This window comes from Melozone crissalis, unplaced genomic scaffold (assembly GCF_028551555.1).
Source record: "Melozone crissalis strain CALT ecotype California unplaced genomic scaffold, PUWL_Pcris_2 ptg000139l_1, whole genome shotgun sequence".
NCBI classification, from domain to species: Eukaryota; Metazoa; Chordata; class Aves; order Passeriformes; family Passerellidae; genus Melozone; species Melozone crissalis.
Window position 1 is genome coordinate 817,526 of NW_026535912.1, and position 72,089 is coordinate 889,614.

Here is a 72,089-nt window from a genome sequence, read left to right on the forward strand (position 1 = left end):
AGGCACAGGGAAAGGAATCTGGGCACTGACTCATCTGACCCTCAGGGATCTCCCCCAGGAGGATCCAGGGCAGCCCCAAGCACCTCTGGCAGCGCTGGAACAAGGCAGGCACCTCTGAGCCCCCTCCATAGCCACACAGATACTGTGTGGGAGGGGGTCCGTGCAGGGAGCACCATCACCTGCCTCTGTGTCCCAGGCTGAGCAGCAGAGCCCAGCAGAGGCAGCCCAGGGCCCCGGGCAGCACAGCCGCCATGCTCTGCAGAGCAGCAGCCCCAGCTCAGGCTCTGGGGAGCAGGGCAGGGGCTGCAACAATGGCTGCTCAGGCCAGCACAGAAGTGTTCCCCTGGGAAAGGCTCTGGGGGCAGCTGGCATGGGCCAGGAGAAAAGCAGGAGCCCGTGGGTGTGCAGAGGAGATCTGGCAAGAGGATGCCCTGTCCCTGGGCCAGCAGGAGCTGCCTGAGGAGCCCCAGGGCCAACTCTGCTGCTGGGCTGGGCAGCGGGACTGGCCCTGGGGCTGCAGGAGCTGCCTGAGCTGAGCATCTGCTGAGCACTCCAGACACAGAGTGGATGTCCCTGACCTCCAGGGCCTCCAGTTCCTGCTGCAGGGCCAGACAGGGCTGGGCTGCTCTGCAGGGCTGGGGTAGGGCCAGGGAGAGCTGAACAGGGCAGTGCCAAGGCAAAGAAATCACTGGATATTTGGACATACAAGTCCCTGGAACTTTGGAATGCCCTGTGGAATTATTCCACGAGGCTCCACTATGTCAGAATTGCCCCTTGGTTCCATGTGGCCCCCATGGTGTCACAATGAACACTTGGTTTCATAGGGTCCCACAGTCTCACTCTCGTCCACTTGGTTTCATGAAGCTCTGCAGTACCACAATTCCCCCTTAGTTCCATGAAGCCTCACAGTGTCCAAATAATCTTCTCCATGAGATCCCAGTGTCACTAAGGTCCTGGTGGTTCCATGTGGCCCTGAAGTGTCACTAAGGTCCCGGTGGTTCCATGTGGCCCCACAGTGTCACTCTGGTCCCCTTGGTCACACCAGGCCCCACAGTGTCACTGCGGCCCCCTTGGTTCCATGTGGCCCCACAGTGTCACTATGCCCCCCTTGGTCATACCAGGCCCCAGAGTGTCACAAGGTACGTTTGGTTCTGTGGGCCCTCAGTCTTTGTTTTGCTGGTGGGCAGGGTCAGCACCAAAGACACAGACACCAAGTTCAGGAATTGTGTGATTTCTTATACTGCAAAACTGCAAAGAATCACAGAAGGAGCAGCTCAGCAATGCCCCCAATCATCACCACCAAAGATTGCCTGCAGTGATTAAGATCCAGCCCCAGTTACCCTCAACCTTTACGCTCCCCCAGATCCACACAGCAGCTGGGGAAGCTGTCACAGCCAAGGGCTGCAGAGCCACTCCTGGACACTGGGAATTCCTGCAGGTGCCTCCAGCCACAGGTGAGGCTCCAACCCCGCTGGGAGAGGGCCCAGCTCTGACAGTGCTGAATGAACAAACTGACAGCATTTCTAGTGCAGGAACATCTGGTTTCATTCTCCTCCTGGTTCTACCCAAAGCCTGGCCAGGGCTCAAGGAGGAACCAAGGGAGCTGACTTTGACCATACAGCCCCAAACAAGGCCCGATGTCAGATTTCATGGCCTTGTCTGGCTTCTAAACACAGAAAGGTCAATACATGTTTCACTAATGAGTGGATACATCTATCACAGCTCTAACGACCATCATATTTCATTAATGAGCAGTAACAAAGATAAGCTTTGCTTGGAAGGTACATCCAGAGGTCACCTTTGGCTCAGGGCCTGCTGTTCTGGCCTCACTCGCTGGTTTCCAGGCCTTGGCACTGCAGGGACGTGGTTTAGTGCTGGGCTTGACACTGCTGGGTGACCAGCTGGACTGGTTTAGCTTAGAGGTCTTTTCCAGCAGAAAGGATTCTATAATTCCATTATTCCATCTGCTAGATTCAGTCAGGTCCATGTTGGCAGCATTGCTTTGGTCGAAAAGTTTCCTCTTGCCCAGCTCCTATGGCCTGAGGCTTCAGCTCCTTCAGCTCCTGGTGCTGAGCTGCTCATGCTGAATGAGACAACTCAGAGACAAGAACACAGTCCATGCAATTCCTTCTGGGACACGGAGAGGGGAGGCTGTGCAAACAGGAGCATTGTTTGCTGTGGCCTCCTCTCTACCCTTCACGCCTTTCAGTGCTTTGAACCAGCCAAGAGCTTTCTCTAAGAGTGCAATGGAGCAGCTGCTCCTGCTCCCAGGTCTGGCTCTCTCCAGTCTCTGACCTTGCCTGGTTTTGTCCCTATTGCTGTGCCCTCTGTTCCCCCAGGGCTCGCTGGCTGCTGCCCAGGACTGTGGCACTGGCACAGATCCAGTGGTCGAGACCCTCCTTTCTGTGCCCTTGGAGCTGCCTGGGCACAGCCGCCTTTTCCATCTGGAAGCTCCCCATGGACAGGGAGTCCCCAGCTCTGTTCCTTGCACAACCTCCAGGAGCCCAGGGCTGTCATCTCAAGTCCCTGCTGGTACTGGGGGCTCCCAGGTGCCTCAGGCTGCTGTGACACCGCTGCACACAGGAGGGAAGAGGGGCAGGGGCTGTGCTCAAAGTCAGCTCCATGTGCTGCTGCTGCTGCTGTGGGGTCATTTGTGCAGCCCTGGCCCAGAGTCAGGAATCAGATCAAGGCCCTGCTGCTGCTCCCTTGGGATCAGCCTCAGTTTGGGTGTTCTGTCAGGGCCAGCAGAAGCAGTGGCTGGAGCAGCAGGTGCTGATAGTGCCACAAGCTCCGGGGCTGGAGGGGTCCCTGGGCTGGGACTGGGAGGGAGCTGCCCCTTGTTCTCCCTCTGCCTCACGCAGAGCTGGGCCAGGCACAATTGGGGCAGCACAGCCAACAGGAAGCCTGCCAGTCTCTTCCAGCCCTGGCTGCCCAGAGTTTGGGCCTTGGAGCCTCAGATGGGCAAAGGCAGCTGCTGCTGGTCTCTGTGTGTGCCCCCGTGTTCAGCCATGCTGCTCCATCAGTCTGTGCCCAGCCACGAGGAAAAGCCTCAGCCCTGCAGGAGCAAAGGACACTCCTTTTTTCAGAGGGGTTTTCTGTTAAAAAAAAAAAAGATAAAAAGAAATATAAAAACTGGCACCAAATGTGTAGTTTAAAATCATCTTTAACTTTGGATTAAGAAAGAGGCAACTGATCTTTTCAAAAAGAGAGCTCAGTTACTCTGTAAATGTGCTGGTGGCAAAGATCCATCAGCTGCCCTCTTTCACAGATTATGGGGTTGTTTTCCAATATTTAATTATTTTAAATTGTGGTTGAAGCAATAGGAAATTGAAAGATGGGTTGTGCATGACTGTGTCTTGAGGGTAAAAATTTTGAAAACTTTGAAACTTTGACCTCAAGTATTGAAAATGAAAGTCATAAATGCCAGTGGATTGTGTGACAGCAGCTTTTCCTACAGGATCTGCAGCATCACAAAGACTTCAGTGGGGTTGGAGGTGCTTGGAGCTTTGTACTGTCCCACTCTGGGATGTCAAGAAACAGAACTTCACCTGCCACCAGCCCAGGTCACCCTCTGCAGCCACAGCTCCTTGGACCTTGAGTCCCCAAGACATTAAGAGTTTCTGCTTCTCCCCCTTTGCACAAACCCACAGAGAGTTGGGATTTTTCCAAGTCTTGTGTCTCCATTGGGCCATATTCCTAAAGAACCAGCAGCCAATCCCGATGGATACCGATGGTGAGTTATGTGGATGATTTTCAGCTCCACTTCCTGCCTAAAAACCCTGAAACTGCTTCTGAATGCTGCTCCTTCAGCTCTTCAACACCTTCTCACACAGAGATGGGAAAAAATATCCCCTGGCCACTGGCTTACAAGGCAAAAGTTAGAGCTCTGTGGGAAACCTCTATCCATGCCTGTCCTTTTAATATATCCATACATGAGGCTGTGCATGGATGTGTCTTGCATACAAAGGAAGGAGTGTGCAAGCAACGTGACTGACACTTAGACTGTCTGTGTTCCTCCCCATACCCATGGATACAGAGACATCCCAGAGCCCCTGGCACACACAGACCCTTCTGTCCATGGATACAGAGACATCCCAGAGCCCCTGGCACGCACACAGACCCTTCTGTCCCTGAGGATGGAGCACAGCGGGTGGGGGTGGTTGGTGGGCAGTGAGTCCCGGGCAGCGGCCAGACCTGGCTCCAGCCCTTCCAGGCCCTGCCAAGGCTCAGCGCTGACTCCTCTGGAATGGGAAACCCCATCAGACTTGGCCTTGCCCAGAGGGGCAGTGCTGGCCTGGCAGCACAGCTTGTTTTCCCCTCAAGCTGCAGGAAATGAGAACACAACACATGCCAACACTGACTGCAAGGCACAGCTCCAGGTTCTCCCCAGGAACCTCAGCTCTGGGAGCACTGTCTGCCCCAAGCTCCAGGGGCTGCAGTGGGAGCCTGGCTGGGCTCTGCCCTGGGGCCATCCTTCAGGGACAGCTGGGAACAGGGAGCATTCCCTTGCCACAAACAGCCAAGCCAGGGCTGCAGAGCAGCTGCTCCAGCCCGGACTGCACTGTTGTGTGCTGTGCTCTGGGGCTGGGGCTCCCCGCACAGGGCACTGGACTGATGTGCCGCAGGAGACAGAGAAGCTTCAACTTCAACCTAACTGAGGTGGGTGCATGGGCTGGGAAGGGTGAGGAGGCTCAAGGGGATTCACAGAGCTCATCCTGCTGCAAGGACGAGGAAAAGGGAGTGGGATCTCAGCAGTGAGGAGAGCTGAGGGCTGGAGAGCAGCTCTGAATGACACTAAAATCCCACTGGACCTCTGAGACATTGCTGCTCCTCAGCCAGTGACAGGATGAGTCCCTAAGCCTGGGGCTCAGCCTTTCTTGGGGTGAGGGGCACCAAGGAAGGCAACAGTGTGATGGAGACTGCAATGAGCTGGGAACTCACTGGGGGAAGAGAGGGAGCAGTGTGGAAGTAAAAGGCAGGTGGGACGGGAGAGAACTGTTAAAGAAGGGCTGAGCTACCGCTTGAGCAAGCTGAAAAATGTCATTTGAGGTCATCCCAGATTGATTTCTGTTGGGACTGGCAGGAGAAATGCGGCACGCAATATGAGTGATCAGCAAATCTCAAACTTTATTGATAGGTACACATCTTTATATCGGTGTTAATGAATCTCATACATATTACAAAGGTGAGCTCACTATTGGTTAGTTACTTATCAGGCAACTACGCCAACTTCTGCATTCTTGTGGATATTTTATTGAAACTTTTCTTCGTATTTCTGCCAAAGATGCTCTCCCTTATCCTACTGTTGCAGCAAGGGCACAATGTCCTTGCCTGTTATTGGACACTGACTACTGACTTCTATGCTTGTCCCCTTCAAGCTTAACCAGCGGCATTATGTCGACGTGACGTTTCTCAGCTAACCAACTGTCCACAAAGCTCTCCACACTTCCCCCGTTTTTCTGTTGGACAAGTATAGTCTGATTAAATGCAGTGGATATCAGCCTTTGCACCATGTTCTGTAAGCAGATGCAAAAATATGGCAAAATTAACACTACTAACAGAGCTATAATGCCCACTATAATGCTAACTTCAACAACAGAATGTAACCATGATCCCAGGCCTAACGATGAGAGCCATCCATCAATACCGAAACCTCATTCTACCTGTAACTTTCCAGTCAACCTTCGCAATTCAGCGAGCTGGGCATGAATGGACTGCGAATGGTCAGAAAGATTCATGCAACACATGCCCTCAAATTTTTCACAGCCATGGCCTTGTGCAAGTAAAAGAAGGTCAATCGCAGCTCTATTTTGAAGCGTTGCATGACGAATAGAATCAATATCAAGCAAAAGGTTAGAAAGTGCCAAAGAGGTGGCATTGGTTTGCTTTGCAAGCCAGCATCCCAAATTATTTAGGGCACCATGGGCACCTGCAGCTGCCACCACTGGAGTCAGAAAGGATGCTGCAATTATGGCCCCTGGGGACCAAAATTTTACATCGTCTTTGCAGTCAGCAGTAAATGCATGGATCATTCTCTTATGTCGACGACGGTGGTGGCTCATGTTTAATATCATGGATGTATTGGGTGTAAGCAGAGACAGCCGTCCAATTGTACATGGCCTCCCACGCAGCATCGATGGGACATCAGGCCAAGCACGGTCCTCACAGATTAGGAAGTAACCTGCTGGCAGTTGAATAGGATCATTTGATGAGATTGACACTTTCCCTGTGGTATAATTGCACCAAGCTGTTGCATTATGATACACAGCCATGCTGGAAGTTACAATAGTGGAATGTTTTTTTGCTGAAAGCTGGCTTCTATGGTTAAAATTAATACATGCATCTGCCATCACTGAACGTAATAGCTCCAATTCTTGGGGTTCCTGTGGTGCTACGGGGAAGTGAGAAACCCATTGGTCCCAATTATCTACACTTGTCTTAGGATTGTCAGTTTTGCAGGTGGGTACACTTGAGGGACATGGCCAGGGATCTGCTGGCAGCCCAACCAAGCAAGTCGTAAATGGATTACCGGGAGAAGATAATGACAGGCAAATAGCCTCCTGGTTAGTTAAGTTTGCCAGGGCGACCCAAATGTTAGTCTTAGGCTGAGGTGGGGCCCATGCATGATGAGTTTTCATTTCTCCGGCAGCATCTGCACTGTCTGCTAAGAGGGTGAGGATTAGCAATGTAAAGCATAAATGTGCCACATCACCCTGGTCTCCCCAGGTGCTGCTTTTAACCATCCAGACATTTGGGAGATAAACATGTTTCCCACAAGTCGTTAAGAATGTCTCTTCTTTCCTTTCCTCTTCTTTCTCCTTGATCTGCCCAGATTTAACCTCTTTAGGTCTCTCAGACAATTGTCCCACGCTTGGTTGGGATCTTGATCTGCAGAAATTGGACCTATTATACTCGTTTGTGAAAGGGGAATACCCTTACCACACTTAGTCTGTAAAATATGCAACTTGGACTGTCCCAAAGCACGTTCAACTAAATGCTGAGTTTCCCACCTAAACCATGCAATAATTTTCTGTTCTGGTGACTCATACAACTGTAACCCTTGGTAGCCAGGTAATCCTGTAAAGGCCTGAAGTTCTGCTTCCCAGGAGCCCAACTGCCAATAAAATCCACAGATCCTGCACCACAAGTCAGGTAATTGAGTCTGATGTACCTACTTAGTTTGCTGACAACCCCCGCAAAAAAAACAATACCCATGCAGCTGTCCATTATGACAATCAATAAAAGCTAGGTTCCTAAGCCCTCTAAATTAAAATGTAGAAAGCGCTTGAAGCAGGCTTAGTATATAATCTAGGGATTTACAACGATCAATCGTGTGACATCCATTTGCCAGGTCTCATTTGTACTCAACCCTCTTGGGTTAACTCCCAGACCTAACCTGCAGCCCCCATTATGATGACTACATATGGGACAGGCTTTGACTATTGCCCGTGCCTCTTCCATAGATATCTGAAATTCTCTATGGAGGCCCTTTGCATTTTGGTGAAACATGGAATATGCCTCTCTGGCCATAGTCTGCCTGGGAATTGGAGTCACTTGTGTAATTGAGACTAACTTATCTGCTCATGCATTACCCTCTCCCAGACCAATATCCCATTTGTGACTTCTGATATGGATAACAAAAAAGGGATGTTTTCTCAGCTTAATTGCCCTCTGTAACTGAATAAACGGCTCATGTAACCTCCTGTTTTGAACCTCTTTTATAGAGGCATCCTCTATCCGCTCACACACTCCTGCAACATACAAAGAATCTGTCACTATGTTGAGGGGCCCCGAAAAATGCATCATGGCCCATACAACAGCCAATAGCTCCATCGTTTGTAAAGTATCCGACTCGGAAGCCTGGAGAATTTGATGGTGCCATTGTCCCTTTTCCTGCCAGGTCACTGCAGCAGTTCTTGATTTTCTTCCTGCATCCATGTAGGCTGTTATAGCATCCGACAGGGGCTTCTGTGATCTTTCTGGGCATTGAACCCAACCCCACTGCCCTACCCAGTTCAATGGTATATTGGGAACATTATCAGTGGCAATCATGCTTCCAGCTCCCAGCAGGGCCTCTTGTAATTCCATACTGTTTATCAGGTACCAGGTCAATGTATCTTTCTTCATTGGTATCCGTATCTGATCAGGCTCCTTTCCCGAAATCTGTAATGCCCGTTCACAACCCTTCTTTAGCAGGCCAGCCAAAATTTCAATTTTTTGAAGAAGGGTTTTATGCTGTTGAAGTGGCAGAGATATCCATTCTAAGGCCCACGCCTCCCCCGTTTTACTGTCTTGCTGAATAAGTGCACCCAGTAAAAATTTAGTTCCACATCAAACTGTCAGCTGTATGGGGAGGTTAAGATCTCGTCTCCGGACACTGTCCTGTGTCACACAGTCCAATATCTGCTGAAGTGCTTTAACCTGCTCAGAGGTTATATGGACAGGTTGTGCTGGGTCAGTCCCTTTTAGTAAAGGTCGAAGTTCATCTAACAACTCATTTGGGATGCCCACAATAGGGCGCAGCCATTGCAGATCACCAAGTAACTTTTGAGCATCATGCAGTGTATGTATTTTAATATTCAATTCCAATTTCTGGGGGGTAACAACCTGATCAGTAAGTGTCCATCCCAAATATTTCCAGGGTGCAGATAATTGATTTTTTTCAGGAGCTACAACTAAGCCATGTAGTTCCAGGGCCTTATGTATTTCTTGAATTTGTTGGCCTGTAAAAGGTTGCGGCTGCGCAAATAAAATATCGTCCATGTAATGATAAATGCTTGTTTTGGCCCAGGCCTGTCGCAAAGGTTGTAAAGCATTGTCAACATACAGCTGACACAAGCGGGCGCTGTTGCGCATGCCCTGTGGAAGAGTAAGCCATTCAAATCTCTTGTCTGGTTCTTCCCTGTTTAAAGTCGGTAAGGTAAATGCAAACCTCCGAGTGTCTCGAGGGTGAAGAACAATAGTAAAAAAGCAGTCCTTCAGATCCACAATTAACAGTGGCCAGTTCTTTGGCAACATGGCTGGGTTAGGCAAACTTGGTTGTAAGGCTCCCATAGGCTCCATTTGTTCATTTACAGCCCGTATATCTTGTAGCAAATGATACTTTCCCGACTTCTTTTTAATAACAAAAATAGGGGTATTCCATGGGCTTACTGACAACTGTAGATGACCCTAGTCATATTGTTCTTGTACTAGTACATGTGCTTGTTCCAGACTTTCCCTTTTTAATGGCCATTGCTTAACCCACACTGGTGTGTCCGTGGTCCAAATGAGTGGGATTGGGAAAGTCCACGCAATGGCCATTAGCCCAAAGGGTACTCATTTGTCAGCACAACCCCCATTTGAGCCAAAATGATCCAACCAATGAGGCACTGCACAGTAGGGGGCAAAGGCACAACTGAGAAAACACTCCGTAAAATTTTTCCATTGATAGTTGCTGATAACATGGGTGATTTCCTTGCAAGCGTTAAACCTCCAACCCCAGTAACTGCTACTGTGGTTGGCTGTAACGGCCAGTTGTGGGGCCAGCAATCCGGGCTGATAATGCTGGAGTCTGCACCAGTATCTAATAAACCTTCCAAGGTTTGCCTGTCACCCTGATACTCTATCAATACAGCACATTTTGGCCGATTGTTTAAGTTCATTGTTAACAGAGTAAGTCCTCCAGTGGAGCCAAAGCCCCGTTCCCCCCTGGACTGTGATTGATGAGGGGGTAATGTTTTAGTCATTTGTTCCAATGGAACTAATTGAGCTATTCTCTGTCCTTTCTCGATTTGTATCGGTGGAAAAGGAGTATGTACCATAACACGAATTTCCCCAGTAAAATCAGCGTCTATTACCCCAGTTAAAACAAATAATCTCATCATGGTAGCTGATGATCGCCCCAGAAGCAAAGCTCCCATAGGTTGTCCATCAATGATGATTGGTCCCTTTATTGCAGTCGGGACCTTTTCCGGATGGGTGGTCATCAATGTTACCACTACTGAGGCTGCCACGTCCAGCCCGAGGCTCCCGGCGGTGGCTGGTTGAAGGGGGGCTGGGCTGAGGTGTTGACAGCTGCTACTTGTGTCTGGGCACCGCGGCTGTTGGGCGTGCTGGGCCTCGCGTTTCCCGAGCGGCGTTGGCAGGCTCCAGTGTTGTAGGTATCCAAGCGACAACTGTGACACCAAACGCTAGCTGCTTGGCAGGCTCGTCGGGTATGTCCCATACCTCTGCACCGGTAACATTTAAATTGGCCAGTAGATGGAGATCGTGGACTATTTGTTGCTGCTGCCTGTAGGGGCGCAAGGGCAGCAAGGACTTGGCTCTGCGATGCTGCTGCCTGCTCCTTCAATCCTGTCCCTAGCTCTTTAATAGCTTCTACTAACATTGCCTGACTACCTACGGGCACATTTGCCATGCGTTCTAAAGCTTCTTCTATAGTCCAATTAGCTCCTAGGATATTTAACACATTTTTCATAGCCTGGTTGCTTATTTGAAGTGTGCACTGCTTGAGTAAGGCCCCTTTCATGAAATCTGCTACTCCAGCTCGCTCGATAGCATCGGCCGCCTTATCGATAAAAGATCCAAACAATTCATCCCTTCCTTGTTTTATACCCATGTATGAGGGAACCCTGACTGGTTCTTTTATCCTGTCTATAGCCAGTCCCACCAGTCGCATAGCCTCTCAACATTTATCAGGACCGATTAACGCTTGTGCTTCTGTTCGAGCAAAAACCTCTATACCCAATAATTCATCTAAGTTTACCCCATGTAAAGGGTCACCAGGTTGCCGAACCACTGCTACGCACTCCTGGCAGAGTGCTTGCCAGTGTGCATTAAACAGAAGCTGCTGATGTTGAGTAAAAATAAGCTTCACTATTCCTCTACAATCAGCTGGCAATAACACCTGGGTCCCCCAAATATAGTCAAGCATTTGCTTTGTGGGCTCACCGGTCACCCCAAATTGACTAACTGTGGACTGTAACTGCGACAACAGTTTCCAATCTAGAGCAGTAATTGCTGCCTGTAATCCACCCCTGTCCAGAGCAGTATACACCACCAGGCAAGCCACTTCCATAGCTGCTGCCATAGCCTCACAATCTCCCGAATCCATGATCTCTTTTGCTACCGCTGCCCATGCCTTCCTCCGCTCTTGTGCAATGGCCCCCGCTAGGTCACTCTCTGCCCCAGGGATCGGCTCATTGCTAGGAGGGGGAGAGGGAGGGTCTGGCCAGGGAACAGGTGGTGCGGATGGTGCTGTTATGGGGGGTGAGTTGCTGCTTGAAGCAGGAGCCGATGTTGGTGGCAAGATAACTGTGGATGTGGCAGGGGGTAATGGGCAATCTGACCAATCTCCATAACTTTTTATTCTTACTATGAGCAGCAGTAGCTTGCTCTGCAGCCTTCTTTTCTACCTGATATTGTTCTAGCTCATTATGCACCACTCGTCATAACTTTCCTAACTTCTTTGCAGTTTTATCATCATCTAAAACTGCCTCCCACAGCTTATCTCCAAACTTTCGCCACTCACTTAATTCATGGACTGTATGAGGATTTTGGAAGAACCCCTGTGCATACCCATAAGCTAATAACCCATGAAGCTCTTTCTGCAAATCTATGCCCTTAACCTGTAGCTTTTTTAAAAAGCAAGTAAATAAATCATACGCTGCTTGCCCTTCCATTTTAAAAATGTCAGCACTGTTGCAGCCCCACAAGGTCTCGGCAGCACGTATCGGCCGGGCTCTCCTTTGAAGTCACCCAGGGCACAGCACCACCCCTGTTTTCAGCGGTGCTTTTTCGCCGTCCTTGCTGCAGCAGGACCCGAACTCCTTCACCGATACCCCGTGGTCGCCATTACTGGTATCATGTCGTTGGGGTCACCATGTTGTTGGGATCGGCAGGAGAAATGCGACACGCAATATGAGTGATCAGCAAATCTCAAACTTTATTGATAGGTACACATCTTTATGTCAATGTTAATGAGGCTCATACATATTGCAAAGGTGAGCTCACTATTGGTTAGTTACTTATCAGGCAACTATGCCAACTTCTGCATTCTTGTGGATATTTTATTGAAACTTTTCTTCGTATTTCTGCCAAAGATGCTCTCCCCTATCCTGCTGTTGCACCAAGGGCACAATGCCCTTGCCTGTTATTGGACACTGACTGCTGACTCCTATACTTGTCCCCTTCAGGCTTAACCAGCGGCATTATGTCGACATGATCTTTCTCAGCTAACCAACTGTCTACAAAGCTCTCCACATGATTCTCCATCTAAGATTGCATCATGAATAACTCTTGACCAGCGTTGCTGTATTGGATCTTTTTCTGGCTTGGGAGCCTGTGGAGGTGACACAAGCCACCCAGGGACTCGTGGAGCAGTAGGAGTGATAGGCACTGAAGTGGAAAGGGGTGTAAGTAAAACTTCTGATTTTTCCATGTTTTCTGTTTGTTTTTCTAATTGTTCTTGCCAGGAGGATAATTCTGCTATTTTCTTTAGTATTTCTTGAAGTGGATCATTAAGTTTAGGGTATTTTGATTCACGAGTTTGATTTCTTTCTTCTTCTTCCTTGAATTCATCTGACGATGTTTCAGGCAAGGGGGGATACAAAGGGGAGCAGCACGGTGAATGACACGAAGAACGAGAACAATATGGAGAAAAATATTCTTTTTTCTTTTTATCTTGCCTGCAAGCTGTAACTTCTCTTTTTGGTCTCACACCACTAATCGCTCTGAGTGATTTATTGTTCTGCTTTTCTCCTGCAAGAGGGCGATCGAGTACTTCTTTTTGGTTTTGGTCACCTGTAAAAAGTTCCTGTGGGGAAACTTCTTCTTTTTGTGATACACTACCTATCATTTCTTGCAAAGTAGAGCAAACGGGAGTGGTAATTCCATTCAGAGGTTGAGTATTTCTGACCCCAAAGAAGGTAGCAAGACGTGATGGTTTAGGAGATGTTGGGTTTTTTATCTCTCGTTGCCGTTCACTAACATCGCCTCCTAAAGCTTCAGTGGCTGCAGCAGCCATGTTTTTCTTAGCTTTCATAGTTTCTAAACTGTTACTAATAGATTTACAGGTGGCTCCTAACTCTTTTGCTTCTTTTCCATCTTTTCCTCCTTCTATTGTGCTATCCCAAAGATGGTTTCCTACCTCTTTCCACTCAGTTGTACTAAATAGCAGGGAAGGCTCAAGAAATTGTTTTCTTTTTCATGCCCATTTCACTAGGGCTTCTATTTCTGTTTCTTTTATGTCCTCGCCTCTCTTAGAGAGGATACTTGTGAGCAATCTAATTGCTGCATCTAATTCCATTGCAGTCTTACCTTGGCAGGGGCTTGTTCGGCCACTTAAGCTCTGGACTCTGGTCTCTGTGTTTGCCCACCAGGTCTCTCCTGCCTCTGACTCTCTGGATCCCAAATCAGGTTCCTGCCTGATACTTCAGAGTCTTCCACATTTAGGCAAACCGCATTCAAGCATCTCAGACGGTCCCTGTTCGTGGCGCCAGTATGAAGAGGGTCCCACGGAGAGTCGGCTGAGTAATGACAATCACACCAATGTGGCTACATGTCCTCTTCCTTTATTTAGCAATTTTGTCATATTTATGCTTCTATACACTTGTCTCACACCACCACTGCTTAATGCTTATTGGTTAAGTGGCTGTATTCACACATACATGTTACTTGTTGATAGGTTGCCACACTGTAAGCGTTTTAGCTAAGGTGAGCTAAATTAGCAGTTGTTTGGCATCCGGCTTCGTCCTTGCACAATGCTTATTCTTCCTTGTATCTATTCAAGGACAGGACATGGTCTATCTTGTTCCGAGGATGGTACATGGTCTTCAAAGTAACTCTGCAATCTGCAGGCCAGGGTCATCCAATTCCTGTAGGAGTATAGCATGCCCTTGTTCTGCCAAGAATTCTTCTACAAGCCCACTTCTAAGTTTTTAAAACTAGGGCAGCCGCTTCCAACATGTCCAGTCTGTGGCTCTCACACCACGGACTTAGGACTAATAAAGACCAGTCATCATATTTTTCAAATATTTTCTTTAAAATAGGAGTCCATACCTGCAGAAGGGATCCACCAGTTTCAAAGCCCCTGCTCCCATGCTAGTGGTGTCTTCCACTTTGTGGTGGTTGGACCGGAAATGGGATTTCTGGGATGCTGTGGTCACTACCATCAGGCCAATGGATGCTCAGATTGTAGGACCGCCTCTGAGAAAAAACACAGGGGTTAAAACCCAGAGCTGCACGCCCCGGGAGCTTCTTGGGACATCTGTCGGGAAAGGCTTTGGATCTCTCCCCCTGTCCCAGCTGCCAGCTGGGTGGGGGGAGGGGAAAAGCCACGCAGCCATGAGGTAGGCCCAGCCCAAGGATGGAAGGGTGGAAGAGACCAAGAGACATCAGGCAGCCCCCCCCAGGGAAAAGAGAGAGAGAGAGAGAGAGAGAGAGAGACACCATCTGAATTCGATAGCGGCGCTGGCCCAGGAGGAGAAGCGGGGGGAGTGCAAGGGCAGCGTGGGAGTTCCAGAGCTCTGGGACAGGCAGAGACTGAAAATTTTAACCCTTTTCCTGCATGATTGAGACCTTGCAAAATGCTGATCCTCCTGGAGCTGAATAAGAAGAGAGATAAGAGATGAGATGAGATAACAAGGGATAGGCCCAAGGGAAGTGGAGAAGACTCTTGAGTGGGAGAGAGATGACGGAGTGGCCTTTTGGCTGGACTTTTCTTGTGTGGCCATAGACTGAACCAGTTTTTTTCCTGTGACACAGAGACTGCATTTAGGGGGAGGCAGTGCCTCAGAACCGGGAGGGTTCAGTGTGAGTACCCCTCGGCCCCAGGGGGTGAAAAAATGGGGGGGACAGATGTCCCAAAGCAGAGACTGTGCCTTTCTTTTTGGAGTGAGACAAGGCATCCTTGAAAGACAACCCTAGAACAAGGTCTGCTCCATGCACAGTGGTGAGAGCACTGGACATGGAAGGAAAGATGTCATGATGGCAAAAGACTTTCCCGGCGGTGCTGAGTGACATGGAAACACACGAGGTTTCAACGTGTTTCCAAGGGAAGCCTATGGTACAAGAAGGACTCCTCTCCTCTTCATGAACTGAAGATTGAGTATTCTAAAGGGTGGTGCTGGACTGAGAGTTGGTGATTTGGGGGAATGTATTGCATTGGGAAATTTTGGTGGGGAGGAGGAGGAAAGTGCTTTTTGTAAGGTTTTCAATTTTTTTCCCCTTATAGTTTTTTCTTCTTTTCTTGTAGTTTTAGTTAATAAAGTTTTCTTTATTTCTAAGCTGGAGCCTGCTTTGCTTATTCCTGGTCACATCTCACAGCAGACACCAGGGAGAGGGTATTCTCATGGGGGCACTGGCTCTGTGCCAGGCCTAAACCATGACACACTTACAAAAAGAAAACTAATAAGAAGGAAAAAAAAGAGGGTCCAGACCAATCACAGCTCTTTATGCCACTCTTTGCAGCTCAAAGGCTGAAGGAAACTCTTCCTGGTTGCCCTGCAGTGCTGGAGGCCGCCCTTCACAGCTCAAAGGCTGTGGGCAGCTCCTCTTTGCCGCCCCATCCATCTCTCCACTCTATCAGCAGCAGCTGTTGTGATCACGTCAGGGTCACCAATGGGGTCGCAGTGTCTGAGTAATATCAGACAATATCAAAAACCTGAGGAAGCCTTTGCCTGGCGCGTTCCTGCTGGGAATGCCAGCGGAGCGCAGGCGCTCCACAGCTCTTCCTGAGACACAAAGTGAAGTGTGAGAACAGGCATTTCACTCCTCTCCCTTGCAGCAGCAGCTCGGCGCAGCTCTGTCCTATCTTAACCCTGCCATCTGCTCGCAGCTCCTCCCGTCCCCGGGCGGGCAGAGCAGCTCCTATCAGAGCCTCCCTGCGCTCCCACCTGCCTGGCTGCGGCCGTGCCCCGGGTACCATGGCGGGAGGGAGGGAGGGATGCTCCTTAAACACCCATCCACTCATTGCTCCCGAGCCTTGGCAGGCCAGGGAAGATGCTGGATCCACCCCACTGCCGTGTCACTCTGGCTCTTCCCGGTCCCAGCGGGTTTAATGGTGCTATTAGAATCGTTTTAGTCGATAAAAGTAGATTTGTTTCACTGAGTCATGACTCAAAACCAAGACTTTGCTCCATTTACAAAAGCAAATCACCATCTTGCACATGCCAAGCACAGATTTCAGCTCCGAAAGTGAAGCCTGGGGAGTGTTTCCAGCCAGAGGGAGAATGGAAAACTGCATCTGCAAAAGCTAGGAAACGTTTTTCTCATTTATCTTGTTTTGATAAACAGAGAGGATATCCTGTGGAATACCAGCTCCTGAAGAAATCTCATGAACTCATTCTACATCAAGCGACTTAATCATGGATTAATAGAGGGGAGAGCAACAGCAGGAGATGCCATGGGACCAGGGACTGCAACACAACCCATGGATAATTCCAGCCCGTTCATAGGTGGGAAGCCCTCGAGGAAAACTTGGGAGCCACAGAAAGCACCAGCAATTCTTTCTGCTTTCTGATTCATCCCTACTCACCCACCCACATGCCACGGCAGAGGAGGCTGTAACTGCTACATTTAGGATGACATTTAAAAATCAAGGTTGTGCTGCTGATGGTCATTAAAAATCCCACAGCGTTTTTCAGAAACAAGTGGGTACTCACATCAGTGTCCCTGCCAAGTATCAGCACATCAGTCATTTTTTTCTAGCAATTTCAGTTAAAAGATAAAAGAAAATTGTGCCCACCTATAATTACTGTTATTACTGCTGCTGTTAGTTTTTAAACATTCACTATATACCTTTACATTTCCTAAATACAAATTAAGAAAACATTCCCCCAAACCTTTCCAAGTGTCAGATTCATCTCTGTTAACATCAGACAGCTACAATTAAGACTTCCAGCCCATAACAGCTGCCTGGGCTCCCTCAGTAACATGTCCTGACCTGTGGTCTGCATGTCCCTAGAGACCCCATGTCTGTTTTTCCATGGGGCTTGCCCTGGCTAACCCAGAGAGGCAAATCCACTGCCTAGAGCTTTAGGGTCACTCTAAAGGGGGCTGCATCTGTTCTGAAAAGCATCTGAGAAATTCAAGGTCAGCAGTAGCTAGCAGAAAAGATGATTTATCTAATGGGAGATGGGGCTGCCTTTGACTCCTGCCTTAGCTGGAATGATTTGCCTGTTGGAAGATTCCCTGTCCCTGGCTGGATAGCCAGCTCAGGTGGAAACTCGTGTAGGAGCACTGAAGCTGGGTGACACAGATCCCATTTTTCAGAGAGAGGGTGAAGGAAACACTTATAAATGCCTGAATCAAGCTCTCAAAGAGCCAAGATGATCGAGGTAGTTAACAAAATACAGGAATAACTCAAAGGATTCATATGCAGGTGTAAGAAACAAGGCCATGGCAGGTACCAGAGCTGAACTGGGTGCTCAGGGAGAGTGGGAGCAGGGAGAGGAGCCCTTCCAGAAGGGAAGATTGTGCATAAAAGATGCAATGGAATAAGATAATTATGCAGGAAGAAGAGAATGTCAGCAATGTGCCCTACATCACTGATGAATGGAGAGAGCGGATACCTTGACAAAGAAAGCCAACGTGCTAATTAAGATTTAAAGACCCTGAAGGCAAAGACAAAAAGCCCTCCTTTGCCACAGTGGAGGAGGGAGTGGATATAAAGCCTCAGCCTGGCAAGGGAAGGGTTAGGAAAAGCCCAAAAGATCATGAGATGAACACCACCTCTGCAAGGGGGAGCATCCAGGCAGGTTCTGCCAGGCAGGAGAGAAGGGCTCCATCCCTAGGGCAGAAAAAGCTCCGAGAGCTGAGCGTGGCTGCGGGAGCTGAGCTGCCTGCATCCAGGAACAGCTTGAAGGTGAAGCAGGAAGTGGGTTCAATTCATTCCACACTCTGGAACTGTGGAAAGACATACGCCAGGCAAATGTGAGTTGTGATGATCACTTCCCACTGCTAGACTCTGCTAGGAGGGGGCAGGGAGGTAACACAACCAGGAGTTCACACATGTGTTGCGAAGGCGCAGGAGCAGCCAGGGCTTGCCAGTAAATGCTGGGGTGCAAAAGCCAGGCTGACTGCAGCCTCGTAAACAAACCTGGCTGTGCCTCCCCATGGCTCTGCTGCCCACGGGTCTGCCAGGGCCAGAGTGCACACCACGGGGCTGCCAGGGGGGTCTGGGTGCTGTCTCTGCCTTCAGAAGCTTCAGGAAATCACTCCAGAAATCACTGGTCCTGCACCAATGCTTCTTGCCCAGCTGGATGGCAGCAGGAGCAGCCTTTGCTGAGGTGGGGCAGAGCATCTCCAAGCTGAGTCCATCAGCAGGACTCAGACTGAGCCTGGGCCATGCACACCAGGGAGGTGGCCACGGCCTCCAGCTGACCACACAAACCCTGCAGGAGGGGGCTGAGAAGCCATGTGTTGTGTGATGAGTGAGGATATGAGTGCAGTGTGCTCCTCTGGCCAGCCCCTGGGCTGTGACATGCTGGCCTCTTCCCAAGCTGAGCCGCCGCTGCCTCCCACTGACAACATCCACGACTGATTTGTGGCAATGACATCAGCGCCCACAAACATCCTGCCCTTCCTCACATCCTGCCCTTCCTGCTCTCCCAGCAGCAAGGACACCAGCCTGCCACCAGGCCAGGGTGGAGGAGCACAGCTGGGCTGGCTCCCACCTCACCCCATGGCTGGTGGCACCCAATGGCACCAGCACAGCACGGTGACACCTTCCCCATGCTGGGCAGTGCAGAGTCCAGGTCACAGCACTTGTGGGTGATGTCTGGAAACCATCACCCCATGGAGAACAGTCATCACACTGACCTACCTCCTTTTCATTCTCTGCCTGTTGTGCAGAAGCAAGAAAAATCCTCTGCTTGATCTCAATCAGCCATTTTTAAGTTCCACAGTGGATAGCAGCTATTCCATGGATTCACCTTCACTCTGGAGACAGGCTGAAAGAGGTAGAGGGGAGAATGGAATGCTCTGAGGAAACCTCAGAGCCCCTTCCACTGCCTAGAAGGCTCCAGGAGAGCTGGAGAGGGACTTTGGACTAAGGCCTGGAGTGACAGGACGAGGGGGAATGGCTTCACACTGATGGGGGCAGGGTTAGATGGGATATTGGGAAGAAAATGAGAGCCTTGCACAAGGTTCCCAGAGCAGCTGTGGCTGCCCCTGGATCCCTGGCAGTGTCCCAGGCCAGGTTGGACACTGGGGCTTGGAGCTGCTTGGGACAGTGGAAGGTGTCCCTGTCCATGGCAGGGGGTGGAGAATGGGATTGGCTTTAAGGTCTGTCATGGTTTGACCCGGAAACAGGATTTCTGGGATGCTGTAGATAGGGCCAATGAGTGCTCAGATTTGAATATTGCCATCTGGCCCAACCACTGGGCATTGGATCCACCTCTGAGAACACAGGGTAAAAGCAGGGCTCTCCCCCCGGCAGGGTCTCTTTGGATTTCCGGCGGGAAGGAGTCGGGTCTCTCACCTGGCCCAGTTGCTGGCTGGGCAGGGGGAGGGGAAAAGCCATGCGGCCCGGCCCGGGAGAGGTAGGCCTGGCCCCCCCCCCCCACCAAGGGTGGAAGGAAGAAGTAAAGAAATGCCAGGAAGCATCATGAGTGATGAAGATCTGGACCAGAGAGAGAGAGAGTGAGAGATGTTGGAAGAATGGAGAAGATGGAGTGGGAGCCATGTCTCCGTGTGATACAGAGACTGAGTCCAGGGGGAGAAATGTCCCAGAGCCAGGGAAGATTCAGTGTGGGTACCCCTCGGCCCCAGGGGGTATATAAAATAGGGGGGGGACAGATGTCCCAAAGGTGAGATACTGTGCTTTTCTGGAACTGGACAAAGCATCTTTAAAAAGACAATCCTGGAAGCAGCCCTGATTCTTGTTCGGTGGTGAGAGCACCCGAACAAGGACGGAAAAGGCCACCACGACACATGGAAGGACTCCCTCTCCTCTTGAGGAACTGAAAGTTGAGCATTCTAAAGGGTGGTGCTGGACCCAGAATTGGTGATTTTGGAAGTTGTATTGTATTGGGAATTTAGGGGGGAGGAGGAGGAGGAGAGTGTTTTTGTGAGGTTTTCATTTTCCTTGTGTTTTCTTTTTCTTTTATGTGTAGTTTAGTAATTGTTTTTGTAGTTTAGTTAATAAACTTTTCTTTTTTTTCAAGTGAGAGCCTGCTTTGTTTATTCCTGGTCAAAATCTCACAGCAGACACCAGACAAAGTGTATTTTCATGGGGGCATTTGGCCTTGTGCCAGTGTCAAACCATAACAAGGTCCCTTCCAACCCAAACCATTCTGGGATTCTGTGATTCTCCTCTCCCAAGAGGGCTGAGTGCCCAGAGAAGCTGGAGACAGACCAGTTCTCATGTTGGGAAGCAGGACTTGGACAGGCTTGGTTTAAGTCCATCTTGCAGAACCATTATGTTCAGTTCCAGTTCCCTTTCTTTTCTGTGTGTTCACTGTGAATTCCCCAAATGCAGCACAATCCTTCAGCATTCCTGCCATGGGATGAATCTGGGCAGGTTCCCGGGCCTCACTCGCTGCTCCCTGTTTATGTCCTTCACACTGTGCTGTGACAGCCCGTGCCACAGGATGCCTTGGACAATCTGGGCCACACATTTATGGCCATGGACCTCTGTGGTTCACAGCACAAATTTGGGAACCCACAGCTGACCATGGACATATCACTCATTCTTGAAATGTAGGCCACAAAGCTACTTTAGTTCTGCTTTTGCTTGTAAATCAAGGGCTTACATATGTAATTGGCCCAACCTTAAGAGCAAACAATAGCAGTGGTAGCACCGTGCCAGCAATTATTCATGCCTGTAATAAACAGCTGTAAAATTGAAAGCCAGCCTTTAAAAATCTGGCTCCTCACTGCACAAACAACAAAAACTCATTTGCAAGGTTTGGCCAGGGGAGTTTTTAACTTGGGGAGAGAGATTGAGGTGGGTGAGGATTTATTTTTTCTCTTTTCATTCTCTAAAAACACTATTCATGCCCACGCTGAGGTCACGGATTACCCTGGCTACATTTCAGCACTGTGGAATAAACCCAGTGAGAGGCACAGGGGACAAATCTGCCCTCTGCATTCCAAGAGCAGGGCCCTGGGAGCAGGCACAGCTGATCCCCCTTCCCCTGGCACGTGGGAGCAGTGAATCCTTTGCAGCCCTTCCTGCCTCCTGCTGAGCCAGCAGCAAGCCCGCAGATGAGCCACCATCCCTGGGGATGGCACAGCCACAGCAAACCCCGTGCTGCTGTTCCACACCAGGATAGGGATGCTGAGCCTTGCACAGGCCCTGCCAGTTAACAAGAGCATCCTGGCTCATAAATCACTCCTCAGGGTCAAGCAGCAAACATCCCTCTGTCTCTTGTGCCCTCTTTAACCAACCGTGGCTGCCATGCAGCGCTGCTGGACTTGCAGGGGCAAAGGTGTGATGAGATCATTCCTTTTGCTATGCACATTTCTCACCCACAATGCCAGAGCAACTCCTTCTCTTCTAGCAACTCTTCAGAGCAACTCTTCTAGCACGTGGCTGAAAATCTCCTTGGTGGTGCCGAGCAATGGCACCAGAGCTGATCCCTGCTCCCAGCACGAGTAGATTTTTCCCACTCCAGCAGCAAATGACAGTAGCAGGCACCTTCCACATGCTCTGGACAAGATTAGAAGGTCTGAGGCACTGACAGACTTCCTTACTAGGGAATCAGCCGTTTTACATCCTCCTTTGGCATTTCTGGTTGGCTTCCTCCTGCTTTAAGCAGTGGCAGAGCATGAATGGAAGAGCTCTGTGAGGACTGCTCTCCCTCTCTGCTGTGGAAAGCTTCCCTCGTCAGAAATCCCCTCTAACTACCAAGTTGCAGTTTCTTCTGAAGGAAGCCCCATTCATCACAGTTCAGAAGGGACCTTTTGGCCTAATCCCCACTAGAAAAACTGCCAAACTGATCCTCCCATCATACAATTAGCAGCCACGGAGACTTTGCTACACCAGGCGATGCGGTGCTGCTATGACAACAGGAACGGGAGCCTTGTTAAGGGTCTCATCGAGAGGGATAACGAGCAATCACGGCTCCGAGAGGAGCAGGAATCAATGGGAGCTGTTGATACCAGCGCGTTTTGCTGCATCGGGCCAGGTACTCGGGAGCCCTGGAAGCCTGACTCGCATTGTTACGGCACGGTCGCCGCAAGTACAACTTGTGAGGACAGGCAGATTCCTGGGGAGTAGAGATGAATATTCATGAAGGAGCTCAGTTTGGGAGAGGAAATGAATCAAGTGTGACAAATGCCGCCTATTAGGAAAAGAGGGTGGCGTCTATTTTTAGTGAAGTTAAGCAAACATTAAAGCTCACTCTCTAAGAACTCCAAATAATACCACTCCCTGCTCTGCCTCCCCATCGGCAGATAAGAATTTAGCAGCACATTCCCACCAGCCAAAACCCGCTCGCCTCAACAGAACTTTTCCGATTTAGCCCCTGTGAGTGTTTTATAAAAATACAAATTTTAATCTCTCATCTGCATAGGAAGATGTAACGGCTTCCACCAGGATTTATTTTTTCCTCCCCTTCTCCAGCATCATAAGGCTTGAAGGAACCTTTTTAAGACGGAAGAAAACGCTGCATTGAAATCTCCTAAAAGAGCACTCACGTGGAGCTGTAATCACTTCAGATGCACAGAATTATCAGGAGGAGAAAATTCATCTCACTTAGAATCAAGCCCCAGTTTGAAGCAGAAAGGAAGAGGCTTGGTTTGCCACCGTGCCAAGCACTCAGACTTTTCACTGAAGTCAAAGAAGCTACAGCTGCTCTGAGCCATTGAAAATCATGCCCAAAATCTCTAGCAAAACTTGTTTGCAGAGATGGCAGCAGGCTGATAAGGATGTTGACTATTCCAAATAGGCCCATGTTATTTAATATTTTTAGAGATACTTAGTCTATTATTATTATGAAGCAGAGGTGGAGTATTTACTGCCCTTTTCTAGAAATCTGTACAAATGCTGCTTTTCAGCAGGCTTCTCTGTTCTTCTGGTGAATGTTCCTTCTTTTACTTCTCAGGCTTATAAATGTCCAGTTAAGGAAGACAACAATGAGAGGATAGTGCCTAACAAAAACACCACCATGCCCACAAAGCTACTTGAGAGGCCTTCATCCCAGAAGATAAGCTGCTCCCCAGCCAAGATTATGACCAGAGCATTTGGGGAGCAGTAGGACATGGGTGGTCCTAACAGTGATCCCTAGAGGACCCCTGGGTGGGATGGTGGGGAGATGAGCCAGGGGTGAAGGACTCTTGGCACAAACTCTCCAGGCTCAGTCCAGGCTCTGCTGGCTCCTCCATGCACCAAGGGCCAACTCTTCAAGGCAAATGCCCAAACTTCCCCACGTGCAACGCCACATGGCCTCTGTCACCCCTCCTGTAGAGCATCAAACACAGTCTCAGCATGTGTTTAAAAAGAAGTTGCTCTGAAATTAGACATGCCAAGTGTTTATTATCGATACCAGTCTCTAGCACCAACAGCAGAGAGACACAGCCTTTCCCAGAGCATCCAAACCCTGGGAAATCCTCTTTGGCTTTGGGATCACATGTGGTGTCCCTCCCTGAGCTCCCCTCCTTGGCCCTTCCTTTCTGATTGAGCGTCCTCATGATTCCCCCTCAGCTTTCAGGTTACAAGCTCCCCTCCCATGTGGAGGGGAAGACACCCGTAGTTAACAAATGTGACTTGTAACTGGGTGCACTGGGGCAGCCTGCATGCCCAGCACATCTGGGACCCCACCAGGACAACAGAGCTGTCCATACATCACCTCCTGGTGCTCAGCAGGGCTATTTGCCAGGGCAGTTGGGCCCAGAGTCCTTTGGAGAGCACATCTCCGTCCCTCACCATGCCAGCCCTCAGCAACTGTTGCCATGGTTATTTTATTGGAGTCCTTTTCATCAAGGAGATGCTGCAACTGCTGAATTGTCTCTTGCAAGAGTTATATAGGAATAACTAGCTGATAAGTAGGAATAACAGGTTCAGACTGCCCACGGAAGCCAGCGATCCCAATTATTTTTGTTTTGATCCTGTCTTTCTTTTGGTCTCTGCCAGGCTCAGGTTTAAAGCGGGGGTTAGAGATAAGCAGCAGAGAAGGAACGCTTCCTGATGGGAAACACACTTGGCTCTGCCAGGAGATTAAAGGTCCCTCCTCACACAAAGCCTCTGCTTTTCAATCAACCCTAAATAGGCTCTAACAAGGCACAGCAATCAACCAGGCAACATATATCCATCCTCACCTGTCGGCTTGGGGGGAGGAACAAGATGTATTTCCCAGTTCCATCATGCTAATTGTTAATCAAGATATTATCGGCACAGCCCCAGAGCCGTCCGTCAGTGGGGCAGTGAGGGATGGCCGGGCTGTGCTCCTGCCCGCAGCGGGAGCGGCTCTGCCGCCGGCCCACGGCTCTGCTGGGGCTCGTGGTGAGGCGGCCGCTTGCAGACCCACTTTCAGCATCACAGAATGTAGGAATAAAGCCTGCTCTGGAGAGCCAGGGCCGTTTTGTTTAGTGCTCATTGAAAGCTCTGGGTAATGATGGATCTGCTCTTCCCCTGCTGACGGGGTCCCACAGCGCAGGCCATTAGGCTTTGAGCGACAGAAATGCCTTTTTGTGCTCTCTGCTGTCCCTGGCACAGGGCTTGGGTAGGGAGGTGCTGCCTCAGCCCTGGAGAGGCTCATGGAGCCCACTGCAGCCTGCACAGCCACCAGCAGCACCCAAATCCCAGCCTGTGACAGTGGAGGGGCTGCCCAAGCAACAGGACTCTCCCCACAGACGGATGCAAAAGAGCAGGGGAAGATCTCAGCTTCCTTCACAGGAACGAGCCCAAGGGCAAACAAAATCTATTAGATTTTTCTTTCATCTTTTTTGGAGGCATCAGGCCCAGCATTGCCACACAGGCAAGGGAAGGGATTGTCCTGCTCTATTCTGCACTGGAGTGGCCTCACCTTGAGTTCTGAGACAGTTTTGGGTGCCACAACATCAGAGCCCTGAAGCTGTTCCAGATGCCCAAAGGAGAGGCCGGGCTGGGGAAGGCTCTGCAGGGGCCACCCGAGGAGGGCTGAGGGCACTGGGCTGGTTCAGCTGCAGAGAGGAGCCCAGGGCAGAGCTCAGGGAAGGAGGGAACGGCTGCAGGGGAGCTTTGGGATGGACACCAGGGAAAGGTTCTGCCCCAGAGGGTGCTGGCACTGCCCAGGCTGCCCAGGGAATGGGCACGGCCCCGAGGCTGCCAGAGCTCCAGGAGCCTTTGGGCACCAGGGATGCACAGGGGGCACTGCTGGGGGGTCTGGGCAGGGACAGGGGCTGGATGGGGTGATCCTGGTGGGTCCCTTCAGCTCAGGATAGTCTGACTCCAGATGTAAGCCAAGCACACCTCACACCTGGAGCTGGACAAACACTCTGTGCTGTGCCATGGAGGCACTCAGCAGAGCCACGGGGTTGGACAGGGTGTCTGCCTGGTAGAGACACCTGAGCTGCTACCAGTGGGCTCAGACAGCCAAGCTGGAGCCCCCAGACTGGTGCCAGCCCCTCTCTCTCCCTGGGGCTGAGCTCCCCTCCTTGCACTGGCACAGGCAGACATGGCTGCAGAGAGCCGCAGCCCCTGGCAGCACCTGGACACTGCAACCACACATGAGGGATGGGCCCTTCCTGGAGAGCACTCTGCACTTCTGGAACAGCTACAGGCTAAAGACAAAGAAGTGAATGTGGATTATGTGACCCCAGGGAGATCAGGATTCAGCCATTCTCAGGGTACCAGAAGAGACAGAAGACGACTTTGCCAATTCCAGCTGAAATAGCTGGATTTAAAGAAATTAAATTTGTCAGTTCATTCGTGCGTAACATAAGAATGAAAAAGGCATTTCTAATTCCTGATCCGCTAATCCACAATCCGCCGATCTGCAATCCCCAGAGTCCCCAGGGAAAGAAAAGAAAATCCACAGCAGCCTCATAGTGTCTCTCCACAACTTCTGGCCAGCTCCTGCAGAGAGAGCTCAGCTACAGAGCCTTCCTCCCTGTACAAAACCTACCTCAGCAAACCTGCTGCCACCCTAGGGGGCTCAGAGGTAACAAAAATCAAACTGCACTTGTTGGAGTGAGCAAACACTGCATATTTGGTGAGGTGCTGGGTATGATGTCCCAGGAGTTGGCTCAGCTCCCCACAGATCTGCAGGATCAGCTCATTTCTAGCTCATTTCCACTCATCAGGACAATTAGCAAGGTCTCAATCACCTTCTTAACTGGGAGGGCTGCTACTGCATCACAGGAAGGGGTGCTGGTGCCTGTTAAAACACTGTCCTGGCTGCATTTGGGAGATGCCCTCTGTACCTTGTTCCCAGCTGATGGCCCCATGGATGCTATTTGTTATCCAGTTTGCCCAGCAAGACCAGTTCAGTGCACACACACCTGCTGAGCACACATAGCTGTGGGCCCCCAGCCACGTCCACACTTTAAACCATCATCTCCACAGCCAATTTCAACTTCCCACACCAAATCCTTCCTTAAATTATTGCCAACACTCAGCCCCATTCGGCTGCCTCAGGGGGAGGCACCCACAGGCCTCTTTTTGGCACGTGGGCCATGGCAGCACAGCCTGTGCACAGAGGCCAGACCAGAAGTGAGCACCAGGTGGGAAACTGGGAACCCCCTGGGGCTGCCACCACTGCCCTTGACCATCCCCTTCATGCCATTTCCAAAAAGAAGTGCAGACATAGCTCCAGAATTTGCCCTTGCAAAGCAACTTTGCCTTCACTTGCTGCATCTCCCCAGCTCAAGAGCTGCTCAGGACCTGCTGACCATGAAAGCACCACCATGAGCAGTAAAGCCAGGGAGGCCTGGCTCCCAAAACATGATGGAGAACTCTCCTTTCTGCAGCACCTTTTTCTCCTCCTATCCAGCAGAAAATGCTGTAAATGTCAGTGGCTACAAACCTCAGAAATATCCACTAATGCTAAAGCCACCACACATAACACCACATGGTGTTTCTTCATTATTCCTTTCCCTCTCACAGGCAAGGATGGGAAACCTGAGGAAAATGTGCAGGTCACACATGGAGCAGGAACCCAGAGCAGAGCTCAAATCCCCATTGCTCCACATTGCTGAGTTTTTTGGAGTGTGCCTCACAACACTCCCCTGCTCCCTGCTGAGCTCCCTGGACACGGGAGCCATCGTGCCCAGCCACGGGAGGCTCGGGGTAGGAACAGCAGCTCATTACCCAAGCACATCATCCGCACAAGGACCCCGACACACCACCATCCCTCCCTGCCCCCAGCCCACACCTGGGCCACCCTGCCCTCCTCCAGCCACAGGTCCCACCAGGAGGGGACAGCTCGGGGCTGGCTCTGCCAGGGGACAGCTGTGTGTCTCCCCCTGAGCTCTTCATGCCTGCTGAATTGATCCCCAGGTGCTGCCAGGCCAGGACCAAGCCCTGATTCCACTGCACTCTTGAAGGTTTCAATTAATCATAAAGCCAATTCCATTTTGGGCTCCATCTGTCTTTATTCCTTCAGGGACTAATAATGCCACACCGTGTGTTTTCACACACTAGCTGAACTGAAATTAAGACAGATTTCAATATGAAGTACCTGAGAAGAAAATGCATTTTTTAAAAAGAAATCTCAGAGTCGTTACTGTTCTCAGCTTGGAAAAAACACCTTGTTAAGTAAAACCAGCGGGGTATTAATTTGGAAAACAACTAAGGTGAGTTCCTGCTCATTGCAAGATATGCAAACAAACAAAAATCATATTTAGGGGCTTTTATGACAAAGTATGTATGGAAATATAACACAACCTGCTTCGAGAAGGAGAGGAGGAACATGCAGAGGAGCTCACACAGGCTCCCATGTGCAGCCCTGAGCAGAGGGATGCTGGCAGCAGCATCCAGGCATGGCCCAGCACCCAGGAACCCTCTCCAACCCTCCCTGTTGCAGTGACAGAAATAGATAAAACCCAAGAACCCTTGTGGTTCATCGTGTATGGCAGGTTTAAGCTGCTAAAGGCTTCAGGAAGCCTCCTTTACATGTCAGCACACTGTTGGCACCTGGGTTTTGTGTTCCTTCCTCTGCAATCCCCCCACGGGGCCTTTCCAGCCAGCCAGGCCTGCATGTCCACTTCAATAAGGCAATTCCCATGTGGATCTGGGGGGTTTTACAAAACAACAGCCCTAATTATTGATCTCAGCAGATGCAGCTACGGATTAATGATCTGTCCCTTGGAACTGCCACTGCAGGGCTGTGCCCATTGTCCCCTGGCTGTCAGTCTGGCAGCACCCTCCTCACCCACATGGAGGTGTTGTCCCACATGGTGACAGCTGAGGCTGGGATGCCCAAAGCCAGCTTCAGGATGATTAACACAAGGGAACAGTTATGGTGAGCCCCAGGAGGGAATAACTGAGGGAGTCATGACCGTGGGGAGCAGCAGTGACAGGACGTTTAGCATGACCCACATTTCGCCTGGGCTCCAGCTAACACCACCTCACTGCAGGAAGAGCCCTTCCTCTCCCTCATGTCCTGTGTTCAAGGCATTCAGGAAAAAAGGAGAGACAGTCTGGAAAGGATGTTTGCGAGAAATTATACGATGTGCTCTGCATTGAATTCATAAGAGACATGTGAGACGTGAGAAGTGCAGAGCGCTGAGGGGCACGAGGATTCTGATGGAAGCCAAGATCCTTTGATGGCAGCCTTCTGGAACTGGCTGCAGTACCTTGGAAACTCATTAAATGCAGCAGAAAGGACAAGTGACGTACATCTATTGATGCTCTGAGCAGCAAATTAGTTTTAGAATCTATTCAGGGCTCCTGCAGTGGCACCGAGGGGCCGAGCCTCGGTGGGGAGCGGCTGTGAGAGCATTCCTCCAGCCCATGTGGGGACACAGCTGCCCTCAGGGAGGGGCTGCCACGGGCCCAGCTCCCCTGGGACATCAGGTGGCCACAGACAGCTGCCCTGAGCATCAGGGCCCAGAGGGCTGCACGGCTGCCAGGGAGTCATCCCCTCCCAAAACATGCCAGGCTGCTCTGAGGGCCTCTGCTGGACATCTCCTTTCAAGCAGAAAAAAAAGATTATCTAAAACAAAGGGGCATCAAAACCCAGCTCAGAAGACACAGAATGTCAGCACCTGAGCAAAGAGCAAGTAGTTAACAGTGATGAGGAGTTTCTTCAGAAAGAGATAATTTCCAGTAAGTTGTTGTTTTCTCTCATCATCCCGTGCAAACACCTGGAGAGCCTCAAAGCAGCTGAGGTTGGCAGCAGTCTGGTGGAAGGCCTGAGGAGCTGTCTGCATGGATGAATAATCACCTGTTTCAAGGAATCTTTAAGCACATGAATAGACAGATGAGAGAAAACTTATCAAAGCACTGTATTAAGAGAACAGATAGGCTGGAAGATGCCAGCCTGGAAAAGAAGTTGATCCCTCTTCAGTCAGGACAGCCAAGGGCTGTTCTTGGATGCCATGGGAGCCTGCAGTTGCTGGTTTGTGTTATTTTGCCTCCTGTGAAAGATCTGCTGCCCTCTCCCTCAGCACAAGGAGAGGAATGGGAAAGAATATATGGCTAAATCCAGAAGAGAGGCTACAAGAGGAATCGGCAGCCCCCCAACATCCCTCTGACAGCCCAGTTCTGCCAGTTGGCAATGAAATCCAACAAAAGCCACCATCAGAAAGAGCTAGGAGGGTGCAGGCAGCAGGACCTACAGAGGCAGAGATGGGATCTGCACCCTTCCATAGCAAAGAGCAAATACACATGCCTCCTCTTGGTGAGTGCTCTACACCTATTGCTCGGAGGGGATGTAGAGAACATGCCAAGACCTGGGAAAGTCACAGCAGGTCAGGAAAATAATGTAGGTGTTAGGGAGGAAAATCTCTGAAGCCTGTGAAGGCATTAGCAGAGTGTACAGGCTGTAGTAAAAAGGATAAACAGAAAACACAGGATCACAAAATCATTTAGGCTGGAAAAGACATCCAAGATCATCAAGGCCAACCATTAATCTCACACCACCGTGTTCACTGCTAAGCTGTGTCCCTAAGTGCCAAATCTGTGCAGCTTTTCAACCCCTCCAGGGCTGCTCCAGTACTTCACAACCCTTTCAGTGAAAAAAAATTTCCCTAATCTAAACCTCCCCTGGCAGAACCTGAGGCTGTTTTCTCATGTCCTACTGCTTGTTACTTGAGGGAAGAGACTGACCCCTGCCTGGCTCCACCCTCCTGCCAGGGAATTGTAGAGAACAAGAAGGATGAATGAATAGTGGCTGAAGAGCCAGAGGAATACATGTTGTGACACTGATTGACCTCTGTGTCCTCTCACAGCACCAGCCCAAGTCAGAGAACTCACTGCAGAATTCCCCTGTTTTACAGAAAGGACAATGTCCTCAGCCTAAGCCCAGTCCCTCAGCTGAGGCCAAGGTGTCCATTCCCTCTCCAGCAGCCACAGGCACCTGGGAAAACACACCTGGCACAAGACAAGGGCCTGCCCCCACCCCCTGCCACTCCCAGCCATCAGCATTGCCCCAAATATTTCTCCCTAAAAACCCAGGAGCAAACCTAGGATTCTAGACTTTTCCCTCCTTGTCTTCCTGAGAGCGCAAGGATAGCAGTTTACTCTCTAATTGTTAATTACACTTCCTTGTTAGATTTCAGAGGCTGAAAAATGTTTAGGGATTTATTCTTCTGTGTAATTAACCACAATGATGAAACACCCATTTATACTGCACTGCAGTTTTTGTTAAGGTTATTCATAATGGGAAAAGGCTAAATAGGTTGAGTTCATTATCATTACAGAAAAAAAATTGAGGTGACCCAATCAAATTAATTTGAAATTTAATGCAGTGAGGCTGATAACTTCACACAAGTCAGGAGTTCGAATGAAAATGAGGAGAAAATCTACAAAGCAAGAAATTATAAGCAGTCAAAGAGTGGAGCTGTAAATACTGCAACTGAGAGATGGCAAACACATGGTGTGGGCAAACAGGGGCACTGAAAAAATCAGGGAAAGTGGATAAAGAGATGGGCAAATACTGCAGGATGTAAAAGGAAAAGCTGGAGGAGGAAGGGATGAAGATGGATTGGAAATAAATGGGTAGGGACAGTGGTTGTTAAGCTAATCAGATTTATTTCTCTGCACAGAAATTCTTATGTCCTTACAAGACAGCATTGAAGCAAGGTCTTTAATTTTACTTTTCCTGGGTTTATTGCTTGGGCCTCTGTGTTATTTAAGCAAGCACCAACCAGTTTCAGTGCACAGCTGGACCTAACTCAAACCCCTTAAATCTGGTGGAAGCTCTTTCCTCTTGTCAGAGGCATCCTGGAGGGGCTGCTGCTTCTCTAACAGAGCAGGGAAGTCTTGTGCTCTGGGAAAATGGGCACCACCAGGGGACTGCTGGACGGAGCAAGGAGACAGCATTGCCACATCCCTCTTCCCTCAGAAAAAACAATGGAAAAGCAGAAGCAAAACCAGGTGGACCCCATGATGCTGAGCTCTGTTGGACACCCGGCACAACAGCAGGAATCAGAGCCCATCACTCTAGGAGCTTCTCTGAGGTTTCTCTTGAGAAGTAAGCACATGTTTTGTGCCTCTCTTGGCTTTACCAGAGTGGGGCAAGCTCTGAACGAGCCTCACAGTTGGTGATACAAATAACAGTAAATGGGGTATTCAGGATGCACATGATCATCCCTTAAGGGGTTTAATCTCTGGGAAACAGCTAAGACAATCCATGGAAAACTCTTGTGTGTGGCTACAGGATCACGCTTCAATTCTCACCAGTGATGGGTTTACTCCCAAGCCTTTACCAAGCCCTGTGACATTATTTTAGCACTCAGGGCCAAAAGGGAACATTGAGAGCCCAGCAGTGCTGGGCTTGTGGGCAGAGGCTGTGCTGGGACTGTCCTGTGCCCTTCTAGGACACATGGTAGATGTCAGCTTGGACCATCAGTGGGACATCCTTGTCCCTGGCCACCCCACAGGGTGGGCTTTGGAAGGTCTGGCCAAAATGCCACGAGTCTCTCACTGCAGCTGCACAAGTGGCTGCCCTCCCAGTTCCCCACTCTGGCCAGGCCAAAATCTCACCTTCTGAGCCTTCTGCCTTGTCCCCATGAAATACAAACTGCTTCCCTTTGCCTTGAAGGTCCTACAGCTTAACTTCTCTCCATCCTCACCTCCAACTCATCCCTAAGTACACAGGGAGCGTTTGGGATAAAGCTTCAAGAAGTCATTCAACATAAATTATTATTCCCCTTCTAAACAGATTACAAAAATCCTTTTATTACAAAATACTAAAATGTTCAAATTATTGGTGTGGAAAAACGTTTCCTGTAGGTAAAATTTTCAAAAATGGAGGTTTTAATCGCACACATAATCCTTTCTGGCTAACATTTCCACTCTTATGAAACATGGAGATACAGATTGCACAGAGGCCTGGCTGTGCCACGAACAAAGGGAGATGCTGCCTGTAAATAGCTCAGAGAACATCAGAAGACACTTCTCTCATCAGCAATCTTTTTTAGCTTAATATAGCTCCTCTTTGCATAAAACATTGACATTTTTGTAATGTTTGGACCCAATGGTGCGAATGCTGATTGTCATGCGAAGATACTGGAGTGTACCTTCAAAATATGCAGGAACATTTTACAGACAGTAGTTTCACTTGCCTCCAAAATGCTGGATCTTAATATTTCATACTTTTATATATTTAAATGTTAGTACCACAGGATAAATTCTAACATGCTTTTACGCTAATGCAATCACTGGAAATCCAGATAATGCTGTGTATTGGCATATACTGTTAGTGAATTATGGATACCTAAATGCACAAGCCCACATGCCTAGCAATTATTTTTGTTAGTGCATTTAACTTTTATTTGCAATCAGAGCACTTGAGGATTGTTCAAATGAAGTTTACTTTTGCAAACTGCTGAATGGAAAAACATTTTGTTAAAGGCTTAAAAACAGTAAGAGTGTGATGAGGTTTTAGACTTGCAATAAGGGCACTGCTCAGAGAACTCCACCAGATGGAATGATGTTTGATTTGGTCACAGACTCAGCAATTAAAACCCAAATGCCTGAAATGAAGGACATATAAGAGAAACATGAGATGAAACCTTGATTTCCTCCTTGTCAAGTGAAGATATCTGCCTCTCCTATGGCAGAGGCTCCCAGAGGCAGATGGATGCCAGGAGGTCAGACCCTGGCAGCTGGACCTGGGACCCTGTGCCCCGAGGTCCCAGTCATGCTGTGCTATGGCTGCTTTTCAAGTCTGCTTTAAGCCAAATAAATAGGAGCGATAATATCAGGAAGGGGAAATCCTGAGCTGGCCCTGTTGTGCCTTCTCCTCCTGCTGCCTTTGCTGATCCAAGTCTTGGCCTGCTCCCTGGCCTGTTGGCTCAAGATGCTGATCCCCTGGAAAACCTTTTTGTTCCAATGGGCTTCCAGCACAGCCAGAGCTTTGAGCCAGGTCCTGGCAGGGCCATGTGCAGGCAGGACCTGGGGGCTGCAGCTGTTTGTTCCATCCCTTACCTGCTTGACTACCTGAGCAGAGTTAAGGACAGTGCAAATCTGGAGAAGATCTGGGTATTTCTGAGAGCTGAAAAGTTCTGGATGTGTCCCAGGCATGTCTGGAATCACTCTGTGTCCAGTGGTTTCCTCCTGTGTTAAACACTTGTCTACAGACAAGGCCAAACTCCCTCTTCCAGACTGAGCTGTGCCAGGAGTTACTGACCTCCTGTGCCAGGCTCTGGAGCTGCTCTCATCATGCCCAGATTTCCCTCTGGGAATGTTTGCCTGGCTTGAAACCACTGGCCTGAGCCAGCCTGGCTGAAGAGACCTGGGAGGTGGCCACAGACCCATTTGGTGAGCAGCAGACCATTGCCTCTTCCCAGGCTCAGCATCCAGCAGAGGATCTGACACCAGCCCCAGGCACACAAGCACAGAGCAGATCATGACAGAGAAGATCATGTCCCTGCAGCCCAGCGAGCTGTGACACCTCTGGGAATTTACTGGAAAGCCCTACCACCTCTCTAAGGCTCTCAGGAACAACCATGAGGGAAGGAAACAAAAAACAAGCCCTCAGAAAAACACAAAATGCTGTGTGAAGTACCTGAAATGCCCCCAACAGTTTAACTAGAGCATGGAGTAAGCTGAGAAAATGTATGAACAAACGAATTAAACAAGCGAGCACACAGCAGACAAGTTGGCACGTAGGTGTCTACTGAGAAAGCTTAAGCACAGCAAGGGGAGAAAAAGCAAACTCAAACCAAGGCATAATATCCCTCACATTTTGGAGCAGAGCTCTCAGACCATGTATCATCCAAACCACTCCAAATTACCATCTGCCAGAATGTCCTTCAAAGAAAAAAGGTCCACAGGTTTGCAAAGCAGCAGTTTAATGTTGTCATATCAGATGAGAGGCTCTCTCCCAAGAAGATTTTTGCACTTGAGTAAGAAACACTACACAAAAGTGTGACTCTCGTGGCCACTGCTACACTGTCAGGTACCATGAGACAATGAATTTTTGGAGTCCTGGCCATGTCATGGCAGGTACATATGGAAAGAAGCTCTTTAGCAGCCCCTGTCATTTCATAAGTTACCTGCAAATGTTTCCAGATCCTCTGCATGATCTTCTCTGTATGCAGAAAGAGTCTACATAAAGAACCTGAGCAAACCACTCTGGTATTGTTTCAGAGACAAAGATACACCAGAATATGAAGAGCAGGTTTTGTTTCTCATGTATCTTCCTGTCATCCCTAAATCAGGCTCTGTTTCAGACTAGAAGCTGGATCCTTCCCTGGTATAAATCTGGGTACCTGCTCCTGTCCACGAGGCCCATCACTCCACACACACTGAGGGCCAACTGCATTGCATATGAGATTGCCAAGTAAATGCAGGTCTGTGCATGCACCATGTGTTAGACTAGGCCATAAATAATTTATGATGCTGGAGAAGGTGACTGTATTTTTAGGTGTAGAAATATGCAGATAAAAGAGTCCTGACCTTCAATTTTCACTCTGCACTTCTGATCCTGAATTTGAGTCCATCCAATGCATTTCTAAAGCCTCTGCACCACTGAATGAGCAACACATCCCCTGCAAAGCCCCAAAACCCATAAATCAGAAAAGGGGCACCAGGAAAACCCATGGAGCCCACAGGATACCTCCTGTAGCCAGCACTAGACAGGATGCCCCAGCATAAGGAAGAGCAGGCTCCTTCCCCTGAACCTCAAACATTCTGCAGGTCAGTCTCCTCTGGATTCTGGCTGCTGACCCTTATTCCTGACCCCACATCTAATCAACACGCCTTTGATGTCAGAGGCACGTGTTCATGGGGCCCAAGTCTCTCTCTAAAGACCATGGGAGCTGCTCAAATCAGCACCTTGCCATCCTGAGGCAGCCCAGGAGCAAGGATGAGGAAGGACAAAGGTGCTCACTGGGGTGCTTGTAACTGTACCCTCTGTTACATCTTCCCCCAGAGAGAGCTGTCAGTGGGACAGAAGGAGAATTATTCCTTCCTTGGACTTTGTAGAAACAGGGAGCCCAGGGAAACCAAGAAACAATCATGGATTTGACACCACATTACTTCTGGATGTGTCCCATGAGCAAGATAAGGACACACTGAGGAGAAGGGGAAACAGATGTTGCAAGGGTGAGGACGGGGACAAGACAGTTTTGTGGTGTGTCACAACACAGCTTTTGGTCTCTGCTATCAGAAATAAACCAAGGGAGGTGGAGAGAGGCACAGAGCCCAGGTGAGGGCAGGTCTCACCTGGACAGGGCAGCTCCCAGGACAAAGGCAGTGTGTTCCTTCAGCGAGGCCTCGCTGCTGTTCAGCCCCTCGATCACCAGCCGGAGCCCACCCATGGACAGGAAATCCTTGGCATTGTCCACCTGGGAGAGAGCAGCTTCCATCAGCACAAAGCCCCAGCCCCTGGAGAACACCTCCCTTCACACCCACAGCATTCTGGCAGTTCTGGGAGTTCTCCATGAGTTCCATCTCCAACTTCCCATGGACAAGGAAGGAAAAAGCCAGTCAGCTTGGAGGGGTCATCCAGGAGCTTCCCCAGGGAGCAGCCCCACAATGACTTTTCTAAGCAAACAATAATGGATTAACTGCCAGTAGGGAAAAAGTTTGCACATTAGTGGAAATTCATCAGCCTCTGGCTCTAAGTGGATCAGGGGCTAGCCAGGCACAGTCCCAGTGGGCATCTGCTCTTGGAGAGGAGATCAGAAAAGGCTCTGAGTGCTCACAGACAAAATTTAGCGAAACAGCACAAACTACTTCAAGTACAAAATTCAGTCCAAAGTCAAATCAATGCCTTTTGGTATTCAATGAATTTTTTTTTTTCAGTTTAAAAGAGGATCTGATGAATGCTCAGAACTGCCTGCACAGAAAAATCAGGTTTAGAAATTCGACATATCTCTCTGAAAGACAGGGACACAACAGCAATCATTGGCTGATGGAAACAGAATATAAAAATGAGTTATCAGCAGGGCAAGCCGACCCCCTGATGAGGTGGAACAGGACCACAAGCCATGCAGGGCATGTGGGACCCTCTTCTAATCAATGACTTCATGCTCAGTGTTATATTTATCTCAACCATGTACCTTCATCAAAATTGGCCCTAAGTCAGATATTTCAGGTACCCAGGAGAAGAAGAAGCTTTGTGTCCTACAGGTCTGTCGTTACCAACCAAAGCAGGACCTGGGGAGCTCCAGCTCATCTCTGCTCCCCAGTGGGACAATACCCACCTGTCCCTCTGCAAAGCTGCTCTCTGCAGGTCTGCTGGGGCTGATTCAGGATTTGCAACAGCTTTTGTATCCTTTCAGATGCTGTTCTTTTAACTGTCCCTATAAACCAGGCCTGCCAGAGCTCTCACTTTTCTACAGACCCATCTTTATCTACAAAGAAATCTATGCAGCAGCCCAATTTCAGCTGCCAGTGGGTCCTTTTATTACTCAACCTCTGTAAAAACTGGTTTAGTGCTGGAATCAGACATTGACTTCTGCATGAGAGGGAATATATGGACAGGCAGGAATTTGCATCCAGCAGCTGGAGTGGTAAAACCATCCCCTGCTGTAACCTCAACAGCACCAGAGTCCTTTGTGCTGCCCCAGCGTCAGTGAGACACCACAACAGCAGAATGTAAATTGTGCTGTTGTGCTGTAAAGCTTATTCTGAAGATGTGTTTATCTTTTTTAACCAGAGTCTGTTGTGAGAGCTCCAGTTCTAAAACTAACAAAATCCCCAAACTTAACAACTTGAAGGTATTAACCTCTCTGGGGAACAGTGGATGCTGCAAGGCAGCAGCTTCTACCTCACTTCAGTCCACTGAAATCAGCACAGAAGAAAAACCAAAGATCAAAAGAGCTCTTGAGTAAAGTACACAGGCAAAGCAGGCAAGGGGAGGGATGGGAGAAGAGCAAATATGACAGCAGTTATTCAGGGAGCAGGTTTGAATTGGAGAAGAAAGAAAATAGGGAGGGAAGGTGAGAGAGAAAATGTTAGAAAACAAGAGCGAGGGAAAGCAGCATGTCAACTGCACACGATGGAGAGGAAATTAGCAGAGAGAGATGGTGTAGCATGTCAGAGCAGAGGAGAGGGGAAGATAAGCAGAGTAAATAATTGAGAGAAAGAACCTGCAATGCCTGAGAACGGGTCTTGGCTCCACACACTGCTGTGCAAGCACCGTGAATGCTGTTTATGAGTTACGCTCTGCCCTCTTCACATTGGCGTTCGGGTTTTATGCGTTACAGATAACCCAGCAAGCCAAACCTTCCTACTCCTTCTCCAAGACGGGCTCCCAAACATGCCAAGCTGAATCATGGCTGAGGAGAAGCAAACCAGAGCTGGCAACCAAAAGCTGAGCAAAGGCAGAGCCCTTGGGCTGACTCTTCAAAGGCAGGAGAGAGCATCTCCCCGGGCTGGGCACCAGCCATGGCTCCCACGGCACGCTCCGAGGCACGAGCTGCCCCGCACCCACTGCTCCAGGGTGACCATGGCACAGAGCAGGCAGCAGCCTTTGCTTGCACGCCCTCCAGGGCATGGCATTTTCCACTCCACAGGGCATCCCGTGTCCCGGAGACAGCAGCAGGATGGCCGGGAGCTGGACAGTTCTGAAAAGCCACGGCACGGCATGGTACTGCTCTGATGGAGGCTGGGGAAGGTGGGACTTGCAAAGTGGCCCTACACAAGTCCTTGGCCACCCACATCTGCAAAGATCCCCTGCTCCCACAGCAGGGCTGTGACTCGCTGCAGAGGAGTCCTGGCAGTTCAGCCCTTCCAGGGTTATGCAGCACCAGCATCCTTTGGCTGCTGTTCAGTAATTACATTAAGCCACTGCTGCTAAAGTCAGTCCCAAGCAGAGATAATGCTCTGGACGCATTCAACTGACTGGAAGAAGAAAGATGAGGAAAAGCCATGCTGGCTTAGAGACAAGTCATATTTCTTATCAGCTTCCTGCCTGACGAGAAGGTGCTGCCCAGCCATCTGCCCCGACAGCGCGGGCACAGAGCAGCGCTGTGATCGGCGCACAAAGGAGCCCCTGTGCTCCTGCCAGCCTCCTGCCATTCCCCCTCTCTGACCCCTTTGATGCTGCATGTGTTTCCCTTTGATGCTCCAGTCCCTGCTCCTCTGCCATTCTGAAATTGTTTGCCCCATCCTGTGCTGCAGGGATTTTCTGCTGGAATAGTCCAGATTGCTATGCTGGAATTCAAGGCATGCCAGGGCATTTGGGGGTTGCTTTTTAGCACAATGGCCTGATGCTCTGGCACCCTTAATCAGGCAAGATTAGCCCTGAGTACAAATATGAAGCTCTTTGGGTGCCCATTGTTCACAGTTATTCTCTGAGTCACAGAGATGCTGTCAGTGACACAAAAGCAGGGAGAACAAACAGCAAGGAAGCCTCTGCATGCCCACAATGACAATTCAGAGTGGAAATTCAAGACAAAGAGCCCTGGAAATAACACTTGTATCAGCTGGCACATGGACTCTCTCTCTCACAGCAGCAACACTTCAGCTACCTGCCTCCAAATACCACATTTGGTTCAACAAGTGCTGTTCCAGTGAAAGGGCTTGCACTGGCACCTCCCAGGAGTTGTCCTATTCACCCTCTGAAATGACAAAGTGCCATTGGAAACTCTCCCAGTGCACTCCAGACTCTCCCCAGTCACTGGGGAGGGAGAAGCCAAGTCCCTTCTCACATGGCAGAGCAGAGGATGGATGCCCAGACACCCTCCCAGGGGTGGCACCAAGGCAGGCACCAAGCCCAGGGGAGCAGAGCTCTGTGCCTGCAGATGCATCCAAGGGGAGGTAGGAATGTGTGAGCTGAAAGCAGAGCAAGAGAGATCAGAGAGAGGGGGGAAAAGTGTGAGCACAAACCCGAGGAAGCGAGATGCCAGGAAATATGTTCACCCTCACACAGAGCTAATTAGCACAGCGAGGCTCTGCTTGCCACTGCTTACTCACACCAAGACAAAATAGGGGGTTTTGGGTGACTGTCACCTTTCCTGGTACAAAGACGTTCTCTGTGAACTGATATAAAGGCACCTACCATCAACCACGGCAGCTTTCCATGGAAGCAGAGAGAAAATAATTATTTTCTGAGCAACCACCACTCTACTTACCCAAAAATGGCAGCTAAAACCCCATTTTGTAACATTAAGGAGATAAAAAAGGAAAAAGAGAGGATAAGAAAACCAGCCTGAGAACAGACAACAAATCAGGCAACACCAGGATACTGCTGGCTCCTGGCACAAGCGATGATTAATTCCAACCTGGATTTAAAATAAGCCTGCACTAGTCCTCTGCTGTCTGTTATTGTCCCAGGATTATGGTAATTAAGCAATTTGTATTACCTGATACTGATAAGAAAAATAAAGCCCCGTTTATGACACTGTATCCCCTGGATTTTACACGGTAGTTACTGAGGCATTCTTGTTACCTGGTGAACATAATATTCGAGATCATAAAGCACCACGACTTTCTCATCCAGCGTGGAGGCAGAGCTGTTGAATTTGCTGATTAATTTAACCATAATTTCATAATCTGTTTCTATCTTCATGTTCAGCTTTTCAAACTCCTCCTTCAGCTGCTCTATGGGCCGGAACTTCTTCCTCACCTCTTCCTCTCGGGCCTTGGAAACAAAAGGAGGAAAAACCAGATGTGAGATAACAAGATAGGAGATGAAGAGGGACAAGACAGACACAGAAAGGAATGCCAGCCCCAAAATTCACAAAGGGAACCTGGCTGTCTGTGCCAATGGATTTATTGCTCTACATCAGAGGTGCAGGGGCAGGGTCCTTCTGAGAAGCCCAGGAACCCAGTTAGCTGTGATATACCCACAATATGAGTGAACAGTAGAGCTCTGTGCACCACTTCTACATCTCTACAGCATTTGTGCACTATTTCTACATCCCATTTCCATCCAATTCAACATCAAGCCCACAGGCAGCAGTACTGCTGTTCTCTGCTTGCCTGCAAGTGGATCTTCTCAAAACCTGGCTGCAAAAAGCCCTGAGGCACCTCCCTGATCTTACAGCTGAACCTCTCTGGAACTGGACATGAGGCTGGAGAGCTCCAGAGGTCCCATCCAGCCCAAAGTGCCCAGTGACTCCAACGAGTTCTCAGACACAGACAAAGATGCTTTTGCCTTTCCAAGCGTTGAGCAAATTCCTGGAAGGGTCTATCTCCTAGGGAGAGGTGTGAGGACAGAAGCTGTCAGAAAGGGAGGCAGAAGGAGCAGTGATAAGCTGGGGGCAGCTGATGTGCTGTGCCATGGGGCTTGGCCAGCACACAGCCTGTCCTGAGCTCATCTCCCTTGCAGTAACAGCACCCCAAGGGCTGTCCTGAACAGAGAGCTGACACAAAACATGTGGTGAGGAGGAAAGGCTCTGTCAGAGATCTCAGAGAGCCCCAGAGGTGCAGGAACATCAGCACTGGTGGCACTGGGGACAGAACCTGCTGCTGCAGGGGACAGAAGCAGCAGAGAGGCCATGCTGGAGCTGGGCTGCCCCAAGGACAGGAGAAAGGCAGAAAGCCCCTTTTGGAAGGCATTTGTCACAAATGCCAAGATGTGTTTGTATGCGGAGTGAGCCTCAGCTGGAGGGTTTGCACTGTCCTGCTCCCCATGAGGGATCAGAGAGGGCTGGAGGAAAACCAAGTGAGCAATGGAGGTGAAAGCTGTGTCAATGGAATGATAAATTACCAGAGGTACCACACCCAACCCATCCCTCCCTGAGCTGCCTCTGCCGGAGCACAGAGAGGCTCGGTGTAACTCCATTTCCTCTGACACTGAGCCTTCAGGGATGGATTTGCTCTCTGCAGGAGTGACTGCAAATGGAATACTTTAGGTCCATTAGATGTAGCTGCTTTTAGCCCAGTTGCTGGGACAAAAGCTATTCTAAAAGGGGGTTTTAAAATATGGCTTATTTTCACCTAATAGAGTATCACTAATTTTTGCATTTCAATGATCCTCATTTCCAGCAACCCTTTTCAGCAGCCCTGCAATCAATCAGCAATGCTGCTATGGAAATAATCTCCAGCAAATGAAATCATGCCGTGCTGCCACATAAGGGAAGAAAAAGCCTTTCTGTGACACCAGAACTTTAGAGCCTTGACTCCTCTTTCAGTTTTTGTTTGAGTGAGCCAAGACCAAGGCAGCAGGAGGAGCGAGGGTTAAAAAAATACTGCTGAGGGGGAGAAGGGAAAGAGGCTCTGATGTACCTGATGAGTCACACATCTTCTCACCTATTTACTTCGGGTTGTGGGTTGTTTTGTAACTAAATGGACAACTTGGAGCTTGTGTAAGGAAACATCAGCTCCTGCTTCACCATGGCCACTTGGGTTTTGCTATCCAGAGCACAAGGCTGGAAACCCAAAGCAAGGAGAGTAAAGGGAAATACCCTCTGTAAATACCATCAGCTGCAATCCAGTTCCCTTTGGGGTCTGCAGACATTTTTGTGAATTGAGCTGCAGTGAAACAGATAAATTACATTGTTCAGAGTGATAGTGGAACCCTGGAAAAAGTTAAAGATAGAATCTAAAATGTTAGGCTTTGTGCTTTCCCAGATCAACCGCACCTGCGTAAGCAGTATGATAAATTATATAATTGTTAGATGTGATGATTGTTTAGTAATTAAATGTAATTATTATATAACCATAAGAAGAATAGTGAGAAACTATGTTGGAAATTCAGAGAGGGGCTAAGTTTATGTATACAATAGAACAATATAAGTTTAATAATTAACATGAAAGTTATGTAACGATAGAGTATAAAACATGATCATTTCGGATGTATGGTCGGAGTCAGATTTGGGTTGAATATACCCCGATTCCCAGAGCTCTTAATAAAAAGCACCGCATATAATCGCTCCATGATTATGTGTTTTTGAACGCTAACAAAAGCAGCTTTGGCTGCCCCTGGATCCCTGGCAATGTTGAAGGCCAGCTTGAATGGGGTTTGGAGCAGCCTGAGATAGTGGAAGGTGTCCCTGCCCATGGCAGGGGTGGGACTGGATCAGCTTTAAGGTCCTATCCAACCCAAACCACTCACAGAATCTTCGAGTCGTACAGAAAAGTCAGGGAACAATATCACTAACAGGTTAATAAAGGTATTTCAGGTCCATATTCACTACAAAATCAGTTGGCACAGTGTTTTCCAAGCAATCATTTTAACCATTGTGTTTCAGCAGAGTGTAACAGGATGTTTTCCGATCCCTGCAATGTGCATTGCTTTAGAAATGGGTAACTCACCTTCCTTTCTGCCTTCTCACTTTCCTTCATTTTAGCCAAGGCCTTTTTAAGCTCCTCAGATGTGAATGAATTTGCATCGAGATCAACCTTGCCCAGACTTGCAGAAGAAACAAAACAAACAAGAACATGTAATGAGTGAAAAACGGCCTCAATTCTATTTTCACTGTGACATTCTAGCAATGGCTAAGGGCAGGAGGAAAGGAATGAAAAAACCTACCATACTCGAGAAAAGATTAGTCTCAGTGCTGGATTCTGTGTCAGGCTCACAGACACCATCCCCTGACAATATAGGGCTCTGCTGACCCAAATTCTCAGATCCCACAACAATAAAAACAGCTGATGAACTGATACATCAGAATTTCGTGTTGCAATTCAGGAACCACCCCAGCATCACTATATAACTGCAGAGGGCCTACAAGCTTCAACTTGCAGATTTCAGCTTATGAACATTGTACAGAGAGTCACAGGAGACCTCAGCACCTTTCCAGTGAGGGAAGGGACTACAGAGAAGTGGGAGAGGACTCTTGGTCAGGAACTGTAGTGACGGGACAAGGAGGAATGGGATCAAACTGCAAGAGATGGAAGAGATTTGATGATGGGAAGAAGTTCTTTACTCTCAGGGGGCTTGTCCCTGACACAGGGACCAGTGCAGAGAGGCTGTGGATGCCCCATCCCCAGCAACATTCAAGGCCAGGTGGGACAGGGGCCGCAGCAACCTGCTGTGCTGGGAGCTTGCTCAGCTTGGAACCACATCATCTTGAGGGTCCCTTCCAAGCCAAACCATTCAAGGATTTGATCATTCTGCCATCCCCATCTCCCACTGCACAGCGGCCCTGAAACTTCAGTGACATCACAGCTCCCAGAGGGTTCCAGATGAAACGTCCAGGACCTGGAAACGAGCACAGCAGACACTTCACCGGCTGCCAAGGGTCAGTTGCTGCTCACCCTGGGCTCTGACCCTCAGCGCTGAGGTGCTGCTGCTGCCTGAGCTTTTCCTGCTGCCTGCTCTGGAGTGCCAATCCCAGCAGGATGTGCTCTGCTGTGCCAATGGAGGTACAGTGCCATGCCAGGCAGGGGGCACCCGGCTTGGGCAGGCTGCAGCCATGTGGGAATGGATGGTGGGGGACAGGAAGCCCACTGGGAGATTGTGCTGCCCCTTGCAGACTGACAGAGACACTGTGGAGGAAATGGAAGTGGACCTGGGCCTGGATGAGGAAGAAATGATGGAGGTGGACTCCTCCTCTACTTCCATGTCCAACCCGGTTGAGGACATGGAAGTTGAGGAGGACGACAACATCGAGGAGATGGAGGTGGATGAGGAGGATGACATCGAGGACATGAAAGTTGATGAGGAGGATGAGCAGGAGCCCATGGTCCTTGGATGAAGATGGAGCCCCACAGGTAAGACAGGCAGATGCTTCCCACGCCCTGCCCACACACACACTGGGTCCCCTGACGCCAGGCTGGGGCTGGGCTGGATGGCCCCGCTCAGGGACACGGTGCCCGCAGGGGGCCTGGATTGTGCTGCCACAAGCACCAGCCCCGGCCTGCCCTGCGCTTGCCTGGGGCCACGCCAGCCCTGCCAGCCCCAGCCCAGCCCCTGGGGCCCAGCTCCCAGCCCTGCTGGGCCCAGTGCTGCCAGCTGAGTCCAGCTCTGCTGCTTCCTTTCTTCCAGGACTCATGAACATCATGGCACAGATCTGATGCCTTTGTAAATACGTTCAAAGTTAAGAAGTTCCTTGTAAATATGTTTACTACGTGGGAAGTTTTTTGTAAATACGTTTTGAAGATTGTTAGCCCATCGGATCCCATGTAAATATCTTCTGTACATTGTTGTTGTTGTTGTTTTAACAATTGTTATAACGAAACATGTTCTGTAAATCCTAGATTTGCCGATCTTCGGCAAATAAATCCTGTTTCTTTTTAAAACCTGACTTCTCTTGGCCATTCCTTTGGGAACAGGCAGCCTTTGCACACTTGTGGGTTCCACTTGTTCCGCGTTCCCAGGGATGGAGGTCCCTGCAGGTACTGGCACAGCCACCCTGGGGCTGGGGGTCCCTGTGCACAGGGGCTCCCACTGACACCACTCCTGGCACTCGGCACTGCTGCTCTTCCTGGCCTGGGGCACAGCGCTGTCCCCAAGAGCTCAGCTCTCACCACCTCTCACACAGGGGGCTCTCACAGCACTGGCCCCTGCAGCCATGCCACCAAAGCAGCCAGCAAACCTTCAGCCACCCTTCCTGCTGCAGCCACAGGCACTCCTGGGCCCAGAGCCGCCAGCAGGCCACAGCCATGCAAAATCCACCTGCACGCTCTCAAGGCCCCCACAGCCTTGGCAACTGGGCCACCTGCATCTGGGCTGCTGCAGGGACTGATCTTTAACTTTTGGCGCCTCCAAAGGCCCTGGGCTCTGCTTCCCAGCCTGCTCTGCACTGCCCTGAGCCCGCTTTGTTCCCGAGACAAAAGCCAAGCCAGGGCATCCTCACCCTGCCCGCATTCCTGCTGCTGCCAGCGGCCACTGGCCCCTGGGCCCCACTCGGGTGACAGCTGCAGGGACAGGGCAGCCTGTGCTCGGCAGAGGGCACGAGGCTTTGGGCCCTGGGGCTGCTGCTGCTGCTGCTGGGGGGCCATGGGCCCAACAGGGCCCAGAGCTCAGTCCCTGCCCGGCCAACTGCCCCCACAGCCCCACACTCCCCAAGCATCCCCATCACACCTGCCAGCGGGAAATACCACGGGATTCAGGAAAGAAATTCCCCATGGGAACTAAACCAAGGGGTCCAAGGGGAAAGACATCGCCAGCTGATTTTTACCCACTTTTACAAAGGTGGCTGCAGGGCAGGTGAGATCTCCAGAGCCTCTGGCAGTGCCTGCTCTGCACGTGAGCCTGTGCGGCTGCTCCCAGTGGGACACAGCACCGGGCTCAGGCCAGCCCTCCGCCCCTCACAGATGATCCCAAGGAGCAGGCTCAGAAAGCAGTTTCAGACCACTTCCTGCACATATTTCAAAGGACTACATGTCATTCAAGGAAGTCACCTTGCACATTTAGTTTTGGTGTCGTGGCATGAGAAGCCATGAAGTTGCCTCTGAATGTGCACTAACGGCACTTCCACTGCCATCCCAAAGGGATCACAAAGGACAGGCCTCTGCTTTCAGCACTGCTGAGCTCCTCAATGAAGTCAGCAATGAAGTCTTAGGATGTAGTCGTTTTTTGGAGGTCCAGGGGCCTACCACTGCAACTCTAATACCTCATTTGTACTATGACGAACTTAAGTAACTTGTGGCACCCCTCTAAAGCAATGATCTTGCCCATTGGCTTTTGTGGGGTCATAGGGATTCAGATAATTTTCATGATATTATAAAGTTTTTTCTTTCCTTATATGTACTCCCCTAGGTGTTCTCCCCTTTCTTATCCTCTGTTGGTCCTAAGTTACTGCATACAAGGTCCTTTTTTCCCCCCATATAAAACCTTGTGTGCCCAGCCTCATTTTGTCTCCCTCCCTGGACCCACTCCAGCACAAACCACACTGTTCGGAGTTCCACAGAAACGCTCCTCTCTTGCCTCATCCATCCTCCATTCAAGCAAGCCTGCTCGCAGCTCTGAGAGTGCACGTCTCTCACAGAGGCCGGCTGTGGACATGCCACAAGGGGTGCCCAAACAGGGACCTTCTTTGAGAATTCCTGAGAGCGATTCCAGTGACGATTCGACTGTTCCACCGTCACAGGACAGAAGATGCCTTGGGTCAGCCTCCGCCCTGGAGTGAGCCCTGAGTTTTATCAGGGCTTGCTGAAGGCAGCGTTGGCACCCTCCAGCAGCAAGAGGGCCGACTCGATGGACAAAGCCCACGGGATATTTTGAAAAATCTGCATCTAGACCCACCAGAGCAGTGAGCTGGGGGACAGCCACCAGCAGTGCAGGATCTTCGGGTGATATTTTAGTTCTGTGAGTGGGCCACCCTTTACATCAGGGGCAGCTCTGGGTAACAAATTATCCAAAGATGACAGGGACATATATGTTCGAGTTAGGGAGGTTCTCCTTTCAGAATGGAAGACTTTTACTAAGGGAAGTTGGAAGTCGTTTGTTCATTGGCTGTTTACGGAGTTTCCAGACATTTCTGTTGATTCAGTTCGTCATGTAGCATTTTGGGACTGAGTTAGGGAAAGACTATCTTTTGCAAACTCAGGGAGTGATAAGAGTCGCAACATTTTCCACAATTTTTCACATGTTTTATGGAGTTTTCTCAAGGGTTCAAAGTTCTAATATTCAACCCAGACTTTCTGTTCTGCCTCCAGCATTCCTGAACCCACTGACACACTTAAGGATGAGAGACAGAAACTGCTGTAAAGCACAGATGAGCCACCTGCTGTCTGACATCTCCCCTCCTTCACTACCCCCTGCCCACGACTGTACGGATCACACAGGCTTGGATTCTACCCTAACCCATTCTCCAGTACCTCTCCTCACTGGATCCCCCTCAGATAGCTCACAAAATGGAGTCCCTCCTCTGGAGTGGGTCGTCAATGTCAAACTCCCTCCCACCCCCAGCTCTCTCATCAAATCTTCCCCATGTGTTGGATCCCACCCCTGCGTCAGGAACCACCCCTGCATTGGGATCCAGCGCTTCCTTGCCTACTCCCGCTGCCCTACCCCCTCCAACTCAGCCCCTTGCGGATCCCACACTGTCAAAACCGGAAGTGTGAGGGGCGGTAACCGGAAGGCCGCCATCTTGGCTACCAAAGGCCCGCAACACCGAGCCTGGCCAGTCACCCCAAGGCCCCGCTCCTCTGCCAGAGACCAAGTTCCCTCTTCTGGAGAGGAGAGGGAAGGTTCATCCCACCATCAGCATGAGCCTGAGGATTCTTGGACAAGGATGTGGAAGCTGGCGGCAGAAGAGGGGGACTGGGAATTGGTAGCTAAAATACAAGCAGCACCGGTGCAGTAGCAGAGGGGGACAAAGCCCCAGTTGGAAGCTCTCATACATAGCAGATGAAAGACCTTTATAAAGCAGCGAAAGACCATGGGGAGGGGCTTGCCCTATATTAATCATTTGTTAAATAGCATCTATCCAATACATGTGTTGGTGCCCCACAATTTGCGCCATTTTATGGGCATCCTACATTCTCCCACTGAAATTATTCTGTGGGAAGGAATGGGGAAAAAACTACTACAACAACTATTAAAAGACTATGCTAGAGAAGACAGGCGGGCACACCTAACACTAGACCATCTAGCCTGGGAGGAAGATTTCACTTAACCTCATTCAATAGACCTTCCCTGAGCTCTGTTAGAAGAGACCTGCAGGGACCTGGGGAATCCCTTTTAAAATTTATTGATCACCTTACACAAGTAATAGAGAAGAAAGTTGAACATCCAAAAGCCAGGAAGGCACTGCCTCCTAAACTTGCTGAAACAAATGCTAACAACACCTTTAAAGACATTTTACCTTCTCTACCCCTCTACAGAAAGCCTACCATTGCACAAATGGTCGTGGCATGCACCATTAGGGCATCCTTATACTGTGATGCTAGCTGAGATAATGCTTCCTGTCCCAGTGCAGAAGAGGTGCTAGTAGCCTCCTAGGTTATTCCCTGGCACACACATGAAAAAGGGGTTACCTTGCTTTAAATGTGGAGAGATGAGGCATTCTCAATAGAATTGTAAAAATACAGGCTATTACGAGGGACCTTCTAGCTGTCACAGCCACTGTCCTCACTGCCTCCCACGTCCACACGCTTTCCAATATCAACAAAACCCGTGGCCTGCGGGAAACCCCACACAGACGCAGAAAGGCCCCGCGCAATGACACCAAATGCAAGGCCATTCTGCCCTACTCTCCCCAACATCGTGGAGAACCAGCACAGAAACCTTCTCAGATCCAGCAGGACAGCTCGATCACTGCGGAAATCTCGACAGAAGACAGCTCTGCCCTGGAACCTAAAGGCAGCATGTAAGCGCCTTTTCTATTCCAATCCACGATATTTATGTTCACCATATTCCAACAGGCAAATACAGGCCTGAAGAACAGCCCAGAGACATTTTGATTTAAACCAACACCAGGGAAGGGATGGAGACACTCACTCTACTACCTGAGGTACTCGCCTTGACATCTTTGCAGGAGATAACTCTCCAGGCTCTATGCTTAGACCCTCCACTTCTCATTCCAAAAGGAACAGTTATAGCCAGTGCCTACCTCCTACTGGACATGATCACCACACCAGCTGATCCAATGGTGATGTGGGCACAGGCAACAGGAAGAAATAGACCCATTCTAAAGTGTGCTTTGTCATGTAAAGGGAGAAAGAGAAGTCTTTCAGGACTATTAAATACAGGAGCTGACATCACCATAATTTCCTGCTCTGATTGGTTAAAAGAATGGCCCCTGGTTCCAGCTGCTGGGGTAATTTTAGCCATTGGGAGAGCCACTACCAGCTTCTGGAGTCAAGGTACCATCTGCATGGAAGGTCCTGAGGGCACAGTGGCTACTATAAGATCATTCATCACCCAGGCACCAATAACAATTTGAGAAGAAGACCTCTTGTCCCAATGGAGGACAGGGCTAGAGATCCTATCAACACCTCAGGATTTCTAGACAGGGCAACTGAGCAGCGCGCCACACTTCAGTCAACCTGTAAGATCAACGACCCCATATGGGTGGATCAGTGGCCCCTCTCAGGCAGAAAGTTATAGGCCCTGAAGTCCCACGTGCAGGAGCAGCTGTCTGTGGGCCACATTGTACCATCTACTAGCCCCTGCAATGCACCTGTCATTATCATACAAAAGCCTGGCAAAGACAAGAGGCCGCTCCTGCAGGACCTCAGGAAAATCAAGGAGGTCATCGAGGACATGGGCGCCCTCCAGTCCAGCCTGCCCTCAGCCTCCATCATACCCAGAGACTGGTAGACACTTGTTATACATCTAAATGACTGCTTTTTTGACTTCTCCTTGCACCCCAATGAAAGCCCCTTGTTTGCTTTTTCCGTCCCCAAATTGACAAGCACCTTTTACAGAGGTACCAGTGGACTGTATTGCCTCAAGGGAATGAAGAAGAACCCAACTACTGGTCCATGCCTTGCTGCCCAAATTCTTTCGCAAAGCCAGAAAACATGTCCTAATGCTATCATTTTTCATTACATGGACCATATATTAGTTTGTGCAGAAGGTCTGATCATTTTGGACTTTGCGGTACAAGATGTCATCACTGCGGTACAGCAGAAAGGTTTTGAGATTGCAACAGATAAAGTCCAAAAGACAGCCACTTGGAAGTATCTCGGCCTAAAAAGCACAGAGAGAACCATCACAGGCTAAACACTGCATCAAGGACAACCCAAAGACTCTGCATGAATTCCACCAGCTCTGTGGAAGCATCAGTTGGGTACATTCACTGCTGGGAATCACCACAGAAGATCTCGTGCCACTGTTCCTGCTGCTCCTTAAAGGCAGTGAAGGACTCGATTCCCGTGATCACTGGCACTGGAGGCAGAAGCAGCTGTACAAAAGGTATCCTGGGGGATTCAAACTAAACAGGCACACAGATACCACCCTGATTTTCCTTTCTCCCTGGCAATCCTTGGTGTAAGTCGAAAATTACATACATTATTGTTTCAGGGGGACTCAACTATCTCAGATCCCCAAATACAAATTGAATGTGTCATCAGAGCACACCAACCTACTAAAATGATAACAAACCAACAGAAAGTTATTACACAACTAACCAGGAAAGCTAGAAAACATCAGTGCTCCCTTGCAGGAAGAGACCTTTTTAATATATACTTAGTTCTCACTCAAGAGCACCTCAATTGCCTACTTCAAACATCTGAAACACTGCAATACGCCTTAGAGAGTCTTTAAACAGGCAAAGATCAGCCACCAATTCTACCATCAAACCATTTCTGTGCTGCACACGATGTTCAAAATTACCCGAGACCCGGCAAGATCCATTGTAACCAACCGCCCAAATTGTCAGGAACATGGCCTTGCTTCTCTCAGAGCTGCCGTCAATTCAAGAGGACTAGAGAGTCTCCACATCTGGCAATCAGACATCACACACTAGGCCCCTTTCGGCAGGCTAAAATATATGCACGTCTCAATCAAAATTTTTTCCACTGGGATTTTTGCCTCTGCCCATGCTCGTGAAAAATCAGAAGAGGCTATAAAACATTACTTTTTTCTTTTTTCCACCTTAGCAGTTCCACAGGAAATTAAAACTGATAGTGCTCCTGCATATACCTCACATTGATTCAAAAAAGTTTCTGACCACTGGGGTATAAAACATGCCACAGGCATGCCACACTCTACCACAGGACAGTCCATAGCCAAGAGGGCCCACTGATCCATCAAAAGGATGCTTGATCAACTGAGAGGGGTAGTCCAGATATTATCTTCCACTGACAGACTGGCCAAGGCCTTTTATGTATTCAACTTTTTGAACAACTCATTTATGGAGGCAAATCCCCCAGTCATCAGGCAGTTTACTAATTCAACTGCAGCCCAATTAAAAGAACAGCCACCTGTGTTGATCGAAGACCCTGATTCTAAACAAATTTATGGACCCTTTCCCATTAAATACTTGAGGAAGCGAAAATGCCCTTGACTTTACAGCAACACTCCTAGGATGGATCCCAGCAAAATACATAAAAACTCTTTCTGGGAATGGTGAGGCAAACACCAGAGCCACCATAGGAAGAACAGGATGAAAAGCTAAGAGGGACAGCAGCAGCCTGGAAAAGAAGAAGGAGAAGGACAGAAGAAGATCTCCTAAGCAGCGTTGACCACACACACCAAGACCAAGATAGCTCAGATACCACTAGCCAGGATATATGACTTAACATTTGTAAAAATTATATTTAAGCATTGATATATGATTCTTCTAATAAGCTGTGTTCATACCCTTGCCTTACAGAAGAGAAAGTTTAGTTGGACCACAACTTAAGCTCCACTTAAGATTCTTCTAATCTCTTTATGTGTTTGCTTTTAGGCAACCCAAGCCTCGAGAGACTAAATTAGCTAAAGGCAGAGGATGCTGCCATTGGTTGCTGCTGCAGCAGGAATCTGGATGCTCCTCACTGAGCCGCATGCCTTCAGCTGGGTGCTTCCACACACAAGCCACAATTTCCTGTCCATGGCCATGCCTGTCAGGCATTTGAAGGCATGTGTTTTTTCTACCTGTTGTCACATAGGGAGTCAGTATACCAGGGCATCCAGCTGCTAAAAGATCAAGGAAACAAGATCCAGATGGAAGGCAACCACGACTGGTTCATTGGAATTTTCAAACACGCCAGGATGAAAGGCTGCTTTACATCTTTAGTTAAGACTGTTTTGTGGACACTGTTTATTATATTCATTGTGTTGGTTATTTTATCCTTTTTTACTAAATGCCTGCAAAAATCTAGTACAGAAGCCTTCTTTATAGACAGCAAAAGGCGGGAGTTGTGAGGGCCCAGGGGCCTATAATTGGAACTGTAATACCTCAGGGCAAAGTGACCAAGGTAAAAGAGAGACATCGCTCTGAGTGCAATGCTGTCGCCCATGGGCATTTTCAGGCTCATGCTGATGCAGCACGTTTTGCTGGCATCACCCAGTTCAACTGCTGTATTTTCCTTATATGTACACCCCCTAGAAGGTTCTACCCTCTATTCTATTGTTCTGGTCCTGGCTCACTGCAATGCTACCCTGATTTTTCCCCCCATTTTCCATCTGTGTGCCAAGCCCCATTTTGCCTCCCTTCCTGGACCCTCTTCAGTGCAGTCCACTGAAGTGTTTGGAGTTCCACACAAAGATCCCCCACCCGCCTCGTTCACCAGCAGTTTAAGCAATTGTGCTCCCAGCTCTGGGAATGCAGGTCCCTCACAGTGGCTGGCTGTGGGCAGGCTGCAACACAGGAACTGAGTGCAACAGGGAACCTAGCCTCTAAGAAAACGCATGAATCCGGTTGCCCACCCAAACCAATGCGTTGCATGTCCTTTCATTTTCCTTATTCTCTCAGTTCTCATGCCACATTCTGCATTGTCTGATGACTGGGTACTTGGCTTCTCTATCTCCTGTCTGCAGGTCAAGCCACATGTGAGACCATGCAGGAACAGCCTGACCCACAGGAAAGTGGGAGAGGACCCTTGGTCAGGAACTGTAGTGACAAGAAAAGAGGGAATGGGATCAAACTGTAAGAGGTAGAAAAGATTTGATGATGGGAAGAAGTTCTTTACTCTCAGGGTGCTTATCCCTGACACAGGAACCAGTGCAGAGAGGCTGTGGATGCCCCATCCCCAGCAACATTCAAGGCCAGGTGGGACAGGGGCCGCAGCAACCTACTGTGCTCTGAGCTTTCTCAGCTTGGAACCACATCATCTTGAGGGTCCCTTCCAAGCCAAACCATTCAAGGATTTGATCATTCTGCCATCCCCATCTCCCACTGAGCAGTGGCCCGAAAACTTCAGTGACATCACAGCTCCCAGAGGGTTCCAGGTGGAACCTCCAGGACCTGGAAACGAGCACAGCAGACACTTCACCGGCTGCCAAGGGTCAGTTGCTGCTCACCCTGGGCTCTGACCCTCAGCCCTGAGGTGCTGCTGCTGCCTGGGCTTTTCCTGCTGCCTGCTCTGGAGTGCCAATCCCAGCACAATGTGCTCTGCTGTGCCAATGGAGGTACAGTGCCATGCCAGGCAGGGGGCACCCGGCCTGGGCAGGCTGCAGCCATGTGGGAATGGATGGTGTGGGACAGGAAGCCCGCTGGGAGATTGTGCTGCCCCTTGCAGACTGACAGAGACACTGTGGAGGAAATGGAAGTGGACCTGGGCCTGGATGAGGAAGAAATGATGGAGGTGGACTCTTCCTCTACTTCCATGTCCTCCACTGATGAGGCCATGGAATTAGATGAGGAGGACAAAATTGAGGAGATGGAGGTGGATGCGGAGGATGACATCGAGGACATGGAGGTGGATGAGAACGAGGAGGAGCCCATGGTCCTTGGATGAAGATGGAGCCCCACAGGTAAGACAGGCAGATGCTTCCCACGCCCTGCTCACACACACACTGGGTCCCCTGACGCCAGGCTGGGGCTGGGCTGGATGGGCCCACTCAGGGACACGGTGCCCGCAGGGGGCCTGGATTGTGCTGCCACAAGCACCAGCCCCGGCCTGCCCTGCGCTTGCCTGGGGCCACGCCAGCCCTGCCAGCCCCGGCCCAGCCCCTGGGGCCCAGCTCCCAGCCCTGCTGGGCCCAGTGCTGCCAGCTGAGTCCAGCTCTGCTGCTTCCTTTCTTCCAGGACTCATGAACATCATGGCACAGATCTGATGCCTTTGTAAATACGTTCAAAGTTAAGAAGTTCCTTGTAAATATGTTTACTACGTGGGAAGTTTATTGTAAATACGTTTTGAAGATTGTTAGCCCATCGGATCCCATGTAAATATGTTCTGTACATTTTTGTTGTTGTTGTCTCACACAGGGGGCTCTCACAGCACTGGCCCCTGCAGCCATGCCACCAAAGCAGCCAGCAAACCTTCAGCCACCCTTCCTGCTGAAGCCACAGGCACTCCTGGGCCCAGAGCCGCCAGCAGGCCACAGCCCTGCAAAATCCACCTGCACACTCTCAAGGCCACCACAGCCTTGGCAACTCAAGGCCACCTGCATCTGGGCTGCTGCAGGGGCTGATCTTTAAGCCTTGCAGCCTCCAAAGGCCCTGGGCTCTGCTTCCCAGCCTGCTCTGCACTGCCCTGAGCCCGCTTTGTTCCCGAGAAAAAAGCCAAGCCAGGGCATCCTCACCCTGCCCGCATTCCTGCTGCTGCCAGCGGCCACTGGCCCCTGGGCCCCACTCGGGTGACAGCTGCAGGGACAGGGCAGCCTGTGCTGGGCAGGGGGCACAGGGCTTTGGGCCCTGGGGCTGCTGCTGCTGCTGCTGCTGCTACTGGGGCAATGGGCCCAACAGGGCCCTGAGCTCAGTCCCTGCCCGGCCAGCTGCCCCCAAAGCCCCACACTCCCCAAGCATCCCCATCACACCTGCCAGGGGGAAATCCCACGGGCTTCAGGAAAGAAATTCCCCATAGTGACTATACCATGGGGTACAAGGGGAAAGTCAGCACCAGCTGAGGTTTACAGCACCTTGACAATGGTCACTGCAGGGCAGGTGAGATCTCCATGGCCTCTGGCAGTGCCTGCTCTGCACGTGAGCCTTTGGGGCTGCTCCCAGTGGGACACAGCACCGGGCTCAGGCCAGCCCTCAGCCCCTCACAGATGATCCCAAGGAGCAGGCTCACAAAGCATTCCCAGACCACTTCCTGCAGATATTTCAAAGGACTACATGTCATTCAAGGAAGTCACCTTGCATATTTAGTTTTGGTGTCCTGGCATGGGAAGCCATGAAGGTGCCTTTGAATGTGCACTCAGGGCACTTCCATTGCCATTCCAAAGGGAACACAAGGACAGGCCTCTGCTTTCAGCACTGTTGAGCTCCTCACTACAATGATATCTCAGTAGGATGCAAGGTTGTGGAGGCCCAGGGGCCTATTACAGGAATTACAATACCTCACAACAAAAATGACAAATAACCATAAAGTGAGAGAGCCCTTTGAATGCAATGTTTTATCAGTTTTGCCAGGGCTTACTGAGTGTAGCGTTGGCACCCTGCAGCAGCACCAGGGCCAGCCCACCTGGTGAAGCCCTGGGGAAATTTTTAAACATCTGCATCCAGCGCCACCAGAGCAGTGAATGGGGGGACAGCCACCTGCACTGCAGGATCCTTGTGTGATTTTTTATTCCAGTGGGTGAGCCACCCTTTACGTCAGGGGCAGCTCTGGGTAACAAAGGTCACACAGGCCTGGATTCTACTCTAACCCATTCTCCAGTACCTCTCCTCACTGGATCCCCCTCAGATAGCCCACAAAATGGAATCCCTCCTCTGGAGGGGGTCGTCAATGTCAAACTCCCTCCCAGCCCCAGCTCTCTCATCGGGTCATGCCCCTGTGTTGCGTCCTACCCCTGCATCAGGAACCACCTCTGCATTGGGATCCAGCGCTTCCTTGCCTACTCCCGCTGCCCTACCTCCTCCATCTCAGCCCCTTGTGGATCCCACACTGTCGGAGCTGGAAGTGTGAGGGGCCGTAACCGGAAGGCCGCCATCTTGGCTACCAAAGGCCCGCAACACCGGGCCTGGCCAGTCACCCCAAGGCCCCGCTCCTCTGCCAAAGAACAAGTTCCCTCTTCTGGAGAGGAGAGGGAAGGTTCATCCCACCTTCAGAATGAGCCTGAGGATTCTTGGCAGCGGATGCGGAAGCTGGCGGCTGAAGAGGGGGATTGGGAATGAGTAGCTAAAATACAAGCAGCACCGGTGCAGTACCAGAGTGGGGCTAACCCCCGATGGGAAGCTGTCCCACACGGGGAGATGAAAGACCTTTGTAAAGCAGCGAAAGACCATGGGAGGGGCTCACAGTATTTTAATAATTTGTTAAATGCCACCTTCACTGCACATGTTATGGTGCCTCACGATCTGCTCCATTTTATGCACATCCTACTTTCTCCCACTGAAATTATTCTGTCGAAGGAATGGGGGAAAAACTAATAAAACAATTATTAAAAGACTGTACTAGGGAAGACAGGTGGGCACACCTAACACTAGTCCATCCAGCCAGTGAGGAAGATTTCACTAAACCTCATTCAATAGACCTTCCCTGAGCTCTGTTAGAAGAGATACAAGTGCTGTAAACACAGCTCTCAAGCAGACACCCAATGGAACAACACCTACTCTAGATTTCACAAACATTCTGCAGGGACCTGGGCAATCCTTTCTAAAATGTATTGACCACCTTCCACAAGCAATAGAGAAGCAAGGTGAACATCCAAAAGCCAGGAAGGTACTCCTTACTAAACTTGTTGAAACAAATGCTAGCAACAACTGCAAAGACATTTTTCCTTCCCTACCCCTTAACCCAAAGCCTACCACTGCACAAATGTTTGAGGCATGCACACTTAGGGCATCCTTAAACTGTGATGCCTGTCTGGCTAAGGCTACCAGTAAGGGTGTAGCAGAGGTGCTAATAGCCTCCCAAGTTATTCCCTGACATACACATGAAAAAGGACCTGGCTTTAAGTGTAGGGAGATGGGACATTTTCAACACAATTGTAAAAATTAGGGCTATTACCAGGGACCTTCTAGCTGTCACAGCCACTGTCCTCACTGGCCCCCTCATCCACATGCTTTCCAACACCAGCAAAACCGCTGACCGGTGGGAAACCCCACACAGACACAGAAAGACCCCGCCTGACGACACCAAATGCGAGGCCGTTCCGCCATACTCTCCCCAACACCGTGGAGAACCAGCACAGAGACCTTCTCACATGCATCGGGACAGCTCGATCACTGCAGAAAACTCGACAGAAGACAGCTCTACCCTGGAACCTAAAGGCAGCTGGTAGGGGTCTTTTCGATTCCAATCCAGGATATTTATGTCCACCATATTACCACAGGCAAATACAGGCCTGAAGAACAGCCCAGAGACATTCTGATTTAAACCAACAACAGGGAAGGGATGGAGACACTCACTCTACTACCTGAGGTACTCGCCTTGACATCTTTGCAGGAGATAACTGTCCAGGCTCTATGCTTAGACTCTCCACTTTTCATTCCAAAAGGAACAGTTAGAGCCAGAGCCATCCTCCTAATGGACATGATCACCACACCGGTTGATCCAATGGTGATGTGGGCACAGACAACAGGCAGAAACAGACCCATTCTAAAGCGTGCTTTGTCATGTAAAGGGAGAAAGAGATGTCTTACAGGACTATTAGATACAAGACCTGATGTCACTATAATTTACTGCTCTGATTGGCTAAAGAATGGCCCCTGGTTCCAACTGCTCTGGTAAGTATTAGCTACCAGGGGAGCCACTACCACCTTCTGGAGTCACAGTAAAATCTGCAGGGAAGGTCCTGAGGGCACAGTTTCGACTGTAAGATCTTTTGTCACCCAGGCACCAATAACAATTTGAGAAAAAAGACCTCTTGTCCCAGTGGAGGACAGGGCCAGAGATCCTATCAACATCTCAGGATTTCTAGACGGGGTCACAGAGCAGCGCGCCACACTTCAGTCAACCTGGAAGACCAACAACCCCATATGGGTTGATCAGTGGCCCCTCCCAGGCAGAAAGTTAAAGGCTCTGCAGTCCCTCCTGCAGGGGCAGCTGCCTGTGGGCCACATTGTACCATCTACTACCCCCTGCAATGCACCTGTCATTATCATAAGAAAGCCTGGCAAAGACAAGAGGCGGCTCCTGCAGGACCTCAGGAAAATCAACGAGGTCATCGAGGACATGGGTGCCTTCCAGTCCAGCCTGCCCTCAGCCTTCATGATACCTCGAGATTGCCGGTGGTGCACCATGCCGTAGTTGTGGGTAGCAGTTTTTGGAGTCCTCCTATTTTTCGGATATCTTGTTCGACATTTAGGCTCTGATTGATGGAGCCTGAGCATAGGAAGAGCATTGCTTTGAACATTGCATGGGTTGAGATGTGAAGGAAGGCTAGTTCAGGGAGGTTTAGTCCAATTGTACCAATGATTACACTGTTATTGGCAGATGGTTGATATAGATCTTAATGACTACTTTTTTGACACCCCCATGCAGCCCAATGACACCCTCCTGGGTTGCCTTTTCCGTCACTAAATCAACAAGCACCTTTACAGAGGTACCAGTGGACTGTATTGCCAAAACGAATGAAGAGTAGACCAAATGTTTGTCAATGGCTTGATGTCCAAATTCGCAAGCCCTAATGCTAATCGCTTTTCGTTATATGGACCAGTAAATGAACATCCTAATACTATCATTTTTCATTACATGGACGACACAGTTGTTTGTGGTGGGGCTCAAATAATTTTGGATGTTGCAGTACAAGATGTCATCACTGTGGTACAGGAGAAAGGTTTTAAGATTGCAGCAGATAAAGTTCAAAGGACAGCCCCTTGCAAGTGTCTCGGCCTAAAAACTGCAGAGAGAACCAGCACACCACAAACACTGCACATCAAGGACAACCCAAAGACTCTGCCAGAACTGCAAACGCTCTGCGGAAGCATCAGTTGGGTACATCCACTGCTGGGAATCACCACAGAAGATCTCACGTCACTGTTCCTGCTGCTCCTTAAAGGCAGTGAAGGACTCGATTCCCGTCATCACTGGCACTGGAGGCAGAAGCAGCTGTACAAAAGGTATCCTGGGGGATTCAAACTAAACAGGCACACACATACCACACTACTTTTCCTTTCTCCCTGGCAATCCTTGGTGTAAGTCCAATATTCCATGCATTATTCTTTCAGGGGGACTCAACTATCTCAGATCCCCTCATAGAAATTGAATGCGTTTTCAGAGCACACCAACCTACTAAAATGATAACAACCCAACAGAAAGTTATTGCACAACTTATCAGGAAAGCTAGAGAGCATCTGTGCTCCCTTGCAGGAACAGACCTTGTCAATATATACTTACTTCTCACTCAAGAGCCCCTCAATTGCCTACTTCAAACATCTGAACCACGCAATATGCCTTGGATTGTTTTTACACAGGCTAGGATCAGCCACCAATTCTACCATCAAAACATTCCTGCGCTGCTCAGGATGTTCAAAAACACCCGAGACCCGGCAAGATCCCTTGTAGCCACCTGCCCAAATTGTCAGGAACATGGCCTTGCTTCTGTCAGAGTTGCAGTCCATCCAAGAGGAATAGAGAGTCTCCACATCTGGCAATCAGACATCCCACACTAAGTCCCTTTCAGCAGACTAAAATACATCCAGGTCTCAATCGATGCCTTTTCCACTGCGGTTTTCACCTCTGCCCATGCTGGTGAAAAATCAGAAGATGCTATAAAACATTACTTTTTCGTTTTTTCCACCTTAGCAGTTCTACAGGAAATTAAATTTAATAATGCTCTTGCTTATACCTTGCACTGATTCCAACAAGTTTCTGTCCACTGGGGTATAAAACATGTCACAGGCATACCACACTTCACCACAGGACAGTCCATAGCTGAGAGGGCCCGCTGATCCACCAAAAAGATCCTTGATCAACTGAGAAGGGTAGTCCAGATATTATCTTCCACTGACAGACTGGCCAAGGCCTTTAATGTATTCAACTTTTTGAACAATTCATTTATGGAGGCAACTCCCCCAGTCATCAGGCATTTTACTAATTCAACTGCAGCCCAATTAAAAAAACAGCCACCTGTGTTGACCAAAGACCCTGAATCTAAACAAATTATGGGCCCTTTTCCATTAAATACTTGGGGAAGAGAAGATGCCCTTGTATTTACAGCAACACTCCTAAGATCGATCCCAGCAAAATACATAAAAACTCTTTCTGGGAACGGTGAGGCAAACACCAGAGCCACCATAGGAAGAACAGAATGAAAGACTAAGAGGGACAGCAGCAGCCTGGAAAAGAAGAAGGAGAAGGACAGAAGAAGATCTCCTAAGCAGCGTTGACCACACACACCAAGACCAAGGTAGCTCAGACACCACTAACCAGGATCTATGTCTTAACATTTGTAAAAATTATATTTTAGCATTGATACATGATTCTTCTAATAAGCTGTGTTCACACCCTTGCCTTACAGAAGAGAAAGTTTAGTGGGAACACAACTTAAGTTTCATCTTCTAATCTCTTTATCTGTTTACTTTTAGGACACCCAAGCCTCCAGATAATAAATTAGCCTAAGTCAGAGGATTCTGCCGTTTGTAGCCGCTGCAGCAGACAACTGGATGTTCCTCACTGAGCCGCATGCCTTCAGCTGGGCGCTTCCACAGACAAGCCGCAATTTCTTGTCCATGGCCATGCCTGTCAGGCACTACAAGGCACGTGTTTTTTCTACCTGCTCTCACATAGGGAGTCAGTATACCAGGGCATCCAGCTGCTAAAAAGATGAAGGAAACAAGATCCAGATGGAAGGCAACAACGACTGGTTCACTGGACTTTCCAAACACAGGGGTTTGCGAGGCTGGCTTTCATCTTTAGTTAAGACTGTTGTGTGGGTTTTGTTTTTTGTATTCATTGTGTTGGTTATTTTATCCTTTTTTGCTAAATACCTCCCAAAGTCTATGGCAGAAGCCTTCTTTATAGATAACAAAAAGGGGGAGATGTGAGGGCCCAGGGGCCTACCACTGGAACTGTAATACCTCAGGGCAAAGTGACCAAGGTAAAAAAAGTCACCGCTCTGAATGCAATGCTGTCGCCCATGGGCATTTGCAGGCTCATGGTGATGCAGCACGTTTTGCTGGCATCACCCAGTTCAACTGCCGCATTTTCCTTATATGTACTCCCTCGGAACGTTCCAACTCTCTTGTATCAATTTGGTCCTGGCTTACTGCAATGATCCTGCGCTGTTCACCCCCATATTGTGTGCCCAGCCCCATTTTGTCTCCATTCCTGGACCCTCTTCAGCGCAATCCACACTATTTGGATTTCCACACAACGATCCCTCTCTTGCCTCATCCATCAGCCATCCAAGCAAGCCGGCTCCCACCTCTGCGAGTGCAGGTCCATCGCAGAGGTTGCTGTGGGCAGGCTACAACACAGGAACTGAGTGCACCAGGGACCAGGCCTCTAATAAAAGGCATGAATCCCAAAGCCCACGCAACCCAAAGACTTCCATGTCTTTTCTTTTTCCTTATTCTCTCAGTTCTCAAGCCACATTCCGCATTTTTTCTGACTGGCAACTTGGCTTGTCTCTCTCCTGTCTGCAGGTTAAGTCACACGTGTAACCCTGTAGGAACAGCCTGAAACACAGGGAAGTGGGAGAGCACACTTTCTCAGGAACTGTAGTGACAGGACACGGAGGAATGGGATCAAACTGCAAGAGGTGGAAGAGATTTGATGATGGGAAGAAGTTCTTTACTCTCAGGGTGCTTGTCCCTGACACAGGGACCAGTGCAGAGAGGCTGTGGATGCCCCATCCCCAGCAACATCCAAGGCCCGGTGGGACAGGGGCCACATCCACCTGGTGTGCTGGGAGCTTGCTCAGCTTGGAACCACATCATCTTGAGGGTCCCTTCCAAGCCAAACCATTCAAGGATTTGATCATTCTGCCATCCCCATCTCCCACTGCACAGCGCCCCTGAAACTTCAGTGACATCACAGCGCCCAGAGGGTTCCAGGTGGAACCTCCAGGACCTGGAAACGAGCACAGCAGACACTTCACCGGCTGCCAAGGGTCAGTTGCTGCTCACCCTGGGCTCTGACCCTCAGCGCTGAGGTGTTGCTGCTGCCTGGGATTTTCCCACTGCCTGCTCTGGAGCGCCAATCCCAGCACAATGTGCTCTGCTGTGCCAATGGAGGTACAGTGCCATACCAGGCAGGGGGCACCCGGCCTGGGCAGGCTGCAGCCATGTGGGAATGGATGGTGGGGGACAGGAAGCCCACTGGGAGATTGTGCTGCCCCTTGCAGAATGACAGAGACACTGTGGAGGACATGGAAGTGGACCTGGGCCTGGATGACGAAGAGATGATGGAGGTGGACTCCTCCTCTACTTCCATGTCCTCCCCTGTTGAGGACATGGAAGTAGATGAGGAGGACAACTACGAAGAGATGGAGGTGGATGAGGAGGATAACATGGAAGATATGGAAGTGGACGAGAAGGATGAGGAGGAGCCCATGGTCCTTGGATGAAGATGGAGCCCCACAGGTAAGACAGGCAGATGCTTCCCACGCCCTGCCCACACACACACTGGGTCCCCTGACGCCAGGCTGGGGCTGGGCTGGATGGCCCCGCTCAGGGACACGGTGCCCACAGGGGGCCTGGATTGTGCTGCCACAAGCACCAGCCCCGGCCTGCCCTGCGCTTGCCTGGGGCCACGCCAACCCTGCCAGCCCCGGCCCAGCCCCTGGGGCCCAGCTCCCAGCCCTGCTGGGCCCAGTGCTGCCAGCTGAGTCCAGCTCTGCTGCTTCCTTTCTTCCAGGACTCATGCTCAAGATGGCACAGATCCGATACTTTTGTAAATACGTTTGAAAGTTTAGAAGTTCCTGTAAATACGTTGACTACGTTAGAAGTTTTCTGTAAATACGTTTTGAAGATTGTTAGCCCATCGGATCCCATGTAAATATGTTCGGTACATTGTTGTTGTTGTTGTTATAACAATTGTTATAATGACACATGTTCTGTAAATCTTAGATTTGCCAATCTTCGGCAAATAAATACTGTTTCTCTTTAAAAGCTGACTTCTCCTGGCCATTCCTTTGGGATCAGGCAGCCTTTGCACATTTGTGGGTTCCACTTTTGCCACGTTCCCGGGGCTGGGGGTCCCTGTGCACAGAGGCTCCCACTGACACCACTCCAGCCACTGGGCACTGCTGCTCTTCCTGGCCTGGGGCACAGCGCTGTCCCCAAGAGCTCAGCTCTCACCACCTCTCACACAGGGGGCTCTCACAGCACTGGCCCCTGCAGCCATGCCACCAAAGCAGCCAGCAAACCTTCAGCCACCCTTCCTGCTGCAGCCACAGGCACTCCTGGGCCCAGAGCCGCCAGCAGGCCACAGCCCTGCAAAATCCACCTGCACACTCTCAAGGCCACCACAGCCTTGGCAACTCAAGGCCACCTGCATCTGGGCTGCTGCAGGGGCTGATCTTTAAGCCTTGCAGCCTCCAAAGGCCCTGGGCTCTGCTTCCCAGCCTGCTCTGCACTGCCCTGAGCCCGCTTTGTTCCCGAGAAAAAAGCCAAGCCAGGGCATCCTCACCCTGCCCGCATTCCTGCTGCTGCCAGCGGCCACTGGCCCCTGGGCCCCACTCGGGTGACAGCTGCAGGGACAGGGCAGCCTGTGCTGGGCAGGGGGCACAGGGCTTTGGGCCCTGGGGCTGCTGCTGCTGCTGCTGCTGCTGCTGCTGCTGCTGCTGCTACTGGGGCAATGAGCCCAACAGGGCCCCGAGCTCAGTCCCTGCCCGGCCAGCTGCCCCCAAAGCCCCACACTCCCCGAGAACCCCATCACAGCTGCCAGGGGGAAATCCCACGGGCTTCAGGAAAGAAATTCCCCATAGTGACTAAACCAAGGGGTCCAAGGGGAAAGTCAGCACCAGCTGATGTTTACAGCACCTTGACAGTGGTGGCTGCAGGGCAGGTGAGATCTCCAGGGCCTCTGGAAGTGCCTGCTCTGCACGTGAGCCTGTGCGGCTGCTCCCAGTGGGACACAGCACCGGGCTCAGGCCAGCCCTCAGCCCCTAACAGCTGATCCCAAGGAGCAGGCTCACAAAGCAGTTTCAGACCACTGCCTGCAGATATTTCAAAGGACTACATGTCATTCATGGAAGCCACCTTGCAAATTTAGTTTTGGTGTCATGGCATGAGAAGCCATGAAGGTGCCTCTGAATGTGCACTAAGGGCACTTCCACTGCCATCCCAAAGGGATCACAAAGGACAGGCCTCTGCTTTCCGCACTGCTGAGCTCCTCACCCAGCAATGAAATCTCAGGAAGAGGCAGGAATTATGTGCTCCAGAGATTCTGGACTCCAATAAATGGCATAAATTCCACAGGCTATTTAACCCAATGTCCTGCATGTCGCTTTTTCCTCTTTCTCTCATCCCTCATGTCACTTTCCCCAAAACCTACCATTGCACAAATGGCCGAAGCATCAACCATTAGGATATCCTTACACCATGATGCCAGCCTAGCTAAGGCAACATAAGTTTGAGCAGAAGCTCAAATCATTTTGCATGTTGCAGTACAAGATGTCATCACCGCAGTACGGGAGAAAGGTTTCAAGATTGCAGCAGATAAAGTTCAAAGGACAGCCCCTTGGAAGTGTCTCGGCCTAAAAACTGCAGAGAGAACCAGCACACCACAAACACTGCACATCAAGGACAACCCAAAGACTCTGCCAGAACTGCAAACGCTCTGTGGAAGCATCAGTTGGACACATTCACTGCTGGGAATCACCACAGAAGATCTCACGTCACTGTTCCTGCTGCTCCTTAAAGGCAGTGAAGGACTCGATTCCCGTCATCACTGACACCGGAGGCTTAAGCAACTGTACAAAAGGCTTCCTGGGGGATTCAAACTAAACAGGCACACACATACCACACTACTTTTCCTTTCTCCCTGGCAATCCTTGGTGTAAGTCCAATATTCCATGCATTATTCTTTCAGGGAGACTCAACTATCTCAGATCCACTCATAGAAATTGAATGCGTTTTCAGAGCACACCAACCTACTAAAATGATAACAACCCAACAGAAAGTTATTGCACAACTTATCAGGAAAGCTAGAGAGCATCTGTGCTCCCTTGCAGGAACAGACCTTTTCAATATATACTTACTTCTCACTCAAGAGCCCCTCAATTGCCTACTTCAAACATCTGAACCACTGCAATATGCCTTGGATCGTTTTTACACAGGCAAGGATCAGCCACCAATTCTACCATCAAAACATTCCTGCGCTGCTCAGGATGTTCAAAAACACCCGAGACCCGGCAAGATCCCTTGTAGCCACCTGCCCAAATTGTCAGGAACATGGCCTTGCTTCTGTCAGAGCTGCAGTCCACCCAAGAGGAATAGAGAGTCTCCACATCTGGCAATCAGACATCCCACACTAAGTCCCTTTCAGCAGACTAAAATACATCCAGGTCTCAATCGATGCCTTTTCCACTGCGGTTTTCACCTCTGCCCATGCTGGTGAAAAATCAGAAGATGCTATAAAACCTTACTTTTTTGTTTTTTCCATCTTAGCAGTTCTACAGGAAATTAAATTTAATAATGCTCTTGCTTATACCTTGCACTGATTCCAACAAGTTTCTGTCCACAGGGGTATAAAACATGTCACAGGCATACCACACTCCGCAACTGGAAAGTCCATAGCTGAGAGGGCCCACTGATCCACCAAAAGGATCCTCGATCATCTGAGAGGGGTAATCCAGATATTATCTTCCACTGACAGACTGGCCAAGGCCTTTAATGTATTCAACTTTTTGAACAATTCATTTATGGAGGCAACTCCCCCAGTCATCAGGCCTTTTACTATTTCAACTGCAGCCCAATTAAAAAAACAGCCACCTGTGTTGACCAAAGACCCTGAATCTAAACAAATTATGAGCCCTTTTCCATTAAATACTTGGGGAATAGAAGATGCCCTTGTCTTTACAGCAACACTCCTAAGATCGATCCCAGCAAAATACATAAAAACTCTTTCTGGGAACGGTGAGGCAAACACCAGAGCCTCCATAGGAAGAACAGAATGAAAGACTAAGAGGGACAGCAGCAGCCTGGAAAAGAAGAAGGAGAAGGACAGAAGAAGATCTCCTAAGCAGTGTTGACCACACACACCAAGACCAAGGTAGCTCAGACACCACTAACCAGGATCTATGTCTTAACATTTGTAAAAATTATATTTTAGCATTGATACATGATTCTTCTAATAAGCTGTGTTCACACCCTTGCCTTACAGAAGAGAAAGTTTAGTGGGAACACAACTTAAGTTTCATCTTCTAATCTCTTTATCTGTTTACTTTTAGGACACCCAAGCCTCCAGATAATAAATTAGCCTAAGTCAGAGGATTCTGCCGTTTGTAGCCGCTGCAGCAGACAACTGGATGTTCCTCACTGAGCCGCATGCCTTCAGCTGGGCGCTTCCACAGACAAGCCGCAATTTCTTGTCCATGGCCATGCCTGTCAGGCACTACAAGGCACGTGTTTTTTCTACCTGCTGTCACATAGGGAGTCAGTATACCAGGGCATCCAGCTGCTAAAAGATCAAGGAAACAAGATCCAGATGGAAGGCAACAACGACTGGTTCACTGGACTTTCCAAACACAGGGGTTTGCGAGGCTGGCTTTCATCTTTAGTTAAGACTGTTGTGTGGGTTTTGTTTTTTGTATTCATTGTGTTGGTTATTTTATCCTTTTTTGCTAAATACCTCCCAAAGTCTATGGCAGAAGCCTTCTTTATAGATAACAAAAAGGGGGAGATGTGAGGGCCCAGGGGCCTACCACTGGAACTGTAATACCTCAGGGCAAAGTGACCAAGGCAAAAAAAGTCACCGCTCTGAATGCAATGCTGTCGCCCATGGGCATTTGCAGGCTCATGGTGATGCAGCACGTTTTGCTGGCATCACCCAGTTCAACTGCCGCATTTTCCTTATATGTACTCCCTCGGAACGTTCCAACTCTCTTGTATCAATTTGGTCCTGGCTTACTGCAATGATCCTGCGCTGTTCACCCCCATATTGTGTGCCCAGCCCCATTTTGTCTCCATTCCTGGACCCTCTTCAGCGCAATCCACACTATTTGGATTTCCACACAACGATCCCTCTCTTGCCTCATCCATCAGCCATCCAAGCAAGCCGGCTCCCACCTCTGCGAGTGCAGGTCCCTCACAGAGGTTGCTGTGGGCAGGCTGCAACACAGGAACTGAGTGCACCAGGGACCAGGCCTCTAATAAAAGGCATGAATCCCAAAGCCCACGCAACCCAAAGACTTCCATGTCTTTCCTTTTTCCTTATTCTCTCAGTTCTCAAGCCACATTCCGCATTTTTTCTGACTGGCAACTTGGCTTGTCTCTATCCTGTCTGCAGGTTAAGTCACACGTGTAACCCTGTAGGAACAGCCTGAAACACAGGGAAGTGGGAGAGCACACTTTCTCAGGAACTGTAGTGACAGGACACGGAGGAATGGGATCAAACTGCAAGAGGTGGAAGAGATTTGATGATGGGAAGAAGTTCTTTACTCTCAGGGTGCTTGTCCCTGACACAGGGACCAGTGCAGAGAGGCTGTGGATGCCCCATCCCCAGCAACATCCAAGGCCCGGTGGGACAGGGGCCACATCCACCTGGTGTGCTGGGAGCTTGCTCAGCTTGGAACCACATCATCTTGAGGGTCCCTTCCAAGCCAAACCATTCAAGGATTTGATCATTCTGCCATCCCCATCTCCCACTGCACAGCGCCCCTGAAACTTCAGTGACATCACAGCGCCCAGAGGGTTCCAGGTGGAACCTCCAGGACCTGGAAACGAGCACAGCAGACACTTCACCGGCTGCCAAGGGTCAGTTGCTGCTCACCCTGGGCTCTGACCCTCAGCGCTGAGGTGTTGCTGCTGCCTGGGATTTTCCCACTGCCTGCTCTGGAGTGCCAATCCCAGCACAATGTGCTCTGCTGTGCCAATGGACGTACAGTGCCATGCCAGGCAGGGGGCACCCGGCCTGGGCAGGCTGCAGCCATGTGGGAATGGATGGTGGGGGACAGGAAGCCCACTGGGAGATTGTGCTGCCGCTTGCAGAATGACAGAGACACTGTGGAGGACATGGAAGTGGACCTGGGCATGGATGAGGAAGAGATGATGGAGGTGGACTCCTCCTCTACTTCCATGTCCTCCCCTGTTGAGGACATGGAAGTAGATGAGGAGGGCAACAACGAAGAGATGGAGGTGGATGAGGAGGATAACATGGAAGATATGGAAGTGGACGAGAAGGATGAGGAGGAGCCCATGGTCCTTGGATGAAGATGGAGCCCCACAGGTAAGACAGGCAGATGCTTCCCACGCCCTGCCCACACACACACTGGGTCCCCTGACGCCAGGCTGGGGCTGGGCTGGATGGCCCCGCTCAGGGACACGGTGCCCGCAGGGGGCCTGGATTGTGCTGCCACAAGCACCAGCCCCGGCCTGCCCTGCGCTTGCCTGGGGCCACGCCAACCCTGCCAGCCCCGGCCCAGCCCCTGGGTCCCAGCTCCCAGCCCTGCTGGGCCCAGTGCTGCCAGCTGAGTCCAGCTCTGCTGCTTCCTTTCTTCCAGGACTCATGCTCAAGATGGCACAGATCCGATACTTTTGTAAATACGTTTGAAAGTTTAGAAGTTCCTGTAAATACGTTGACTACGTTAGAAGTTTTCTGTAAATACGTTTTGAAGATTGTTAGCCCATCGGATCCCATGTAAATATGTTCGGTACATTGTTGTTGTTGTTGTTATAACAATTGTTATAATGACACATGTTCTGTAAATCCTAGATTTGCCGATCTTCGGCAAATAAATACTGTTTCTCTTTAAAAGCTGACTTCTCCTGGCCATTCCTTTGGGATCAGGCAGCCTTTGCACATTTGTGGGTTCCACTTTTGCCACGTTCCCGGGGCTGGGGGTCCCTGTGCACAGAGGCTCCCACTGACACCACTCCAGCCACTGGGCACTGCTGCTCTTCCTGGCCTGGGGCACAGCGCTGTCCCCAAGAGCTCAGCTCTCACCACCTCTCACACAGGGGGCTCTCACAGCACTGGCCCCTGCAGCCATGCCACCAAAGCAGCCAGCAAACCTTCAGCCACCCTTCCTGCTGCAGCCACAGGCACTCCTGGGCCCAGAGCCGCCAGCAGGCCACAGCCCTGCAAAATCCACCTGCACACTCTCAAGGCCACCACAGCCTTGGCAACTCAAGGCCACCTGCATCTGGGCTGCTGCAGGGGCTGATCTTTAAGCCTTGCAGCCTCCAAAGGCCCTGGGCTCTGCTTCCCAGCCTGCTCTGCACTGCCCTGAGCCCGCTTTGTTCCCGAGAAAAAAGCCAAGCCAGGGCATCCTCACCCTGCCCGCATTCCTGCTGCTGCCAGCGGCCACTGGCCCCTGGGCCCCACTCGAGGGACAGCTGGAGGGACAGGGCAGCCTGTGCTGGGCAGGGGGCACAGGGCTTTGGGCCCTGGGGCTGCTGCTGCTGCTGCTGCTGCTGCTGCTGCTGCTACTGGGGCCATGGGCCCAACAGGGCCCCGAGCTCAGCCCCTGCCCGGGCAGCTGCCCCCAAAGCCCCACACTCCCCGAGAACCCCATCACTGCTGCCAGGGATAAATACCCCTGGCTTCAGGAAAGAAATTCCCCATAGTGACTAAACCAAGGGGTCCAAGGGGAAAGTCAGCACCAGCTGATGTTTAAAGCACCTTGACAGTGGTGGCTGCAGGGCAGGTGAGATCTCCCGGGCCTCTGGAAGTGCCTGCTCTGCACGTGAGCCTGTGCGGCTGCTCCCAGTGGGACACAGCACCGGGATCAGGCCAGCCCTCAGCCCCTCACAGCTGATCCCAAGGAGCAGGCTCACAAAGCAGTTTCAGACCACTGCCTGCAGATATTTCAAAGGACTACATGTCATTCTAGGAAGCCACCTTGCACATTTAGTTTTGGTGTCATGGCATGAGAAGCCATGAAGGTGCCTCTGAATGTGCACTAAGGGCACTTCCACTGCCATCCCAAAGGGATCACAAAGGACAGGCCTCTGCTTTCAGCACTGCTGAGCTCCTCACCCAGCAATGAAATTTTAGGAAGAGGCAGGAATTATGTGCTCCAGAGATTCTGGACTCCAATAAATGGCATAAATTCCACAGGCTATTTAACCCAATGTCCTGCATGTCTCTTTTTCCTCTTTCTCTCATCCCTCATGTCACTTTCCCCAAAACCTACCATTGCACAAATGGCCGAAGCATCAACCATTAGGATATCCTTAAACCATGATGCCAGCCTAGCTAAGGCAACATAAGTTTGAGCAGAAGCTCAAATCATTTTGCATGTTGCAGTACAAGATGTCATCACCGCAGTACGGGAGAAAGGTTTCAAGATTGCAGCAGATAAAGTTCAAAGGACAGCCCCTTGCAAGTGTCTCGGCCTAAAAACTGCAGAGAGAACCAGCACACCACAAACACTGCACATCAAGGACAACCCAAAGACTCTGCCAGAACTGCAAACGCTCTGTGGAAGCATCAGTTGAGTACATTCACTGCTGGGAATCACCACAGAAGATCTCACGTCACTGTTCCTGCTGCTCCTTAAAGGCAGTGAAGGACTCGATTCCCGTCATCACTGACACCGGAGGCTTAAGCAACTGTACAAAAGGCATCCTGGGGGATTCAAACTAAACAGGCACACAGATACCACACTACTTTTCCTTTCTCCCTGGCAATCCTTGGTGTAAGTCCAATATTCCGTGCATTATTCTTTCAGGGGGACTCAACTATCTCAGATCCCCTCATAGAAATTGAATGCGTTTTCAGAGCACACCAACCTACTAGAATGATAACAACCCAACAGAAAGTTATTGCACAACTTATCAGGAAAACTAGAGAGCGTCTGTGCTCCCTTGCAGGAACAGACCTTGGGAATATATACTTGCTTCTCACTCAAGAGCACCTCAATTGCCTACTTCAAACATCTGAACCACTGCAATATGCCTTGGATCGTTTTTACACAGGCTAGGATCAGCCACCAATTCTACCATCAAAACATTCCTGCGCTGCTCAGGATGTTCAAAATCACCCGAGACCCGGCAAGATCCCTTGTAGCCACCTGCCCAAATTGTCAGGAACATGGCCTTGCTTCTGTCAGAGCTGCAGTCCACCCAAGAGGAATAGAGAGTCTCCACATCTGGCAATCAGACATCCCACACTAAGTCCCTTTCAGCAGACTAAAATACATCCAGGTCTCAATCGATGCCTTTTCCACTGCGGTTTTCACCTCTGCCCATGCTGGTGAAAAACCAGAAGATGCTATAAAACATTACTTTTTCGTTTTTTCCACCTTAGCAATTCTACAGGAAATTAAAACTGATAATGCTCTTGCTTATACCTTGCACTGATTCCAACAAGTTTCTGTCCACAGGGGTATGAAACATGTCACAAGAATACCGCACGCCGCCACCGGAAAGTCCATAGCTGAGAGGGCCCACTGATCCACCAAAAGGATCCTCGATCATCTGAGAGGGGTAATCCAGATATTATCTTCCACTGACAGACTGGCCAAGGCCTTTTATGTATTCAACTTTTTGAACAATTCATTTATGGAGACAACTCCCCCAGTCATCAGGCATTTTACTAATTCAACTGCAGCCCAATTAAAAAAACAGCCACCTGTGTTGACCAAAGACCCTGAATCTAAACAAATTATGGGCCCTTTTCCATTAATTACTTGGGAAAGAAAAGATGCCCTTGTCTCTACAGCAACATTCCTAAGATGAATCCCAGAAAAATACATAAAAACTCTTTCTGGAAACAGTGAGGCAAACACCAGAGCCACCATCAGAAGAACAGAATGAAAGCCTAAGAGAGACAGTAGCAGCCTGGAAAAGAAGAAGGAGAAGGACAGAAGAAGATCTCCTAAGCAGCGTTGACCACACACACCAAGACCAAGGTAGCTCAGACACCACTAACCAGGATCTATGTCTTAACATTTGTAAAAATTATATTTTAGCATTGATACATGATTCTTCTAATAAGCTGTGTTCACACCCTTGCCTTACAGAAGGGAAAGTTTAGTGGGAACAACACTTAAGTTTCATCTTCTAATCTCTTTATCTGTTTACTTTAAGGACACCCAAGCCTCCAGATAATAAATTAGCCTAAGTCAGAGGATTCTGCCGTTTGTAGCCGCTGCAGCAGACAACTGGATGTTCCTCACTGAGCCGCATGCCCTCAG